Here is a 72,089-nt window from a genome sequence, read left to right on the forward strand (position 1 = left end):
TGCACAGGGTCCCTGTCCAGATTGACAACAGCAGAATACCTAGATGATACGTCTTTAGAAAAGATAAGTGATGCTCAGCATCAATTCCTGAAGTATCCATTTACTCTTGGTGAGGTTAGATGAAATTAAAGAGGTTATAAGCAGGCTACCCAGTGATATGGCTCAGATTCCTGAATTTTATAAATGCTTCATACATATACTTGCCCCTCATCAATGCTTGCGGAGTCCCACAACTAGCACAAATTACCCTCCCCCTATGTGTGAGCCTCTTCTTGTAACACTACTAAAATAGGCAAAGCCGAACAGCATGGTGAGTCCTAGCACCCTTTGTTTCGCCTCAATTGAGATGCCAACTTCCTAGTCAAATTAATTGTGGCTCACCTGAACCTTATACTACCAGACCTAGTTAAACAAGATCAGTGTGGATTTCGTCTGATCCACTCCACTGTCCATATGCAGAGCACTCTCTGTGCTCTCATACAGGACCTGAACACAGATCTGAATGCAGTTGATGTATACCTGGAAGTCTCTAAAGCTGTTGATTCCCTGAAGTGGGAATGACGCTTCACGATACTGTCCAGTTGTCAAAAGCCAAACTACGTCGTCCCTTACCTTGAGCTGAACTGAAGATCTTGGACGACGTAGAAGTTTTCGCAGAGACGCAAGGGACCAACTTCCCAGAAATCTAACTATAAACTTGCAGTTTCTAAATACACAGCTAAGAATAGAACTAGACTTTTGGGAGGAGGGCCGGTACTGGACGTGATGAGATGAAGGAGGGTTTTGCTGTCGACCTGCAGAACAACAAGCAAGTGGAATTTTACCATAGATTCTTAGCGAGCTATCTAGGACCCACGTTACCTCCCTTGGCCCAGAAGCACTCAGACCCCTTGAACCTTCACTTTCTAGACTCCTACCTGCGATCAGAATATTCTGTCCTTCGTCCAGTATTTCTTGTCTTGGATAGGATGGGAGGTCGTGGAGTTGTGATGTGAAGTTGAAGAAGTCCCTTGAAGATTCGTTGTGGCGTCACGCTCCAAGGAACTAAAGAAAACAAGAGGGGGTTTTACTAGCGTTCTACTATCTTGTCTCTTCTAAATTCCCCTTTTTATTCTGACTTACTTGACTAGTAGGAAGACTGTAGTTGAGAAAGTGGATCTCTTACTCTCTTGTGTTCAAACCTGTTGCAACACATTAAAAGATACACCTACACTCTTCCAAATAACTCCCCGAAAGACTAGAGAATATCAAATAACATCTCACATTTCAATACCAAACACATCTCACATTACAATATTAAAGCCTTGCAATGCTTACAAACTAGAACCTGGATAAAGTGAACAAAAGTATGCCTTTTAAGAAAAAGATGATTGTTCTCTTGCATTCATAAAAATTTCGGAATGAAGGTCTTAAAAGCAAAGTTCCAAGAAATCAGGTGAGTAATGTCCTTGTCCTGTCTTTCTTGCGATGGGCGCCTTATGATAGGATTATCAAATTGCACTTAACTTATGTCTCTTCTTCTTGCAGGTCTTGTTCTTCGATCGCCAGACAGATATCCGGTTGAACAGGGAGTGGCAAGCGACGAAATCCCTCGAAGCGCGAAGAGGCTGCCAGCGCGATCCTTCAGCTACCCAAGCAGAAGGCAAAGCGCTTCTAGAAACTTGGGTGCGGTTTAAATAGTAAACCTCACCCAAAATTACGTGCGCACGCACGCATCTGCAACACCGAGAGCCGAACGCGGCTCTTAGTAAACAAAGCTTCTTTCTTCCGTGCGCACACAAGCTTCTGCAACACCGAGAGCCGAACGCGGCTCTCGGTAACCAAAGCTTCTTTCTTCCGTAGCTAAGAGCCGAACGCGGCTCTAGGTAAACAAAGCTCTTTGGTCCCAGACATAGTAAGTTCAGTGAACGTTTCCCTGGCATTGTAAGTTTTAGAGAAGTTTAAAACAATGGCTCATTCACAAGATAAAGCAACAAGCAAATCCTTCGTGTTCCAGCAAGAATGTTATTTGTCACATTAAACACATACTATGAAACAGTGATCACACAATCATAAAACATTACAAAAGAGGTGCTGGTGCACGGGACAGGGGTGGGTTTTTTGGAAACTGTTAACCTCTGGCTTTCCTAATCTGGGGGTCGAGGAGAACCATGACAGTACACCCTCCTCAAGACCCCCCCCAAAACAGGCAAGATGGGTCTTGGTTTATCTGGATGACGAGCATGGAACGATTTCACTAACTTAGGTGCATTCTTTAGGATGTCCAAAGGTTCCCATGATCTTTCTTCAGGACCGTATCCCCTCCAATTCACTAGATAAAATAATTTCCCTCGAATTCTTTTGGAATCCAAGATTGATTTTACCTCGAATTCGGAGTCTCCATCTATTGTTAAAGAAGACGGAAGTTGGATAATTCGAGTGTTTGGATGAAAGGGTTTGACCAAGGACACATGAAACACAGGATGGATTCTGTATTTAGAGGGAAGATTTAATTTGACACATACCGGATTTATAACCTTTTCTATCACAAAAGGGCCAATAAATCTTGGGTTAAATTTGCGATTTCCCTTAATTCTCAGATTTTTGGTACTTAACCAGACTTTATCTCCAGAAGAATAAGGTGGTTGTAAAGTCCTGTGTTTATCTGCAGATCTTTTATGAGTTTCTTTCGCTTGTGCTAGTTTGAAAGCAGCTTGTTCCTGGATAGATGATAGTTTGGAAACATAGCTTGTAATAGCTGGTACAGTATCTATCTTCTTTATTTCCTCAGGGAAATTTTTGGGATGATAACCGAAATTACAAAAGAATGGGGACATCCCAAGAGATGTATGATCTACATTATTATAGGCAAACTCCAACTGACTTACAAGTTCTGACCATTCTTCATCTGCACTTGTTAACATACAGCGAATGAACTGTTCAATGGTCTGATTGGTGCGCTCGGTTAAACCATCAGTTTGAGGATGAAAACTTGAAGATAGGCGGACTTCCATGTTTAAAAGAGAACTCAAATTTTGCCAAACTCAAGAAATAAACTGAGACCCCCTGTCGGAAATGACCACTGATGGAATACCATGTAATCGAATCACATTCGTCATAACCAGATGAGCTAATTCCATAGCAGTAGGTAATTTCTTTAAGGGAATAAAATGAGCCATACGTGAAAACTGGTCGACTATAGTCAGGATAGTAGAAAAGCCTTTTTTGGTAGTAGGAAGTTCTACAATAAAATCCAAAGAAATTGTGTGCCAAGGTTGAGGTGGTATCGGGAGTGGAGTTAACAAACCACTTGGAGCTTGATGTAATGGCTTGTTTTGAATACACACGCTACAAGTTTCTACAAAATCTTGTACATCCTTAAACATGGAAGGCCACCAGAAAGTTCTTTTGATTAATTCATATGTCTTAATCACACTAGGATGAGCAGTTAAAGAAGTGTCATGGTGGAAATGAAGTATCTTTTCCCTAATTTTTTCAGTGGGTACAAAAATGAGATCTTGCATAAAAATCAAATCATCTCTTTCCTGAAGAAGAGGATATTTTTGTTTTCACTCGTCTAGTCCCTTAGATGTTAGCTCTTTTTTAATATCAGAAATTACTGAGCAACAGGATAAACTTGCTTGAAAGCAAGATGTTGGAATAACAGGTTGACTTTCTCGAGAAGATTCAGTTAGTTCTGTTAGATTGTATCCCATTCTAGATAAGGCATCAGCTTTCAAATTTTCTTTTCCAGGACGATACGTGATCACAAAATCATAATCATTAAAAAACATTGACCACCTCAACTGTCTAGCAGATAAAGCCTTTACGGATCTTAAAGCTTGAAGATTTCTATGATCAGTGTAAATTGTGACAGGGTGTCGAGCTCCGAGCAGGTAATGACGCCATTCTTCAAAAACTGCTTTTATTGCTAAAAGTTCCTTATCGGCTATGGCATAGTTCAATTAAGCTTCAGACAGCTTCCTGGAGTAAAAAGCTATGGGATGCATTTGGCCTGTGTCAGTATTTCTTTGAGATAGGACTCCCCCAAGTGCTAACTGCGAGGCATCAGCTTCCACGATAAAGGGCTGGCTGGGGTCTGGGTGGCTTAAGATTGGGGCTGTAGTAAATCTTTTTTTTAGTTCTAAGAAGGCCAATTCAGCCTGGTCTGTCCAGATGAATTTAACTCCTTTTCGCAACAATTTGGTAATGGGTGTTATAATCTGAGAGAAATTTTGAATAAAACGGCGGTAGAAATTTGCAAAGCCTAAAAAGCTCTGAACCTGTTTCACTGAAGAGGGGCTAGGCCAAGAATTTACAGCTTCCACCTTCTTTGGGTCCATTTCTATACCACTAGGGCTGATGATATACCCTAAAAAATCAACTTTTGAAACATGAAATAGACTTTTTTCCAATTTTACAAATAGGGAATTGGAAAGCAATTTTTGAAGAATAGCACGAACCTGCTGTACATGTTCTTTCTCTGAGTTGGAAAAAATCAAAATGTCATCTATGTAGACAACACAACATACATCTATGAATTCGTGTAAGACTTCATTTATAAAAAATTGGAAAGCAGCAGGGGCATTGCAAAGTCCGAAAGGCATTACTTGATATTCAAAAAGGCCGAATTTGGTTCTGAATGCTGTTTTCCATTCGTCACCCTTTCTGACTCTCACAAGATGATAAGCCCCGCGTAAATCCAATTTAGTATAAATAGTTGCTTTTTTAACTTGATCCAGTAAAGTTGGAATCAGAGGCAAAGGATACCTGTTCTTAATGGTCACGTTATTTAAAGCCCTATAATCAATACACGTGCGCAATTCCCCCCCTTTTTTAGGAATAAAAAAGAGAGCTGATGACACAGGCGACTTGGAATGTCGGATGAACCTGTTAGCTAAGAATTCATCTAGCTACTCCCTGAGGTGTAGATTTTCTTTCTCAGTTAGTGCGTAAAGTCTGCTACAGGGCAAGGTTGCTCCGGGAACTAGGTCTATTCTGCAATCAAAATCCCTGTGAGGAGAAAGTGTATTAGCTTTTTTCTTATCAAAGACGTTGGAGAGGTCGGAATAAACAGAAGGAACCCCTTCAAACATCAAAACACTAGTAGATTCAGTACAAAAGTCAAATCCCTGAATAACATCCTCATTCCTTTTTAAAAGAAAGCATTGATCTAAGCAACGAGAGGACTTGAAAGTCAAAGTCTTGGATTCCCAATCTATCTGTGGGTTGTGTGAAACCAACCAAGGAATTCCCAAAATTAGTCTGAACTGAGGTGCATCGATTAAGTCAAAAGTTATTCTTTCCCTATGAATAGGTGAACTGTCCATTTCTAAAACCTCAGATTGTCTACTGATGGGCCCGGAAGTTAACTCTTTACCATCTACTGCTCTCACTATTTCCGGATGATCTTTTAGGATGGATTTAAAACCTAATTGAGAGAAAAAATGAGAGTCGATAAAATTTCCAGTTGCTCCTGAATCTATGACTGCTTCAACTCTTTTTGCTGGTGAGGCGGAAAGCAAACTCCTTAATTCTACTATGATACAAATTTTTTTGCAACTAGACGGTGGAGCAGTAGAGGCCAAATTAGAAATAGCACTCGACAAACTGACCTCATCATTAGCCGAGCTTACTAGTTTTCCGATGGCTGTTGAACAGCCGCTATATCAGAAGCTTTAGTCTTATTTTTAACAGGACGAGTAGGGAAATCCTTAACAAAATGACCTGTCTTTCCACAGTACAGGCATTGATTCATCTTTTGCCTTTTGTCTTTTTCCTCTTTTGATAGAGGACCCCGAACTGTTCCTATTTGCATAGGTTCTACCGTCTCTACTCTAGTAGAGACCTCACGAGGCGTAGAACCTCTTTCCTTTACAAATAACAGTTTGTTATCACTCCTTCCTCTCATTTAAACGGTTATTTAGTTTTACCACTAAATCAATGAAGTCATTAATATCATCGCGGGGTTCCAGAATTTATGTCACCATATCTTTTAAATCATCTCTCAAACCTCTATAAAAGATAGAAACCCTCTTATCATAGGGCCATCTGGCCTCTAGAACCAAGCGATTAAACTGTGAAATATAATGGAGTAAATCTGAAGATTCTTGTTTCAGACCTAACAACTCGTTATCGGCAGATTGGACAAAAACATGTTTAGCGAAAATCTTTTTTAAAGCTCGTTCAAAATTAGTCAAATTATAAAGAATCGGGTCATCACTCTCAACTAAAGGAATAGACCAAAGGGCTGCATCTCCTCCAAAATACGATAACATAAAAGCTATCTTGGAAGAATCATCTGGAAAGGCCGTTTTCTTTGCTAAAAAATGTAGATGACACTGTTGTAAAAATATCGAAAACTTATTACAATCTCCAGAAAACCTTTCTGGTGGCGCTAAAGGAGTGGGAACAGGAGTAACCACCTGAATTTGAGTAGGAATTCCGGACTCGAAAGTTGAGCTCTGAAAGGTTTCAGGCGACAAAACAGGCTTCCGCTGGATTGAATCCTGTAAAGCTGACATATCTCTACGTAAAGATGTATTCTCATCTCTCAGATCCTTCAAAATTGCTGCTATGTCCTGCAAAGTTATTTGGTCCATTGCGTCTGGGCGAAAATATATTCGTGGCTTTGCCTTCTGTCAAAAGCCAAACTACGTCGTCCCTTACCTTGAGCTGAACTGAAGATCTTGGACGACGTAGAAGTTTTCGCAGAGACGCAAGGGACCAACTTCCCAGAAATCTAACTATAAATTTGCCGTTTCTAAATACACAGCTAAGAATAGAACTAGACTTTTGGGAGGAGGGCCGGTACTGGACGTGATGAGATGAAGGAGGGTTTTGCTGTCGACCTGCAGAACAACAAGCAAGTGGAATTTTACCATAGATTCTTAGCGAGCTATCTAGGACCCACGTTACCTCCCTTGGCCCAGAAGCACTCAGACCCCTTGAACCTTCATTTTCTAGACTCCTACCTGCGATCAGAATATTCTGTCCTTCGTCCAGTATTTCTTGTCTTGGATAGGATGGGAGGTCGTGGAGTTGTGATGTGAAGTTGAAGAAGTCCCTTGAAGATTCGTTGTGGCGTCACGCTCCAAGGAACTAAAGAAAACAAGAGGGGGTTTTACTAGCGTTCTACTATCTTGTCTCTTCTAAATTCCCCTTTTTATTCTGAGTTACTTGACTAGTAGGAAGACTGTAGTTGAGAAAGTGGATCTCTTACTCTCTTGTGTTCAAACCTGTTGCAACACATTAAAAGATACACCTACACTCTTCCAAATAACTCCCCGAAAGACTAGAGAATATCAAATAACATCTCACATTTCAATACCAAACAACATCTCACATTACAATATTAAAGCCTTGCAATGCTTACAAACTAGAACCTGGATAAAGTGAACAAAAGTATGCCTTTTAAGAAAAAGATGATTGTTCTCTTGCATTCATAAAAATTTCGGAATGAAGGTCTTCAAAGCAAAGTTCCAAGAAATCAGGTGAGTAATGTCCTTGTCCTATCTTTCTTGCGATGGGCGCCTTATGATAGGAATATCAAATTGCACTTAACTTATGTCTCTTCTTCTTGCAGGTCTTGTTCTTCGATCGCCAGACAGATATCCGGTTGAACAGGGAGTGGCAAGCGACGAAATCCCTCGAAGCGCGAAGAGGCTGCCAGCGCGATCCTTCAGCTACCCAAGCAGAAGGCAAAGCGCTTCTAGAAACTTGGGTGCGGTTTAAATAGTAAACCGCACCCAAAATTACGTGCGCACGCACGCGTCTGCAACACCGAGAGCCGAACGCGGCTCTTAGTAAACAAAGCTTCTTTCTTCCGTGCGCACACACGCGTCTGCAACACCGAGAGCCGAACGCGGCTCTCGGTAACCAAAGCTTCTTTCTTCCGTAGCTAAGAGCCGAACGCGGCTCTAGGTAAACAAAGCTCTTTGGTCCCAGACATAGTAAGTTCAGTGAACGTTTCACTGGCATTGTAAGTTTTAGAGAAGTTTAAAACAATGGCTCATTCACAAGATAAAGCAACAAGCAAATCCTTCGTGTTCCAGCAAGAATGTTATTTGTCACATTAAACACATACTATGAAACAGTGATCACACAATCATAAAACATTACAAAAGAGGTGCTGGTGCACGGGACAGGGGTGGGTTTTTTGGAAACTGTTAACCTCTGGCTTTCCTAATCTGGGGGTCGAGGAGAACCATGACACCAGTATGGGCCTAGCCAGCATATTTATAACCTGGATCAAAACCCTCTATTCCTCCCTAGCAGTCAGCATTTGTATAAATAATACTATATTGCCCCATCGAGATCTTCAGAGTAAAGCACCATTGCTGCTTCTGCTTCAAATCTCATTTGCGCTAACCTTGAAGTCCCTGGCAGCCAAGGTCCAAAAGCACTACTGAGCACAGGCCCTCTAATACACAAATCTGCATATTCTAATATTCCTATATGCTGATGATTTGACGTATATCTCAGGAACACCAGGACATGAGTTAATGAGATCCTTAGAGAATATCTTAGCTTTGGTGCTATATCATGGAGAGCCATCTATTGGACTAAATCACAGATAATTTCACTTACAGCTGGAGCTATTGGATTTGCCCATGACTTCCCTCGGGAGTGGTGTAGTGGGTGTTTTAGGAACATAGGTTTCTGTATAAATCGCAACATGGATTCCATCTATAGGAAAATTATGGTGTGGCTTTGAACAAGATTACTGAACGGTTGCCCCTCCTACTGTCATTACCTGGCTTCTAGGGCTTAGGAAAATGGTGCTTTTCTTCAAGCTGCTATGCACGTTTATTAACATACCCTTACAAATAAAGTGGGAGACTCCTTCTCATCGTGGAGACTTTGAGGCACCCAATCCAGAGCTTTATTATCTCTATGCACAGGCTTACCTCACACATAACTGGCTTTGTCACATCGTTTACCTTCCACACCTAGCAATTGAAACTGATGCAGCCTATTCCACTCAACCTTTTCCTGGAACCATTAGCTAACTCACTAAACTCCACGGGTATTCTTTTCCACATGTATGCCGACGACACACAACTCTATTTAAAAATCTCATCCCAGGAAAACATCATCTCACTCAACACTACCCTAATGTATACTCAAAACTGGTTAACTGAGAACCATCTCCTGCTCAACACCTCAAAAATGGAATTCCTGCTCATCTCCCTTCCAAACCACATCCCCAAGCTAGACCTCTGGCTGAGTCACCTCACTGCTTTCAACTGTACTCCTCTCACCGTAGACTCAGCCAAATCTCTAGGAATCACCATGGACGAACACCTGAATATGAAAAATCATTTCAGCAATATATGTAAGGGAGAAAACCAGTTGATGAGGACACTCAGAAATATCAAACCTTTCCTTCCACTTAATGATTCCAAGCAGGTGGTCAAAGCGCTTGTCCTACCGAGGTTAGATTATGGCAGTAGTACCCTCTGGGCCTTCCCAAATACACTCCGGCTCCACTAAGGGCATCACTGAATGCAGCTAGTAGACTGGTTACAGGCACCAAACGCAATGAGCACATATCACCAGCCCTGAAATCTATAAATTGGCTTCCCTACGAAGCACAAATTCAGTTAAAGATTGCCATTATGAAGCATAAAGCAATCCACTTCAATACTTCCAGGTACTTGGCATAAAACTTGAACTATCTTGTGGTGTAAGAGCCTCAAGAAGCGCCACTACTTTCCTCTTGAAACCACTTATCCATAGCAAAGCGAGAACTTGTCACAGAGGCTTCTCTGGCGCTGCCCCAAAGATATAGAACTCTCTACCACCGGAAGTACGTAGAATCTCCTTAACAACGGTGTTCAAACTGGAAGTCAAAAGATTCCTTATGAATAAATTCCTTCCGTAAGTGGGCTAGGCTCTCCTGCCTGATGACATTGTTCCTACTTCCGTGGTACCATCATTTATTACTACACTTCTTTATGACATACTATGCCCCTCCTTCGCTACCCTTGCACAATTGTTTAATATAACCTCCATGTGGCATTTATCATGTAATCTATGATCATTTTTGTTTTTAACCCTACCTGTTGTTGTTTTTGCATTATTGTCCTTCCTTTCCTTCGTAATGTACAGCGCGCTGATATCCTATGGGATCTTGTTTGCGGTATATAAAACTTTATAAATAAATAAGTACCCTGATTGAGGCTCCATCCCCATGTTGCACTGAACATGACAACTGCAGAATGCACCTCTAGTCTGTGGGGTGAACTGGGTATGCAAACAGGTGTTTTTTACTCACCCTCCTTACTCATCCTCCGTGCCCCTGTGTCTACAGCCATTTCTTTCAACGTCTAAACCAAAGGCGGTCTCACAGTTGTTATGTCGGGACTTATGTCTTTGGGGGAACTTATATATAAATGACTAATTTGTGTCACTGGATGCCTTTACTGGGAATGCACTCCCCTCAATATATTTCTGTAATATGGACTGCAGTGGGCGCTGGCAGATATCACTCCTGATTTCCCCCCAGAACCAATCATTTACCATGCATAAGAATAATTTCTCTTGGTGACCTACACCATGCAATGGACCTCTAAATATATTGTTCAGCACTAAAAGAGATGCCTGTGAAGGATCATTATTCAAGTTCTGACTGGGAGAAGGAAATAGACTTGGATATATCAGATACAATGTTTAAAAGTTCTGCACAGATGGGAATGTGCTTCTCAAGGAGCAGATTGTACATCATCCACTATAAATTTCCACAGTGGGCATAATACAGCCCCAAACTTTTACAGAGGTTCACCTTATGGGAGGATTTTAACTAACCAGGGGCTGACTTCCTACACTTAGCATGGTACTATGTCAGCATACAGTACTACTGGCCTAAAGTCATCACTACACTCGGCTATGTTGGCGCTTGAAGTAATTAGGATGCAGTGCAGGGATGGGTGTATGAGATACCTTCTTCCTGTAGTCGATGTACAGCCCTGGCCCTGCTGATGGCTAACAGACTTGCTGCCTGCTGTTGGGGCATGGAAAGATTCCCCAAGTATAAATATTGAATCAACTTCATTATGAACTGCAATGAGCAGCTTGAATGCATTCCGCCTACATCTTGATCCATGGCATTTCGAACCCACTAAAGAGATTTTTACAGTCAGCCCCGTCATAGAGAATCAGGCCCTCATTTATGGGGATTTGGCAAAGGGTAAAGCAGCAAGTCAGCCTGCTGCGCAGCCCTACGTGAAAGTGAAGGGGCTGGAATGCACCATATTTGTGCAACACAGTATATTCCTATCCTTTCCCCCTGTGCTGGCGCTGTTTGTGAAGCCTAGCGCCAAAGCAGGCACCCCAGCAGCATGGTGCAAGGGTTCCTGTGTTGTTGGCAGGTTTATTTTTGTTGAGGAAGTGGCCTCTTCCTGCACAGAATTAATCTCAAGAGGCATTTTCCTCTGTCTATGTGTGCTGCAGAATGCAGCAAACATAGCAAGGGGAAAAACAAGGAGAAATAAAGATCTTTCTCCTTGTTACGCCTCAACCCCAGGAGGTGTATGGTTTTGGTGCCTCGCCAAGTTTACATGCGCTTGTAAATCTGGAGGAATGTCGAAATCCATGGGTGTTGTGTGGGAACGCCCACCGGAACTCCTATAAAATGACCCTTGAGCGTAGAGTGAGGCATCACAGTTATTTGTGCTGCCTTGCCTTACTCTATATCTATGAGGCCATTCAAAGCAAAGCATAGTGGCTTTGTGTGGCCTCAGATATGATTTTGTGATTTGCATCCCCGGAACGTCACAAAAAGTGACCCTCAGTGTCTGTGGTTTTTTTGGAGTTGTTTAGCCTCATGGATTCTAGCCGGAGGAATACTGATGTCAGGACCTAAATACTATCTCCCTGAGGCCAATACCAGATCACCATCCCGCATAACAGTACTTACACTATACAAACTTTTGCTATAGCCCTTCTGTAGTAGATGTATGGTTGCAATTGTAATTTGCATTTACTGCTATTGATGCGTACAGTATGCTGGGTTCTTTGTACAAGTAGTGCTGCATATTGCTGGCTTTTTGTGGCCAGCCCACTCTATTTTCATGTTTATATACTGTGTGTGTTGCCTTTTTTTAAATATTTGTCTTTCTTTTGCAATACATTAAAAAAAGTAATATCATCTCTGATTAACACTACCTAGATGAAAATGTTCCTACTTGGTACGGAAGCAGCACCTGCTTTTTCAGTCAAATGGTTGGACCTTCTAGACCCTCTTCCAACACAAAATATATCATGTTATCTGGATGTCACCGTCAATCCTGACCAGACCTTTGGACCAATGGTCAATACAATGGGTAAGTCAGTCTTGTTCCCCCAAATTGTTTTCTGTCCCATGCACTGCTCCCTCAGGAGAAAGCAATCACACTCAATGAGGTTGAATTTGATCCTGTGAATAGGCTTTTTGACAAACCTTAACTGGCTCAGCTCATACGGTAGTTCATAGGGTTATAAAATTTATGAATGCCTGTGTAAAGTTGCTAAACCATCAAATGATGCACTAATTAATATTAAGCTTTGTCAATTAGCTTTGAAAGCCATGTTATATAAGGGAGGACTCATGCCAACATTGAAATAACCAATTGGGGAGAGGATCCAATGTTTGAGTACTGTGAACACACTGTTTAATATGATTATGTTTATGAAGCAGCGTCATTTAGGCTCCACCCTTTTTATGTCACAAATATGCAATCGTATAATAATATACAACATTTATATTCACTCTGTGACTTGATTTCCTTAACATGTGTGATCCATTGAAATGTATTAATAGAATGCAATCATCGCAGAGACCAGGTACGCACACACAAGGACACAAATGTTCAATTGAACATATAATCATGTTTCTAGAATTCCTTATTTGCATTTATTCTTAGAATTATACATGTATTTTTATAATCCTGTATTCAATTGATTTGGACTACTGAGTTAACTTAGCCTGACTACAAGCCTTTAAGGAAATGTGTTTAGCCTTGCCAGTATGTTATTTCATTCCTTTTGTAAGCACGTTATTATGCTTTTGAAAGTGAGGCTAGCAGGGAGGAACCCGTCAGCAAACTTTGAGAAATAGTAGTGCGGGGAATGAGATTTTGATATCTTTTCTGATTACCTAGATACCTATCTCATTCATCCAATTTTGGATCGATTATTGACTGTCATTGAGTAAAAGGCAAACCCACATAAGTTAGATCAACCCCATAGACTGACGCAACTCTGAAAAACCACTTACAACTGGTAAAGTTTAAAAGTTTAATATAAAACTAAAGTCAATTGTAAATACAATCCTCTCAAGATAAGATTCAACAAGTATACAGGAACTAAAAGGAACATAAATTCCCTAAAGAATCTCAGTCTACAAAAGAAAACAATTAAAACCAACTCTAGAATCAACAAATTGAATAGCATAGACACAAAATGAATATGATGCGTCATTTACATAAAAGAATACACAAGTTAAATCTGTCCCTACTCTATGCTAGATGACATCCCTACTAGCAAGTCCTTTACCTAAAAAGGTGTCAGCAGTTTTGACTTCCAAAGAAGTTCAAACTCTCTCAATCTCTGATGGAAACCTATGTCGAGAAGCAGTACCCTTTCTGCCTACCCATCCGCTCTCTAAGGGTCCTCGGCCTACTGCTCTCCTTCTGCTCTGTTGCTCAGGCCATCTGCTCTTGCTCTGCTCTCCGGGGTGCTGTCCCTAAATACAAAATCACAGTATGGGTGGAACGCCCCTTTGAGACGCCCACCACGTACACATTTCACGTAGTCCAGCTTCTGGGTTTTTCCATAGCTTCATCTCTTCGCGTCGTCTGTTAAGTTGACCTTGCTTCTTAGGCGCCATCTTCGTCATCGTGCTGGTAACCTCATGACATTCCAGTTGACACTTTCAGAGCAAAGTCTATCACCTCAACAGAGCTCTATTCATTACAGATGTGATTGTAACCTCTTTTGGTCCTGTGAACAGTCACTTCTAAACAAGACCCCAAATTCCAAGCGTCCCTTATCTCACTTAAGCCATAAACTTCGTCCAGCATTGTCACTTTAACTTAACAAGACCTTTGACTCTTGTCTCGCACGTACAGATCAAAGCTATCCCCCTCTTCCTGAGAGGCCACTAAATTATATGCAGTGGACTACACTCTTGCGAACCCTTGGTCCGTTAGGTTAAAATCACATATGATCACACTATTCTAAAATTCCTACAAACTCTTCTACACTGTATGACTTTTAACACATATATATATAATCGAATTAGTAACTTATTCATTATAATCGAATCCTTGTTGCATAAAATACAATGTTATACTCTCGTTCCTACACAGTGCTATATAGTCTGCACATTTCTTCACTTTACGTTGCACCGCTTTCTCCGTTTAATAATTACATACGTACATGAACTCTGTTTAGCACGTTCTACTGTTCTAAAGCATTTTCACATTTCTATATTAGCCCAACCTATATATACAGGCCTTTCTAATTCTAATGCACATTCTAGAATACATACGAATACATTTCCTATTATTTAAGTTACATCGGCTAACTTTACACTACAAGTGTTATTTCACGTTACAACTTCTAACTTTATGCTACAGGCTTGTAAATATGGTACGGACATATGTTTCATTCAAATTGCGCTCTCTCAGTTCCCCCCTTTGATGACCTCTAGGGGTCATCACAAACACCTCAATTTGAATGTCGCTTTACACAGAACTAGTTACAAGGTTCCCTCTTTTTATCGTCTCGAGAGCTCTTAAACTTTTATACTGTTGATCTTGTAAAGCAGCTAATCTCCTCTCTTGCTCTCTCATGGACCTTTGTAATCGGTTTGACCTATACCATTTGTACAGTCTCACTAAACCCAACAATGTGATTATGCAAGTTAATATTATTAAGACAGGTTTCAAGATGTACCAAACAACACTTTTACCAAGGTTGGCAAACCAACTTCCAACCTTTCTCATTCCATGACCTACTTTCTCCCAAACATTTACTTTTGTTAAATCTTCGATTTCTTGATGTATTTCTGTAATGTTCCGTATAACCTTCTCAAGTGGTTTTGAATTGTCTGGAATATAAGTACAGCATTCCTGGACCTTCAAAGCCTTGCAGACTCCGCCCTCTTTCGCTAGCAGAACATCTAAAGCAAGACGGTTTTGAAGAACCATTGCCCTAATCGACTGCATCTCCCCTTCTACTAGCATCAATGACCTTGCAGTACTAGCAGACAATCTATCCACAACTGTAGCTAGTCTCCTGATCTTAACATCATTGAGTATTAACCCTAAAAGAGGAAACATTGCTCCAAATATGTCTCCAACTACTTCAGCATCTCCTACTTCCCTTTTCGCTCTTGTCGAAGCCTTTCCTTCTATGATCTCTAAATCCTTTGCATGATATATTTTGGGGAAGACAATTGCCAACTAACACGAACCATACCAATTGTCAGGCAATTTTACATAGGCATTTCTTCCACATACAAAATATACATTAGGAATCGCTTGCATCCCTTTCATGAAATCTTTTGTATAATACTCTAACCGAAAAGCATGTTCGCAATTAACTTCACCTACAAATACACTCTCATAGTATGTCTTGCTTCGAGTTAAACATAACTTTCCTTTCTGCGTTCTATCCAAAGCTATTGGACCATTACTACCCTTCTTTTTGTGTGCTTTTTCCTCTTCGGTCCAATCTGTTTTCCACTGTCCTGACATTTTTAGAATCTTCTGCCTCCTGTACCTGTCATCTACCTGTCCAATAAATTTCTTCTCAATTTCTGACACTTTGCAAGTCAGATTGTTTCGGCGTGCATATGAAGTATCTAATGTATCCCAAGGAAGAAAGAATTTTGCTAATCTATCTTCCTTTTTGTGATAGTCCCACTTATTCATTTGTTTATAATTCGGGACTTCAGGCAGTACCGAATCATAATTTGAAAAGTAGTACTCAAACCCTTCTCTACCATAAAATATACTGAGCAATAAACTACATGTTATCCCATATGTCAGTGGGAGATGATGATATCTGATGCCTTCATCTACGGAAGCCGGCAATTGCATGCAAACATAACAATCTTTGGCCTCCATGGCATCAATATACTCATATAATAACTTGGCATATGCATTTGATCTAAAATTTCCCTGCGACTCGTCTACGTGTAACCTACGAGCTTCATCCGCCAGTAACGCCTTTTCACGAATTACATTGCTCTCCTCCTTCTTCCCAACAAGAGCAGGTTTCAAAGTCGTTACAGGCTTTACATCTGTTGTCTCCTTTACGCTTGTATGTCCCACTATGTATGATATGGTAACTACTGTAATAATGAGAAAAATTACTACTGCTATTAGTGTACCTATTATGCATTTAGCTTTTCGGTTTGGGTTGCCATTCTCCATGTTATCAAACAATGTAGCTCTTTCCTTTTCGAGGAAAAGTTTTCTTTTTCAGATCTTTACTTGCTTTATTTGATTTCTCAGTCTGTAAAAACACTCTTAACCAACAAAAAGTCTCTTTTTCACAACAAGGGCCTTTATCTTTAGCAACAGACAACCCTAACCCTTCTCCGTCCTCTAAATGTAATCCCTAATTTTATTCTTCTTTCCACTCGGCGCTAAGTTATCTTCTTCTTTATATCTTAAGTATAAAAGTCTTTATGCATCTACAACAATTCTCGTAAAGATCAGTAACTCCTCAGACTCGATTCCAGGAGTCAACATCCATATCTCCACTGTCACAATTTGATCGAGATTGGTCCTCTGCACGCCTCTTACTCTCCCAGATCTCTGTCTCCAGGATATCTGCTAGATAAGTCCATTCTGGGGTGGCGTATCTTCTGCAGGGCACACGTACCCTTCTTGATCTTCTCGGACTCTCAGAGCCTGAATCCGTAGCTTCTTCGTCTAGATCTGAATCTTCAGAGATCGGGACAAGGGTTCTCTCTGGATTTGCTCTCAAGGTTGACCTTCTCCTTCTTTCCGGCCAACTAGCTTCCCCATTCCTTGTCCTCCTGCTCCTTGTTCTTGGACTCGTCTCTTGATCACTTACAGCTTGTTCGGTATCTGACTCAAACTCCCAGCTGTTTTCTTCTTCTGAGGCAACTTCGGTTTCACTGGTGTCCTGACCGTCATCAGCCTGTTCCGACACAGGCTCAGCCTCTTCGATCACCTCTACAGCTTGACTTTCCCTCTCTGTGGCTTCTCCGCTTTCCGCTGGATTTTCATCCGAGAGAGGAGCTGTTTCTTCCAGAGGTGCTGGAACTCTTCGGGTGTGTGAGGCGTGTATCCAGTTGGGCAAGCCTCCACACTTTACTGCAGTGTTCGTAACTAGTATGACTTGGAATGGTCCACGCCAACGCACATCTAGACAGTTCTTCCTGACATGCTTCTTCACCAGGACCCAGTCCCCCGGACATAGGTCATGGCACAAGTCTTGTGCTGATGGAACCTCTGCACCCTGGACCTGGAGGGACACAGAATGAATGGCATCAGATAGTCCCTTGCAGTAGTCCAAGATCAAATCGTCTGTGATGTTCAACAATGCTGCAGTCGGAACCGATGGCAGTCTCATAGCTCTCCCCATTAGCACCTCGTGTGGAGAGAGACCTGTCCTTCTATCTGGTGTGCTATGTATGCTCATAAGAACCAATGGAAGTGCATCAGGCCAACTCAGGGATGTCGATGAACAAACTTTGGCGAGTCTGGATTTTATTGTGCTGTTGATTTGTTCTACAATCCCCGAAGCTTCTGGTCGATAACTACAGTGGAGCTTCTGGTCGATACTTAAGGCTGAACATAGCATCTTCACTATTTCGCTGTTGAAATTAGTTCCTCTGTCCGATTCCAAAGAGGCTGGCACCCCAAACCTCGGTATCAACTCTCTAAGCAACAATTTTGCTACTGTAAGTGTATCGCACCTACGTGTAGGGTAAGCTTCAACCCATCTGGAAAATATACAGACAATCACTAAGACATATCTGAGTCGATTGCACTTGGGCATTTCAATAAAATCCAGCTGCATTCTATTGAAAGGCCCCCCAGACCTCCCTATGTGACTCAATGTGACTGGTGTTCTTTTTCCTACGTTTAGTTGCTGACAGATAGCACAACGCTGACATACTGCTTCTGCCGCTACTCTGAACTTCGGATTGTACCACGTTTGTCTGAATACTCTCACCATGGCATCTCTACCTATGTGTGCTGGTCCATGCAATCTCCTTGCCATTGGACTAACAAGTTCGTATGGTAAAACTGCTCTCCCATCTGCAGAAATCCAAAAATTCATCTCACTTTTGGTACAACCAGCTGTTTCCCATGCCTTTTTCTCAAAATCAGGTGCATTTTCCTGGACACACTTCAATTCATCCCACGTATCTACAGTGTCTAACAGCATAGTCAAATCAGTTCTTTCTTGTATTCCCCCCACTTCTACCTTGGTGTGAGAATACCCCTGTTCCGCACAGTAACGTGCGACCTCATCTGCGTATCGATTACCTTGCGACACAAAATCTGTATTCTTTGTGTGCGCGGCACATTTGACAACCGCTATAGCTTCTGGACCTTGTAATGCTTCTAACAATAATCTCACGAATTCTCCATTCCTAATAGGAGAACCCGAGGAGGTCATGTAACCTCTTTGAGACCATAACTGCCCATAGTCGTGAACTACCCCGAAACCATACTGGCTATCGGTGTATATGGTGACTCGAATTTTGTTGCCTGCCAAACAGGCACGGGTCAAAGCAATGATTTCAGCTACCTGAGCGGAGTGTACTCCTTCCAGGCAGGCGGCTTCCACCACTCCGGTGATAGTACAAACTGCATATGCTGCTCTCAGCTGACCGATGTCGTCTCTTACGCATGAACCATCAACAAAGAATATTTCATCGGGGTCAGTCAATGGTTCATCTACGATATCTGGTCTTGGTTTGGTGCATAGTTCAGTCACATCAAGGCAGTCATGATCTGTACAGATTTCATCGTCAATATCATTTGGAAGTGGCATCAAAGTAGCAGGATTCAAGACAGAGCATCTTTTTAGGGTCACATTCTCAGCAGCCAATATGACTTGCTCATAGCGTGTGAGCCTGCTATTCGTCAAATGCTGAGTCTTGGTCCTGGTCATTAACAATTCCACAGAATGCGGTACGTACACCACTAACTGATGTCCCATCACCACATTTTCACACCTTTCAATGCTGACACCCGTTGCAGCAACGGATTTGAGACATCCGGGCAACGCTGCGGCTACTGGATCTAAGGTAGCCGAAAAATATGCGACTGGTCTACGGGCATTTTCGTGTATCTGGGCCAAAACTGCTAAAGCACAACCTTCCCTTTCACAGCAGTAAAGCAAGAATGGTTTTTCGTAATCAGGCATTCCCAAAGCCGGGGCACAACACAAGTCCTCCCTCAGCTGCAAAAATGCCATCAAACAATCTTTGTCCCATGGTACCGGATCACTCACCCCCTTGTGCGTCAGTTTTTGTAAAGGTTTTGCCTTCAGTGAAAAGTTGGCTATCCACTGCCGACAATAACCAACCATGCCTAGAAACATCCTGACTTCTCTTTGTGTTTTAGGCGCGTTCATTTTCATGATCGCCTCTATTCTGTCTGGAGACACCTTCCGTTTTCCCTTTTCAATCCTATGGCCCAAGTATTGCACTTCGGTCAGACAATACTGCAATTTACTTGGAGACACCTTGTGTCCGTTCTCGGCCAAGTGGTTTAGTAGGGTGATGGTGTCTACTTTGCAAGCTTCCTCAGTTTCTGACGCCACAAGTAGGTCGTCTATGTACTGGACCAGAACCGAATTCATGGGCAGTACTAGACTTTCAAGATTTTTCTTCAGCAGCTGGTTAAAAATCGATGGGCTTTCTGTATACCCCTGGGGAATACGACACCATGTTAAAACGCGATTTTCCAGCTTAAAAGCGAACAGATACTGGCTTTCCTCATCTAAAGGGATTGAAAAGAAAGCCTGGCACAAGTCTATCACTGAGAACCATTCAGCTTGGAACGGTATCTGAAACAATATCACTGATGGATTCGGTACCACTGGACAACATGAGACAACAATATTATTAATCTTTCGAAGGTCCTGCACTATTCTGTATTTCCCACTAGGCTTCTGCAAACCCATAATCGGGGAGTTACATGGACTTCCCACGATCTCCTTCAGTATTCCCTGTTTAACCATGAATTCGATCACAGGCTTTATTCCTGCAATTGTCTCCGGTGTCAACTTATATTGTGGTGTTCTTGGATACTCGGCATTGGGTTTTACCATGATCTTTACCGGTTCTACCCCTTTGATCAGTCCTATTTCCTCTCCAGTAAAATCCCACACCTCAGCTGACACTGTCTCCTTCAAGTCCTGTGGAATCTCTTCCACCGTTAGGGTAGGATATAGTTCCACGCATCCCTGCGAGTTTACAACCTTAAAATCGGCATCATCATCGTTAGTCTGCACTTCTACTCCTTCAGGTGTGCAATATATTGTGCAATTTAATTTACACAACAAATCTCTTCCTAGCAGACACACAGGGCTAGAATCACAAATCACAAACTGATGTTCATCACTGTACTTCCCTATCTTCACTGACACTGGTTCTGTCAGAGGATTCGTCATTCTCCTATTTGCGACTCCTACCACCTGAATCGTCTCTCCCGACATTGGCAGACCTGGGACTACTGCCGATCTCAAAGTGGATCGAGTGGCCCCCGTATCCACCAAAAAGGTCGTAGGGCATCCAGCCACCTCAGCCTCCACGTATGGTCCTCTCTGGTCTACCTCCAGGGCTGCTCCTAGAGTACAGTCTTCTTCTCTATTCACTCGTTGTCCCGTAAGGGGATCAACGTAGTAGCATTCTTCTCCTCCTACGAACAGTGGCAGTTGTCTATAGGTTTTTCCTCCATTTGCAATGCGAGGCGGTTGAGGGAACTGAGCTTGAGGAGTCTGAGTCCCCCCTTTGATAAACTTTCCTTTCGGGACCGCTGTTCCCTTTACCAGGTTGTTCTGAACCTCATCCTCCTCCTGTTCTATTTCCCCCGTCTCGACATTATAGGGACACTCGCGTCTCCAATGTCCCACCTCGTTACACTGATGACACCTCGTTGTCTTTTTCAGTGTCGCGATATCTACCCTAGGTCTCGGTTTTTCCTCCTCATCTCTGCTTTGATTATTCTGTTTCTTCCCTAGGGTTCCTGTTCCCTGTTGCCGCTGTCCACCTTTTCCAGCTGACTGCATCTGCACCAACATCAGCTTCTCCTTAAGTTTCTTTGCTTTCGAATCTATTTCATCGCTACAGTACCTCGCATACCTCAGGATCTCATCTAAAGGTTTGTTTTGCCAACAAATCAAATGCTGTTGAATCATTAAGCTTATGTCTGATCTCAATCCTAGGACGAACTTCGACACGAACTGTCCTATGTCTTTAGGATCCATCACGTCCAATCCACTGTACTGTTTGAATGCTTTCAGCAATCTCTCATAGAACTCGTGAACGGTCTCTTTAGGTTCCTGAGTTGTCCGATCTATCTTAACCCAGTCTATGTCCTGCAACGGCACCTTCTCTTTTAACCATGCAATTACCCTCTCGTACTTCTCCATGACTCTCTCTGATGGACCATTCGTCCGGGCATCCCTCTCTGGTTCACAAATGGGCCATTCGACACTAAGCTTACATGCCGTCCACAAATCTCCAGGTACTACAATGTCAAACAGGGTGTTCAAGTCGACCCACAGCACCTTAGAGATCTTCACGAACCTCTCTACCTGTTTGTACCACTCGACGGGGTTCTCCCTTAACTTTGGGAAAGAATTGGTAAATGCCGCTAGATCCCCCCTACTCCAGGGCACATGCACGTAGTTTCTGTTCGCGATCTCTCGCAAAGGGAAAGCCTCCATTCGCATTAGCCCTCCCTCCGGGGACCCCGCAAGTGTACTCCTTCTGACGGATCCCCTCTTGGACCATCTTTCCTCCCATTTATCCAAATTCCTCCACAATCTGATACTCAAGATCAGTTCCTTTATGTGTACTTTCAGCCCAATCGTCCTACGCTCATCTAGATCCTGATCCGTGCAGTTTAACCTATGGTTACCCTGTAAAGCTTTAGTTCGTGATAAGTCTATCATATACCTGTCTGCCAACTCAGATAATTTTTCATGAACTGACCTCGCTTTCCGAGTAACATCCTTAGATATAAACAGTATTTCATCCTGTTCATACAGATCGATCCTTTCCATTGGCAATGTACCGTCTATTATTTCATCCAAATCTGACTTCAAACTGGTTACATCGAGCCGTTTTGCTTTTATCTCAGCTCTCAGTACCTCACTCCTAGGTGGTTCGTTTACATCCCTCTCACCCCCACTACGAGTCCTACGTCTGGGCACAGGTGAGTTATGAGGAGTCCTCCTTGCTTCTCTTTGTTCCCACCTCTCTAGGTCCCAAGCTTTTCCATCTTCCCTAGGGGTATGGTGGAACAATGTTCTATTCCCCATCACTGCATTCCGTCTTTTTGGCTCGGTCTCTCTAGATGCAAGATAGGATCCTCCGTTCTGTTCTAAATCACTGCTATTCCCTTGCTGTCTGGTGTCACTCAATAAACGGAAAGGTCCTTCACGGCCCTCCATGTTCCCGCGATCCCGTCCGTGATCACCGGATGCATGGCGAGACCCTTCGCGACTCTCCATACCCTCGTGACTCCAATGTCGCACATTTTCGTCCGGGGCATGGTGAGTGCACCTGAAACTATTTCGGTACTCCTGTGTCTTTCGTTCTCCCTCACTAAGGATGGGGCGAGGCATCCCCCCACATCCTGTACTCTTGTCTTCACACAATTGTCTATTGCCACCGATGGTATGGCAAGTATCTCCTTTGCTTCCTTGACTCCCTCCCTCCCACTCCGGGCTGCTTTCGTCAGCTCCGCAGTGAGAGAGGATCCTGTTATCTTGATCTCTCCATTCTGTTTCGGTTTCTATTCTTTTATTCTGAGTTTCTACGGCAGCATCCCATTCTTTCAAGTACTCTCTTAACTCCTTAAAGGATTTCGGTTTCGGTCCCCTCAGATCCATCTGTCCTCTCTGACCCCCCTGTTCTATCCAGGGATCCGTTACTGGACCCAATGGGGTACTCCGATTCCTTGGTCCTAGCAACTGCCTTTGGGAATTGATCGTATTATTCCTACTTTCCATCTCTGCCCTTTCCCTGTCCCACCGTGCCTGTTCCTCCTGCTGGGCTCCCTCCGGGTTGTAGATTGACACTATAGGACCTATGGTAACAGGTACTTGTAGAGCATCTGGCAGTTGATACGACCTTGCGCACTCCGTTTCTGGCACCTTCTGGACCACGAATCGTCCTACTACTCTCTGTACGGGACTAGATTGAGAGACTTCCTCACCTTTCTTGGGATAACACTCTGTTACTGGGAGCGGTTTATATTCCCCCCACCTAGCCCCGTCCCCTTGCTGTAGTTCGGGACTTTCGGCTTCTCTATTGTACGGAGGTGGTCTGTCCATTAACAGCCTCTCTATTAGACCATCGTCCGACTCGCTGTCCTCATCTTCTTCTAGAGGCTTTTTTCCTCCCGTAGCCTCTAGCATTGGGTACAGTTTGTCTGCTTCTATTTTTTGCACCCTCCACTTTTTAGCTTCATCATCCCATTTAGCATCCTGCACTGCTTTTACCGATCGTCTCACTCTTTCTTGGCGTCTATTCAAGCTCTTGTCGTGTGCCGCCCTGAACCATGCACTGAGGGCTTCGAACTGTGTTGGCCTCGGTAGAGGTCTCGTTGCTAGCATTACCGCTTTCAGTTGATTCAATATTTCTAACCTAAGCGTCCCGTATCTCGGGAACGTTAGTTCCTCATTTCCTTCTGTTAGATTACTCCACTCAGAGATCCATAGTATTGAGTGTAACCCTACATTCACAGCCATATAATAAGCTGGTGTGCCTTCTGGTGGGGCTTCTTCCCCTGCATACGAGCTTCCTCTATCTCTCTTAAAGATCGCCCTTAAACGCTTAAAACACTTCATTTTCAAAAATCTACGATTTTACTTATTTCTCTTCCTTATTTACTTCCCGATGACAAACAACCAATCCCTGCGCAGCTCTCGCTGACCGGCCTATCCCAGCGCGACTCTACGCTAACCAGCCAATCCCAGCGCGGCCCTACGCTGACGTCACTCTTCCCCTCTGCAGCAGTTCCCCTCCTTTCTCAGCTCGTCTCACGGTCTTGCATTCGTTTTCATTCATACGCCGAAAAATGACTACTTCCGACCAAGCGATCACTTTTCTTGACTGTACGTCCACAGTCTAACTGTAATTGTCACCTCAACTGACGAGACGTCTTTCCTCTCACGTTCAGACGCTCGCCTTATCTGATAGGTTTCTTACACACAGTAAACGTCCGACCAGCGTCCGTTACTCATACACTCACTCAGACATTCCCCCTATCACAGTCCTGCGGGCGATCAATGGTACCTCATGACCCCTTTTACAATGGTAGACAATTACTCTGGGTGTTCGATACACCCGAACCACTTAAGCCCTTCTCTGGACTTAAGATTTTATCCGGTTGCGCGCGCTCACAACCTTCCCTCAATCACACTACAGGCATTCAACTCCGCTTGACATTGCAACACAGGTACAACACAAAACACCGCAATCTGGCAACGCATGACCCTTATACTCACTCTCGACCGATTCTGCTGCTTTTCTCTCTCGCACCGTCAGCACCTTCTTCGGCAGGGATTCTTCTTCTGGTCGTCGATGACTAGGGACCTTGGGGTAATCTAGACCAGACCTAGGTTGCCTTCCTCAAGAAGCCAACCATCTTTCTCTGCTACCAACTGAGGGGAATGAGATTTTGATATCTTTTCTGATTACCTAGATACCTATCTCATTCATCCAATTTTGGATCGATTATTGACTGTCATTGAGTAAAAGGCAAACCCACATAAGTTAGATCAACCCCATAGACTGACGCAACTCTGAAAAACCACTTACAACTGGTAAAGTTTAAAAGTTTAATATAAAACTAAAGTCAATTGTAAATACAATCCTCTCAAGATAAGATTCAACAAGTATACAGGAACTAAAAGGAACATAAATTCCCTAAAGAATCTCAGTCTACAGATGAAAACAATTAAAACCAACTCTAGAATCAACAAATTGAATAGCATAGACACAAAATGAATATGATGCGTCATTTACATAAAAGAATACACAAGTTAAATCTGTCCCTACTCTATGCTAGATGACATCCCTACTGAAGGACTGGGTTCTTTAAGACCTAGCGGTGCCAGGGGACAACACCTGAAACCTTCGTGGGTTACCTGCTCCGGCGTACGAATGACAGAGACACGGGACACTTCCTTCGGCGTCAAAGATTCAAGGTTTATTTACTGCAGGGAACACAGAAGTCACGACAAGTACAACACGTGCAACTTGGGGAGACTGCTTCAAATTGGTTCTGTGGATCGCTCCTTTTATACACAATTTTCCCATAGGTTTGCATAGCAGACAAAGGTTTACAACCCGGTTCCCACAATTATCCCCCAGAGGGGTCGCTTTGGTCACTTTGATACTCATAAGGTCCGGAACATAAGTGCGGAAACATTTGGCGGTTCCCAACTGTAAAAACCCATCTTCCCAACATTAGTGCATTCCAATCGGCAGTAAAACAGATCGAAATAGGAACAAGGACAGGTGCAGAGGAAGATGGAGACAGTGGGGAGATCGGAAAGGGTGTAAAAGGGGAGGTATCAGGAAACACGAGATACAGGCATCAAAGGGACGTGCCTAATGAGATGCACGGCTGAGACAATAAACCGGCACGGCAAGATGAGCCTCGAGCGGGGCCATCTGCCTTACAGTATCATCCCCCTCGTCATAAAGACACTTACAAAGGACATGTGTCTTCCGCAAATATCTTGGGAGTCCCAGGGTCGCGAAGCGGACAACGTCCGTTCGCTGGCTACTTGAGGGCAAGAGACAAAATGGATGCCATATCTAAGATGGAACCCGTGGGTACAGATGAAAAACCCACGTAGCAAACGAACGGTTTAAGTTAGCACAGCGAAACTGCGCACACTTACTAAACTCGTCATTTGCGGTTCATAGATACCAGACTCGACCATATCCGTGCGAGTCGAAAACATCACTTACAATTGTCACGGAACCTCAGACGCTCCTTTTGCCCTCATGTAGGCAAGCACTAGTCAGAATCATATTCGATATTCATCAGACCATCTAGATGTTGCTGTAGCATAGCTCTGTCCAAACGAGTCCCCTTGGTAACAGGTGGCTGTCTCATACACGTTGTAGCACAGAGGCCACATAAGGCAGGACTGCACTGCACACAAAGGCAACACGTGAACAGCAACGACTCCGATGATCATCAGAATCTTCCAACCCCAAGTCGACATCAGGCCCCAAAACCACCCAAGTAGCGTCCAATCCCCTACATCCACGTGTATGGATTCAGAGATCTTAAGCAACTTCGAGATGGCTTGATAGACAGTCGGAGCGTTATCAGGAATGAAAATACAGCAGCTCGAATGGATCACCTTACATACCCCACCTCGATCTGCTAAGATCACGTCTAAAACCATACGGTTTTGTAACGTCATAAGTCTATCCGCCTGAAGTTCTGTGGTGATATTACCAAGGGCACTGGCAGTAATATTAGCTGTCGATTCTACCACTCGAGTCAACTGTCTCAGGTTCCTACTATTAACCATAGGTCCCCAAAACGGGAGGAAACCCTTGAAAAAGTCTCCTGCCTCTTGACCGGCAGTATCCTCTTCGCTAATTACGCCTCTCACAACTCTAGTCTTGTGATAATCTGCATCTACAGTAAACGTCGGAGGCAACAAGCTTGCGATAAAACATGAGCCCATGAAGTCAGAGGGCAACCATGCATACGCACGATCATGACAGATAAAATATGTACCCTTGGCAGCCAGAAGCACAGGGGACGAGACCATCGGCAGAATGTAATTTTCAGTGCAAGCACTCTCTCCAAGTCGGGCTTTCGATCTTCGGCCACGACCTATTAGACAAAAATTACCAATGTGGGGTACGACCCATATCGGTGGCGAGCTTTTAAGCTGTTTTTCACTAGTGAACACACTATACTCGCCTCTACTCAGGACCCTATAGGCTTGTACCTCTTCTTCAGGAATAAGCGAGGGATCATAGATATCGCTATCTAAGTCTTCAATTGCTATAGACAAAGGTTTCTGGTACGAGGTAGGACCAGAGTAGGGGGAACGTGGTTCTCGAATGGGGTGGAAGCCTAGTGCGCTTCGAAACATTGTTTGAAATGCTCGAGCAGACCCTTGGGAACTATACTGTAACACCAGATATGGAATTCCCTTATCCGTAGTATGTGGCATCAACCCACACACCCAACAATTAGTAGTGTTAACCACTAACTGATGCTGATGAAGGAGCTGAATAAAGGAATTGTTGCGGAATTCTGCACGTCTAGCCTGCTCGTGTTCAGGTAAGATGTGAAAAGAATGAGGGGAAGCAGTGGAGGTAGGTTTAGGGTCAGGGGTAGGAGTAGGTATGGCAGAAGGTAAGAAGTAGAACATCGTGTAATACACCCCACCCGCCAATAATGCAGAAACAGTCAAAAACAATACAAATATTTGGAATATAAAACATTTGGCACGACTAAGTTGTTGCAACTTGAACCTTTGCGCCTGAGCTCCTTCCAAGTCCATCAGCTTCGAAAATGCCATCCCCTACGACCGTCCGCAACGTTTCTTGACGCACTTCGTTCTGTGTAGCAGTAGTCGATCCCTAGGAGTTCCCAGGAGCCGACGGTCTTTAACCTAGTGTCAAGACCTACTGACCAGAAGGAAGTACACGCGCGGCCCTACGGCCTTTATTCACAAATATATATGCGAAAAAGTCTCTTCAGCTGTGGAAGCAAAAGGTATAAGGAACGAAACTCAATGAATATATACAAAAATAATTACAATAATACGAGTGTTCAAACTGATCGTGGAAAACGGGATAATGCAATTGTCAAGGGACAGAACAGGATCTTTTATTAGTCTCTGGTGCTAGATCGCAAAAAATATCGGGTTTTCCCAGGACGTGTCTGTTCGTCAAACAAAGGATCCGTTGAAGAGACAGCGTTCTGTCGATCAGTTGAGTGTTCTGGTCTTGAGTCTTTTGATGACAAATGTTCAACAGTGTCTTTCTGCTGCACTGGGGATTCTCCGACAGGTTGTGCGTCGCTGAAAGGTACAAATGCCGGCAATCCTTCTGTTTCAGTTGATGCAATGCCTCTCCTCACCCACGAGTCTGCTGGCAACGGAATAGGGACTTTTTTGGTATGGGTGGCATGCACCCAGTTTTTCCGACCCTCTAGACGAACTGCAGTTCTCGTGGCAAGGAGGACCTGGAAGGGTCCAGTGAACCTGGGATCCAAATTGTTCTTGCGCGAAAAGTTTCGCGTCACCACCCAATCTCCGGGCTGGAGCTGGTGGCCTGGACCCTCCGTCTGCGTCGGCAGTGCTTCGTAAACCTGTTGGTGAATTAACCTCAGTTTAGCAGTCAAGTCATGAAGATAATCGATCAACATTGGATACTCAAGATCACAGAATGCACCCGGCCTAGGGACCCCCCAAACATTGGCAGGACGACCAAACACTATTTCATAGGGACTGAGCCCTACTCGGGAGTGTACGGTTGCCCTTGTTGACAATAATGCTAAGGGTAAAGCGTCAGGCCACGAGAGACCAGTCGTAGCCTGAATCTTCGCTAACTTCAGTTTAAGGGTGCCATTGTACCCTTCAACCAAACCAGCTGACTGGGGATGATTGGCGCTATGGAATTTCTGATTAATTCCAAGGCCCTTACACACACTCTTCATCACACTCCCCACAAACTCACTTCCGTTATCTGACCACAGAACTCTAGGCATTCCGTACCGAGGAAAGTATTCCTTCAGTAGGATTTTCGCAGTTGACAAAGCAGTATTGTCCTTGAGAGGGTAGGCTTCGATCCATCGGGAGAATGCGCAAACCACAACTAGAACGTACTTCAAGTTATTGCATCTCTCCATATGGATGAAGTCTAGTTGAATTACCTCAAAGGGGCATGAAGGGGGAGCAAAACTACCGGGAGGAGTTGGGGTTCCCTTACCAGGATTGTACAGCATGCACACCATACAGTTCTTAACCAAGCGTTCAGCACATTTCGTGATACCATCATTCTTCCACACAGGAGACAACAACTTGCAAATACCTTTCACGCTAATATGTGCTAACCCATGCGCCATAGTCACAACAGCCAGTACATACGCATCAGGCAACATCCATCTTTTCGGATCCGATAAGTCAATCCAACAACCATTCGCATCCAACTTTCCCGTACTTTCTTTCCACTTCATCTTTTCAGTCTCAGTGGCCTCATTCTGAATTGCTTTCACACTCTCGATAGTGTCTTCACACATACTCGATTCTGTAGGCCACCTAACCGAACTCGTCACATACATTCGAGTGCTAAGGTTTCGAGCAGTCTCCTTAGCAGTCTCGTCCGCAAAAGCATTACCACGGCCAACATCATCCGTCACCTTACGATGCGCACTACATTTAACAATCGCTACCTGCTTAGGCAACGTAAGTGCATCCAAAAGATCATTCACAAGCTGACCATGCTGAATCTTCGTACCATGCGATGTTAGAAAACCTCTCTCTCTCCACAATCGTCCAAAACTATGTGCGACGCCAAAGGCATATTGGCTGTCGGTAAACACATTCACACGTTTCCCTTTCGCTAACACACACGCTCTGGTGAGAGCGATCAGTTCTGCAGCTTGGGCAGAATTCTGATTTAATCTTGCAGTCTCAACAACAGTATTCAACGTTACAACAGCATACGCAGTAGTCACGTCGCCATTCGGCAGTTTAAAACAAGAACCATCCACATACAATGTCCCATCTGGATCTTCTAAAGGAGTGTTTTTAAGGTCCACTCGACCTTTTGTTTCCTCCTCTGTCCTCAAATAACAGTCGTGTTCTGTTATTTCATCTGACTCTGAGCTAATTGGTAACAAAGTCGCCGGATTCAGGACATTACAACGTTTTATTTGAATGTGGCTTGCCAACAGCGTCAACTCGTACCCAGACAACCTCGCACTCGTCAAGTGCTGAGTTTTCGTACGATTTAAAAGAGTGTCGACTGCATGCGGAACCATCACCGTAAGCATATTATCCATGACCAATCCTGCTGATTGTCGAATGGACACCGCAGCTGCCGCCGTTGCTCTCAAACAACTCGGCAATGCTCTAGCTACCGGGTCCAAGGTCGAGGAAAAATATGCACATGGACGTTGCTTACCACCAAAAGGTTGCGTTAAGACACTCAACGCACAACCTTCCCTTTCGTGAACATATAACGTGAACGGTTTACTGTAGTCAGGAGTACCTAACACAGGAGCCGAACACAATGAATCACGCAATTCAGAAAAACTTCTCTGACATTCTTCCATCCATGGTAAAGGAGTCGAAACATCCTTACACGTAAGAGCTACCAATGGTTTCGCTAGCAATGAAAAATTTGGAATCCATTGCCTGCAGTACGACGTGATACCTAGAAAGGCACGCACATCTCTCTGGGTTGTTGGCACAGCCATTCGCGCAATTGCTGCAATTCTCTCTGGGGTCAACCGCCTTCCCTCCTTTGACAATAAGTGACCTAGATAGGTTACTTCTTGACAACAATATTGGAGTTTAGAAGGTGACACCTTGTGATTTAACTCGCAGAGATGTTGCAGCAGCGATACCGTAGCAATTTTGCAAATGTCCTGAGTATCCGCAGCTACCAATAAGTCATCGACGTATTGGATTAAGGCCGCACCAGCCGGCAATGAAAACGCATCCAGTTGACCCTTCAAGGCTTGACTGTAAATCGATGGACTTTCACAGTAGCCCTGAGGAGCGCGTTTTAACCGGAAACTGCGTCCACCAAGAGAGAAACCGAAGAGGTCTCTGCTCTCTTCTGCGATCGGGATGCTGAAGAACGCATTCTTCAGATCGATCACCGAAAACCACGATGCAGAAGCTGGAATCAGAGTCAGTAGCGCCGTGATGTCAGGCACAACGGGGAACTGAGGAATCACAATTTTATTCACCTCCCGTAAATCGATAACAAAACGATAAACAGGTGGTTTCGAAGGATCAGTACGTTTAAGAATGGGCAATACAGGGCTGTTGCACACGTTTCCCCGCGTCTCCTCAATAACGTCTTTCTCGATCAGATCATAGATGATCGCTAGCAATGCTCGTTCACCATCAAGAGAGATACGATACTGGGGAATACGTGGCAATCGCACATTAGATTTCAACTGGACAACATAAGGGGAGATGTCAAGCAGGCCCACGTCATTGGGACCTGTGGCCCACAAAGATGCAGGAAGAGAACTCAATTCCGGTGGAAGCTTATCGAGAGACAAGTACATAGGAGAGACAACCCTCTCTCCCAACGTAAGCTTTACACCCACAGGGGAACAATACAGAGTTGCATACAAACGTTTAACCCTTTCCATGCTCATGACGAGCTCAGCTCGTCATGAGGCACAGTGGAGCTGTGCTGATGACGAGCTGAGCTCGTCATGAAATGAGGTAAATCTGAATTCTTCAGCACCGGAGGGGAAAATGTGCAGCAGCGATGTGGTTAAGCAAATCCAGACCCAAAAGATTTTCACCACAACCCGTGGTCAAAATCAACGGAGCTTCAAGCTCACGTGGCCCAATTGTAAGGGGCAAAGGGCGTGAAACTGGATTGCGAACGGGGGCGCCAGAGAATCCAACGGAAACATTTGTTAAGCCAGACAAAGGTGCGCCAGGGAGTTTCGAATGCTTTATGGAACTTTTCGCTGCACCAGTGTCCAACAGAAAAGGCTCGACGACGCCCGATGTAGCAACTGCGACGTAAGGCCCTCTCTGATCAACCGGAACTGATACCACTCCCTCTCCTTGTCTTCGGCTGTCCTAGTAATTACTGTCGTCAGTTCCCTGATCGACGTAATAATCGTCTACATTGTACTGCGCAGATCGTCCTTGCGATGATCCACGTTGATCAAAACAATTATCGGAATTTGATGAGTTATCTGATCGGTCATTTTGAGCTCCACGACCCCTACCGCGTGATGACTGTTGAGAACCACCACGACCTCCTCTAGATGAAGTACCACTATTACGATCGTTTAGAACAGGACAATTGAATTTGATATGACCCTCCTGTCTACAATAGGCACATTGATTGTACCCTAACGATGATCTTTGGGAAGAGGAGTCATTACGAGATTGTGATCGGTTCGATTGTGGCTGCGATCTATTTTGTTGTGGAGCATTCTGATTCGAACGTGGAGGATAGGCCTGCTGTAACAACACTTTAGTTTTGAGTTCTTTCGTCTTTTTATCAGCACGGTCGTTCTCTTCTTTCTCTCTATTCTCATAGTATTGTGCCGTAGCCAATATTTGAGCCGAGGTAGAAACGGCCCACGCACTTTCTGAATTCTTTAATTTATTGCTCAAATCGGGCAATAAGTTTGAAACGAATTTGTCCACAAACAACCGTTGACCACCCTCCGTGCTCATATCCTGACCACTATGATCAATGAATGCCTCCTCGAATCTCGTAAAGAAGTCGGAGACACTCTCATCCTTCTTCTGTTTGCAAGCCGACAATTTATCCCAATTCACTCTCATAGCTGGCGTAAGAGTTTTCATTAACGTGATTATTCTTTGAGGGAGAGCAGTAATGAGTTGCTCAGGCTTAGCCCCACCATCTTGTCGCATATCGGCCGCAATAATGGCAGCCCAATCACCACCTAATTCATTTGGATGATTTTCCTGACGAATCTTAGCCCATACCGGTTGCGGTACGATATTGCCGAACAACATGTCGATATCGGCAAGATTCATTATCGTGGCATCTACAAGCTGCGATAATTCTTTATAGTACCCTGCAGGATTTTTGCGAGGGTCAGGCAAAGATTGCTTTACTTGTAACACTTCTGATCGTTTCCATGGGAGATGTATCCACACTCTCTGGAAGAATGGCAAGATCGGGGGTTGAGCTGCAGCATTACCTGGCATCCACACTGGTGGAACTTCTCGCATAGGAAACTGACCAGACGCATCTAACTGACTTTCAACATCCTCAACAAACAAGGCTTGAGGTATAGGAGTGGGACGAAAAGATAGCAACCGCTCAACAGCACGTCGAACGTTGGTATCCACTATCAGTCCAGTCGAGAACTGAAGTTGCAAATCAGACAAAGCGGTCAGCACCTCGTCAGGTGCATCAGCCGATATCTGATCACGAAGGACTTTACACATTTCCTCGAACACAAATCTCTGGGTTGGTATATTGAATTGACAAAACGTGTCGAGCACAATACGTGGTGGATTTCTAAGAGGATGTGTCATCCAAAACATCGCCATATTATATAGCGAAGCATGTTCCCTATTACCGGGAAGCTGACTACGTCTCTGAGGACCATCTGAACCAGCGGACCCAAGAACAGGTCCGAGAGAATGAAAGAAACTAGCCGCAAGAGGAGAATTACGACTACGAGTAGAGGGAGAAGTATAGGACACAGGACTAACAAGCGAAGGAGGAGAAACAGAAGCAACAACAGGGGTTAACAAAGCAGGAGCAGTAGCGGGAGCAGGAGTATGTGGAAGCGGAGGAGCAGTAGGGATAGCAACAGGCAAAGGAGCAGGAACAGTCGGAAGAACGGGTGCAGGTTGAGGAACAGGTAGAGGAAGAGTAGGTGGTAGAATAGGTACAGGAGGAACCACAGGAGCTGTGGTCCCTTGTACATACAGAGGTGGCGACTTCATAAGATAAGACATTAAAGGATCCTCAACTGCGTCTTCCTTCTTTTCCGACTCCGTGGGCAACGCAGGATAGCATTTATCTATAGTCATGCGCTGTAGCCTATCAAACACTTCCTTTTCCTTAACCTCCTTATCATGCTGAAACTGCTCTGCTTTCTTTACAATGGTACCAACACTATCTCTCTGATTTCGTTTAGTCTGTCTGAATTCTTTCTGTCGGGCTTCTTTGCGCCACAACCGAAAGGCATCAAACATAGCCGGCCTTGACTTTTTCTCGAACAATTTAGCCTCTAGGTTATCTAAGATCGGGGTCTCAAAACTACCGTGAGGTGGCCAACTAAGGACACCATCCTTCTTAATATAGCGAATCCAATAATCATTAAAAGTAATCGGGCCTAGCCCATGTTTACTGTACAGTTCATAAGTCGGAGTTCCAACCGGAGGTATCGGACACGAGTTCTCCAGTCGGGAATCCACACCACAAGGTCTGAAACAACTAAACAAAGTACTACGACCAGGCATCTTGCACACTAGCCGAGTTCCACAAACTTCAAGGGTTACGGGATTTACCAAGTCCCAGCAAAAACAAAAACCCTCGGTTTTTGGCGTCTGCAGGCGTCAAATAACACAACAAAGTACGCTAGCAAAGTGTCACCGACAAAAACACTCACACAGCGTCAACAACAAAAACACTCGCTAAAGTGTCAACAACTAAGGACTCTGGGAGCGACCCACAAATACTTAACTCAAAGATCAATGGCGTAACCAGGAAGGCCCGTCAGTCGTCTCGCTATACCAAGGTCTACGCCAGGTGCCAAAACAGGTCTACAGTCAGGGCAGCAGTCCGTCGCAGCCGTCAGGAGGCGGGAATCTTCGCGGGAAAAGTCTTCGGGCCACTTATTTCGACAACAGGATCGATGAAGCGGAGTGCACCTTCCCTCGGAGATTTCACATGAAGTTCCTCACGATCGTCGGGCTTGGACCGGTACCACTGATGCAGCCCTACGTTGGGCGCCAACTGAAGGACTGGGTTCTTTAAGACCCAGCGGTGCCAGGGGACAACACCTGAAACCTTCGTGGGTTACCTGCTCCGGCGTACGAATGACAGAGACACGGGACACTTCCTTCGGCGTCAAAGATTCAAGGTTTATTTACTGCAGGGAACACAGAAGTCACGACAAGTACAACACGTGCAACTTGGGGAGACTGCTTCAAATTGGTTCTGTGGATCGCTCCTTTTATACACAATTTTCCCATAGGTTTGCATAGCAGACAAAGGTTTACAACCCGGTTCCCACAATTATCCCCCAGAGGGGTCGCTTTGGTCACTTTGATACTCATAAGGTCCGGAACATAAGTGCGGAAACATTTGGCGGTTCCCAACTGTAAAAACCCATCTTCCCAACATTAGTACATTCCAATCGGCAGTAAAACAGATCAAAATAGGAACAAGGACAGGTGCAGAGGAAGATGGAGACAGTGGGGAGATCGGAAAGGGTGTAAAAGGGGAGGTATCAGGAAACACGAGATACAGGCATCAAAGAGACGTGCCTAATGAGATGCACGGCTGAGACAATAAACCGGCACGGCAAGATGAGCCTCGAGCGGGGCCATCTGCCTTACAGTATCATCCCCCTCGTCATAAAGACACTTACAAAGGACATGTGTCTTCTGCAAATATCTTGGGAGTCCCAGGGTCGCGAAGCGGACAACGTCCGTTCGCTGGCTACTTGAGGGCAAGAGACAAAATGGATGCCGTATCTAAGATGGAACCCGTGGGTACAGATGAAAAACCCACGTAGCAAACGAACGGTTTAAGTTAGCACAGCGAAACTGCGCACACTTACTAAACTCGTCATTTGCGGTTCATAGATACCAGACTCGACCATATCCGTGCGAGTCGAAAACATCACTTACAATTGTCACGGAACCTCACTACTAGCAAGTCCTTTACCTAAAAAGGTGTCAGCAGTTTTGACTTCCAAAGAAGTTCAAACTCTCTCAATCTCTGATGGAAACCTATGTCGAGAAGCAGTACCCTTTCTGCCTACCCATCCGCTCTCTAAGGGTCCTCGGCCTACTGCTCTCCTTCTGCTCTGTTGCTCAGGCCATCTGCTCTTGCTCTGCTCTCCGGGGTGCTGTCCCTAAATACAAAATCACAGTATGGGTGGAACGCCCCTTTGAGACGCCCACCACGTACACATTTCACGTAGTCCCGCTTCTGGGTTATTCCATAGCTTCATCTCTTCGCGTCGTCTGCTAAGTTGACCTTGCTTCTTAGGCGCCATCTTCGTCATCGTGCTGGTAACCTCATGACATTCCAGTTGACACTTTCAGAGCAAAGTCTATCACCTCAACAGAGCTCTATTCATTACAGATGTGATTATAACCTCTTTTGGTCCTGTGAACAGTCACTTCTAAACAAGACCCCAAATTCCAAGTGTCCCTTATCTCACTTAAGCCATAAACTTCGTCCAGCATTGTCACTTTAACTTAACAAGACCTTTGACTCTTGTCTCGCACGTACAGATCAAAGCTATCCCCCTCTTCCTGAGAGGACACTAAATTATATGCAGTGGACTACACTCTTGCGAACCCTTGGTCCGTTAGGTTAAAATCACATATGATCACACTATTCTAAAATTCCTACAAACTCTTCTACACAGTATGACTTTTAACACATATATATAATCGAATTAGTAACTTATTCATTATAATCGAATCCTTGTTGCATAAAATACAATGTTATACTCTCGTTCCTACACAGTGCTATATAGTCTGCACATCTCTTCACTTTACGTTGCACCGCTTTCTCCGTTTAATAATTACATACGTACATGAACTCTGTTTAGCACGTTCTACTGTTCTTAAGCATTTTCACATTTCTATATTTGCCCAACCTATATATACGGGCCTTTCTAATTCTAATGCACATTCTAGAATACATACGAATACATTTCCTATTATTTAAGTTACATCGGCTAACTTTACACTACAAGTGTTATTTCACGTTACAACTTCTAACTTTATGCTACAGGCTTGTAAATATGGTACGGACATATGTTTCATTCAAATTGCGCTCTCTCAGTAGTCAAAGGAGACTTTCTGATTAGGACTGGCTGGGTGTGTGACGGTTGAAACGAGCTGATAGCAGGATGGCCAAGATTGCTAGGCCATCACTCGCGTGTCAGCCCCCTTCCCCAACTAGGGGAGGAATGCAGGAAACAATGGATCCAAACAAGATGCGTGAAGCCCGACAAGGAATTGTTCACGCAATGAAAGAGGAAGAGTAGACAGAGTGGAAGGGCCACCTTGGGACTGGAGTGTGGACAGCGTGGAAGGACTTGTGCTTCAAAACTCTTCTATCCCCCAACGAACCTGGCTGCTGTGCCTGCTGGGAAGAGTCTCTGCTGGGGAATCTCACTCTCGCCAGCCCCTGCTCACTGTGCATATCAGTGCGCCATTGGGCAGCGACATGGGACGCTTGTGAGGATGTGCCTGGGCAAAGAACCTGTCCCTGCCCGTCGGAACCTGTCAGAGACTGGGCCACCCCTCATGGTTTCGGATTGCAGGACTGAGCGAGGGGAGTGTGCACTCAGCATCATTCAGGTGCCTACATTTTGTTGTACTAATAGCACTAAATCCATAGGGCTCATAACTCAGCCAGCACCGGGGAGTTGTGGCAAGCTGGGCACATTGATCAAAAACATGAGGCATCTTCCCACAATACTACTAATACTAATGTTCAAAGTTCAAAAATATGCTTTATTCGATTCAGTAATTCAAAATCATGAAAGCGTACATGTTAAAAACACTTATTACAAAATAACTCTTATATTAAAACCAGTCCAATTCGATACAATTAATTTTACCAATAGAAAATTCAATATTTCACATCAAGTAAATTACACTCAGCTCATAGTGTTGCGAAACTTTACCAAAAGTTTTAAAAAAACAGTTCAGTGCATGAATGACATGATCATCTTCCAGCCGTTGCAATTTAAGGAAGGCTGGCTTACAGGTTCGAATCCCCCATGTCTTGAGAATAGGTAGCAGGTATGCCCGACGAGGTGCCTGATAAAATTTACAAAATAGCACACAATGTATGTTAAATTGATAGGAAATATAATCGCAAGGACATACGAGCTTTGACATGGACCAATTGTTACGATCAGGGAATGTAACCAATCGAAAAAAGGTATCTAACCAAAGCGGGTAAGCAACATGCGGGCATAGGGGCTGCTAGCTAATATTAGGTATTTTTGTAGCCCTTCATGAACCGTGATTTTCTGGTATCTATGAGTAGTGTGTTTTTCTCTTTCGATGTTCCACCTCGAGGTGACAAGGTGCTCCAGAGCCATCTTTTTGAGCTGGCCTCTTGAAACCATCTCCATAGTGGATGGTCTTAGGAAAAATTCCAAATGGCCAATCTCCTTAAACATGTTTCTCACAGATTGTAGCCATTTGATTTTTAAAGCTCCATCTAAAGAAAGGCAGTCACTTATTAGATCTCTGTTTAGAGAAGTTGCTGGAGTGACCCAGACCTTATCCCAGAGGAGCATTGGGGAAATTCTAATGGTGTCTGTAATGTAAGAGAGACCTGCTTCAATGTGCAACAAATACGTGGATGTGGTTTTGGGCACCCCCAGTAAATAGGTAAGGAACTGATTTTCGCAGCTTTGTATCGCCTGTGCTTTTTCAATGCCTCATAAGCCTACGCCGTAAGTGGCAGTTGAGACACACTAGGCTTTATAGATATAGATTAATTCTTTGGCTGGCTACCCCCCCAGTTTACTAGCAAAGTTTTTCAAAGCGCCATCGGAGCGTAAAAAAGCTAATTGCCTTGCGTTGATCGCTGGTAGCCTAGAGCTTCTCCTGTCGAAATTCACCCCTAAGTAAGATAATCTATCTGTAATTTCAATTCTCTTATCTTCGACGAAAATTGGACAGGGGGTCCTTTTTCTGCCATTCCCGCAGACCATTGTATAGGTTTTAGATATGTTTATTCTTAGACCACGGAGCTTCATATAGATGTTAAACTTGTCTGCAGTTCTCTGTAGCCCAAGTCTGGTCCTTGACATTAATGCTGCATTGTCGGTGTATAATAGTAATGGAATGTGGGTCCCTTTAATTGTGGGGTAATCGTGCTAGAAGTCCCTAAGATATTGTCCAATAGAATTAATATATAAGGTGAATAGCAGGGTTGCCAGAATGCACCCCTGCCTGACACCCCTTTCTATGGGGAATTTGTCTGAGCACTCGCCCCTGCGGCCAAACCTCACCCTTGCACCTGCATCTCTATAAAGTTCCTTGATGTATGTTAAAATTTGACTATCGATCCTCATGTCGCTGAGTGTTGACCATAGGAAATTGTGATCGACGCAGTCAAAAGCAGAACTTAAATCTATAAAAGAAATAAAAAGATGCCCGCTCTTTGCCTGAGTGTATTTTGCGACAGGGAGGGCCAGATTTATGCATTGTTCCATGGTTCCCTTTCCTGGGCTGAATCCGTATTGCAAGTTGGAAAAGATTTGTTTTCCTCCCCCTCAGGTTTGTATCCTATTTAGAATAATTCGACCTACCACCTTTGCCAGTGCATCCAACAATGAGATTGGCCGGTAGCAAGTAGGGTCTTTTTATAAATAGGTATAACTATTGCGTCAAACCAGGTGGATATAAAGCCTTGTTGATTTGCTTTGTTTAAAACATTGGTGATCATTGGGGTCCATAAATCTATCTCAGCCTTGTAGGCATCTATTGGCACTCCGTCCGGGCCCGGTGCCTTGCCCGAAGAACTGTCCTTTATGCCTTTAATAACTTCCTGGCAGCTGAAAGTTAAAGTTAGTGGAAAAGAACTAGGGTGGTTACCTTCCAGGGGGTTGTTGACCCCATCGGTGGAAGCAGTTCCGGTATTACAGGAGGTAGATCTGCCGTACAATTGTTTAAAATGAGCAACCCAGAGATCACCTGTGATTGCAATGTCAATGAGATCAATCTCTTTAGTTTGTAAGAAGGGGTCGTTACGACCTTCCAGAAGGCCGTATTATCTCTTTTAGACGATGCTTCTATCAAAGCTGCCCATACCTTATTTTTCAGGGTGGCTTTTCTCATTTTTATTATACTTTTATAAGATTTTCTTGCTATACGGATTAAGTCAGAGTTTTTTGGGGTAGGTCTGCAACGCCTTTTTAAGATGTGCGAGTGCTTTAGTACACTTGCTGTCAAACAACCTATTCCAATCCTTTCTTGTCAGTAGGGATTTTACTGTGGCTTGTATCTTAGAAAAGGAGTTCATTACTCTTTCTGGAGCCTCTTCTTGTGTTAGACAGATTGTTATGTCTTCGGTGTGTAGAGCAACTCGTTTTTTCATGAAGCCCAAGGGCTCCACCTTCTCCCATTTAATTGTATAACCATTTTTTGAGGCTAATCTTAACTCTGGAGTGTATAGCGTATTGGCCACAGCCCTGCCTGTAAATTTTTTGATTTTGATGCTAAAAACTATGGGATAGTGATCAGAGTGGGGAGCCTGACCCGTGTCCCAGGTTACAACCAACCCAGCATGTGATGCAGAAATTAATGTAAAATCGATAATAGTATTGCACCCCCTCCCATTGAAGGTAGGCTCAAATGGTATACTCCGTCTACAGGTCTCATTAATGAAAATGAAATAAAAGTATATTATTAAGGGTAGAACCAAGTTTTGTGTGATTGAAGTGGGTAGGGGAATCTTCCTCGTGACCGGATAGGCCACACAAACCCATTGCATCATGAGGACAGATCGTGCAATTAAAATCTCCCACCCAGAACATGACGCTTTCTCCTACCAAGTGGTCATATAGGGAGATTAAGGTAAACAGAAGCCTATTAAGTATAGGTTCCCTCATATCTGATGGTATATTATTGTAAAAATGTAATATTATCGCATTAAAAGAAGAGCACAATCTTAACCTCAATATCTGATAGTACTCGGTCACCAAAAATGTATTAACTTCCATTCCCCCGGTAGTGGAAACAAAGGTGCACAGGCCCCCCCTTATTACGGCCTTGTGGACTTGGCACAGCTGGGGTATGAAAGGTTTGATAGTCACTAATGTGATGTGCCTCCAGTGACCATGTTTCCTGCAGGCAAATAATGTTGTGCCAGATAAAAACATCTAACCAATGTTGATACATCACTTTATAGGCTAGGCCAGCCACATTCCATGAAAGAAAGCTGTAATCAAGATCTCTTTGTTTGGTGGTTTCGATTAATGGTGCAGATTTTCCTTGCTTTTCTATTAATGTTTGTGATGGGTACAGATCAGAGGCATTGTGGGAGAGTAAGCATGGGTCGTCCTTAGTTGCCAGAGTGACTGATTGGTCATCGTGTGATGACAGTTTACCAGTGGGGGAGGATGAGACCAAAAACTCCTCTGTCGCTTAATCAGATCTAAACCTCCCGTGCTGACTGGGATTTATCAACGTTGGTGGACATGATCTTTCCATATTATATACTGCGATGCTTCTCTGGGGTCAATCTAGATCATTTAAGTCAGAGAGAGCATCCTATCGGTGTGTTAGAAAAGGACACCAGTATGGTAAGTTAAGATCTAACTCGGTTGTCTCCCCCGGGCTGGTTAGTGGCCCTTCGGCGTACTCAGTGGTCGGATAGGTGGAGCGCCGTTGAATCCCATTCAATGGGTGGAAGGGGTAGGAGTTATCTCTGTGCAGCCAAGGGACACAGCGCAGACTACACGGAACTATCAGTGCCTCAGGATAAAAATAGGTCAAGGTTCCAGACGCTATGCTACTACACCCCGTCTCTGATACCAATCGGCGATGTGTTGGACCATCCTTTGATCTCTAAATTTGATAATAATTATATCCCCAGGGATGTCTTTGGGTCCAGATCCTACCCACGCTAGTCTTCTAACGAACACTATCTCTTCATCTATATGGGGGGGCAGTGGCCTGTTTTGTCTAAGCCAATAAATGGCTTTATTCTTTTAATTCAAAATAGCCTTCCTTCTTTCCTTCTATGAGCTCTGGGACGCCTCTTAGGACCACTACGTACGGCGCTGCCTCTGGTGGTAAATCAATGTGGAGTCCTTTAGATCTAATAGGTTTAACTGTGGGTAGAGGCTTATCTGTGTCGGCGACCTTAGTGTTTGATGGACGAATTCCTGCTATTTGACTGTTAGATGGAATAGTAGACGGTATGACCACTTTCGCACCATTCTCTCCAGGCTTATTTGAATCAGGTAAGGGATCTTTGCACGGCCTTACTTTCCCAGATGGCCTGATGGGACCGGGTGTGGTTTCTTTTGTGATAGTCTTATTTGTTGTTTGGTGGTCGCTATTCTTAGTGTTCACATTGATGGCTACCAGTCCTTTTAGAAGTTGTGAGTTAAGGGTAGTTTCCACTACTAAGTTGTTCAATTGGTCACCCAACCTTTTTACCCTCTCTAAAACTGGGAGAAGTAGGGATCCTACTAGGTGTTCTATATCTTTCACTGTGCAATGATTCGAGGGTGGTTCGGTGGATTTATTCTTAAACAAATTTTGAGTAACCTGGGGCTTTGGTTTTGGCTTTGGTGGGGGAGGATGTTTCTGTAGTGTTTCTTTAGGGGGATCAGTTAACGGGCTTGAGCCTAGTCTGGGTGGTTTAGTTAGTCTGCCCCGATGTAAACTTCCCCCTCTCTTCCTTTTCAGCATTATAATTGGCCTGGCTGGTTTTTGTTTTTGTGTGGGTATGCTCTTTTTGTTTGCAGGGGTCGCTTTAGGCAGCTGTAACAGGGAGGGTTCCTCTAAGGAGATGTCCAGTGACAGATCTAGATTTAACACCTTGGCTGCTTTGAGATTTCTCCTCCTGTGCTGAGCTTTGACGTTTCCCCATTGTTCATGACAAGCTCAGCTCGTCATAAGCACAGCTCAATCATGCCTCATGACGAGCTGAGCTCATCATGAGCAGCGAAGGGGTTAAAATATCACGATTAGGGCTCCTTAATGGCACTTGAGATAATGGTGGGGAATTATTTCGAAAGAGCAGGGGAATACTATTATCCATCCGTGAAAGAAGCCCTGGCCTCTGAGAGCTATGTGTGGGAGGGGAGGTATCTGTGTTAGTGGGCCTAGTGAGGAGCGCTTATGTTGTTGCAGCTCGACGGACAAGCGGGAATCTACAACAGATATTTTGTGATCCAGGTTCGAGACCGCCTTAGATAAAAAAGCATCCAAGGTTCCTCTTACCTTCCTCCCCAGAAAAGTTTTTCCACCATTACCGGGCTTCAAAGTCATTCTCAGGTTTGCCAGGTGCAGTTAGACTTGGTGGATAACCTAAAGTGACACTAACAGGGCCCAGATACTAGAAAAATAGTTTGAATTGGGAAAAATAGGTCTCAAAGGCGAGGGACGAAGAGGGGGGGGGGGGCCCAGCCCAGCCTCGGACAACCTTGGACGGCCTTAGACGGCCCCCCCTTTGCCCGGGCTTCGCCCCGTTCTCCGTCCCGCGGTAGCGTAAGGGGCATTGGTTAAGTAGGAAGAGGAGGGTGCGGGAAGAAGCACCAGGTGTGCGTAGTTGACAAAGCACAAAGACCTCTGGGCCTCGCAGTCCCGCACTCCCCGTTACCGCCCAGATGACAGTCAGCAGCAGCTCCAAGGTTCAAGCAAAGGGTTGGCTAGTGATTCCGCAGCAATCCAAGTCAGTGCATGAGCGATGAATTATTAAAAGGGACCACTTTTAAAGAAACGAGGCAAGTTCCATGACTCCGAGCGGCTCCCGCGGAGCGGGGGCCGTGAGTCGTATTCAAGGTCCGCAGGGAGCAGCAGAGAGGAGGGGCAGGAAGAGGCACCAGGTGCGCGTAGTTGACAAAACGCAAAGACCTCTGGGCCTCGCAGTCCCGCACTCCCCGTTACCACCCAGATGACAGTCAGCAGCAGCTCCAAGGTTCAAGCAAAGGGTTGGCTAGTGATTCCGCAGCAATCCAAGTCAGTGCAGGAGCGATGAATTATTAAAAAGGACCACTTTTAAAGAAACGAGGCAAGTTCCACAACTCCGAGCGGCAATACTAATGACTCAGCCAACACACAGGCAGTTTCTGTGAATAGGTATACCTGAAAAGTACAGGGACTGTTTCCTCATAGCGCTACATCAACCACAACACAGAAAGGCAATTACCATCTCACTCCAAAAGAGCCATCAGGGGTCAGCACGACCAGAGTCATGGAGGGACAGTCCCCAACCCAAATGATTACACAATCTGACTCATCCATTCATTTGACCTCCAGTGAGGTGAGGGAACATCAATCAAATAATGAGCACAACAAGAAACAAAGACTGCTGTCTTGGAATCTTGCAGGTCTTAGGTTTAAGATTGCTTGTGAAGACTTGGTGAAGCTGATAAATAGCTATGACATTTTCCTCTTCCAGAAGACATGGGGCTTTAATAAAATACACAGAATGGGATTAAATAATCATAGCATAAAAGCCACACCGTCAAAAAAGGGCCGCCTGGCAGGTGGATTAATAATCTGGACTAAACTCAATATGGGGATTTCTGTAAAAAAAAACTTGATCTAGATAGCTCCAACCTACAGGCCCTGATTATCAAAGATACCATTGACAACAGGTCAGTTTTGTTAGTAAACATTTATAATAGGTTTGCTTCTAAACACTATGACTCTCCAGCAATCTTACACCAAGATAAAGTCCTTGAATAAGAAAGGGCATCCCACTATATAGTTATTGTGGATGACCTCAAAATAACCTTTGAGCCCCTCAAAATAATTACAAACATTACTGATGAAGAGGATGCAGAACTAGGCATTCCACCCCTGAGTCATGAGAAGCCAGCTAAGAATGTGAAAGCAGCACTCCAAGTTGCTTCCCTCACCTTTATACATGGATTGAGGGCTGTAAATTGTCGCTTGACTTCTGACCATAGATTATACCACACATATAAGAGGGTGAACTGTAAAACCAGAATTGACTAATTTTTGCTCGATGTACAACAATGGTCAAGCCTAGCTGACATGTGGGTAATAGAGAGGTACAATAGCAACCATAACACTCTCTCTCTGGAACTTATAGAAGTATTTAGTCTTCAGCAAACTCCCTTGAAACCTAATTCATATAACCACATTGTCACTAGAAATAACAAAAAGAGAGTTAAATGGCCATTAATTGAGAGTAGTGATGAGACCCTGGCACAAATCTACACTAGAGTTGTTGACTCCCTGGTTACCTTATGCACAAAAGGTTAGAGAAGCAAGTCACTGTGGATATACATAAAACCCTTTTAAATAACATCAATGTATAAGAAAATGTTCAGAAATAAAACAAACGAGTAGTTTGATGACAACTCTAAACTAGCACACAAATCGTTGATGGGAGCAATCAAGTCTGGACAGAGAACACTCATAGCCATAAAAAGGAAGGCCTACAAAAATGCACAACATGAGGCACAGAGAAACTGGCATGTTGGGATATGGCAATCAATCAATCAAAACATTTGTAAAGTGCACTACTTACCCATGAGGGTCTCAAGGCGCTAAGGGATGAGGGAACACTGCTACTGTTCGATGAGCCAGGTCTTGAGGAGTCTTCTGAAGGTCAGTAGGACTTGGGTCTGCCGTAGGCGGGAGGGGAGGGTGTTCCATGTCCTGGCGGCGAGCTAAGAGAATGATCAGTCGTCGGTGGTCACTCTTAGGATGCAGGGGACAGTGGCGAGGGTGTGGTGGTGGAGCAGAGCTGGCTGGTGGGGGTGTAGAAGCTGAGTCGGCTGTTGAGGTCCCCTGGTCCGGTATTGTGGAGTGCTTTGTGTGCGTGGGTGAGGAGCTTGAAGGTTATCCTCTTGTTGACGGGGAGCCAGTGCAGGTCTCTCAGGTGGGGTGTGATGTGGCTGCGACGAGGGATGTAGAGGAACAGGTGTGCAGAGGCCTTCTGGATGCGCTGGAGCTGTTTTAGGAGTTTGGCCGGGGCCCTGCAAGACCTTTTAGCTGAAGCCCAAATCAAATATAGCAAAGAATTTTGCCACCTAATCTTGAAAGGGACAGTGCTTAGTCATAGACGAAAACTGTCTTATCCTCCCGTAGACACGGGAAGTCCACTTCTCAAATCTGTATGCAGGACCGATGGACAGTGGTGTAGCAACTAGAGAGCTTTTTAAACTGGGAACAGACACAGATCACCTCACTTTTACTGTAGAAGAAACCTTGAATGCAATTACATCCTTGCAGTGGGGTAAAGCACCAGGCCTAGACCAAATTACGGGAGATCTCTATATTCCTGAGCCCCAAATATGGAGTGTGATTTTAAATTGTACATTCAACACCATACTAAAAGGGGCAGAAATCCTAGATTCATGGCTGGGCACCGATGTAGTCCACAAACACAAAAAAGGAGACAAAAGTGACCCGGTAAAATACAGGCCCATCAGCCTTATTGATATTGCCCAGAAAAAATTCTATTGGCAACTGCTAGAGAGAACCTATGACTGGACGAGGGTAGGAAATTTACTATCACCCCTGCAGGCAGGATTCAGAGGGAAGGCAAGCACCATAGATCAGTTGCTTTGCTTCCTTTTTATCTTGTGAAAATATGTGACAATCAAGAAAGGCACTTTATACATAGTATTTGTAGATCTTCGCACTGCATTTTACTTAGTCCCATTGGAAGAACTCTGGACAGCTCTCACCAAATTGGGGATCCCAAAAAACCTCCTGCAAATTATTATCAGACTCCACACAAATAATTATGCCTAAATTAGATGGGGGAGTGAGGGTGGGCTAACGGACCGGATCAGGGTGAGTTGAAGAGAGAGACAAGGGTGTGTCCTTGCACCAACCCTCTTTAACCTCTAAATTATTGGTCTGATTGAACAAATAACAGAGTGTTGGGGAGATCCCCCTAATATTGCAGGGAAAGAGGAGCCTGTAGTACTGTTTGCAGACAACACCATGCTCATTTCCAGGTCCTCATGGGGTTTAACAACTTAGTGGAACAGTTTGGGAGGGGCTGTGAGGAACATGGAATAGAAATTAAAAACTAAATTCATGGATTTCAACCGTCATAAGTCCTTCAAACAAAGTATAAAGCTGGGCCCAACTACTTTAGAGGAGGTGAGACTATTTGAATATTTAGGGGTGAGGCTTACTAACACATTATCATGGTCATCACAATAACTAAAATGCCAACTTTCGGGTTAATCAAAAAGTTAAGAAAGTCAACTTACAGACCTATGACCCCATTGATTCAAATTTATCAAGCGAAGGGAATAGGAGCCTCACTTTATGGTGCTGTGTTATGGAGAAAAGTTAACGTAGCCCCCATTAAAAAAATGAAATTATATTCATGAGATCCATGTTGGAGCATCCCCAAAATGATCCACTGACACCAATGCGCTTAGATCTGGGCATGAGGAGTTTTGCCCATGCGTGTTCCCCACTGGCCCTTAACTGTTTTGGTTGTGTATTTGGTTGAATGATTCACCACTGCCATGAAAGAATCACTCCAAGGTGTATTATCAGTATACTCCAGCGGGTGTGTTCAGTGGTTCAATTATATGAAGGCATGGCTGGTCAAACTGGGTATGATTGATCTATGGCTAAACCCCGGCAACATCCAAAAAAGATCTCTAATTCTCCTCAAAAAGAAATATTTAAGCTATGATTTTTTAAACCGAATGGAACCACCATTTGCAAAATCACTATACCTAAAATGTAGGTATTGCATTCTTCCAATCAATAGCTTTCACAGTCATTTGAAGGCTGTTGATATTCTCGCCCAGTTGCCCGGCATGTGATGTCACACTTGAAACAGAAGTACACTTCCTATTTTTCTGTCCTATGTACAAACAGACTAGAAGATCCTGGCTGTTTCCAATCTGCTGGATTCTGGCAGCTAAACGTTTAACGGAGATTGTTAGAATTTTAAAAAGTGATAGCGCAGAATACCTAACCTTTGCATTGTCCACATATCTGCTTCATGCATGGACATTAAGAAGTAGGACATAGAAAAGTTTGAACATCAAATGATCTTTTTTTAAATCATGTTCATGTTTGTTAAATGCATGCAATGCTGGGAAGCTGAATCAAGCTATAAGGATAAGTATAATTAATGGGAACTTGTGGTATGTAACAATGATGACATTATGTTAACAACAAAATGCTAAAGAACACCAGTGTAGCTAACAGATATTTGTTTATGAAATGGTTACCGCTCACTGAGAGTACCGCCTAATGCGATAATAGGATTTCAATTTCTAGAGGGTTCAAACAGCAGTATCACTATTCTAACAAATGATTAAAAAAATTAATCAGTTGATGATAGGTTCAAATTGTTGATCTTATCGTACATATCACAAATTTTGTATAGTTTTATCACATACGTTTTAATGGTATCAGCACTAGACACTTTACTAAATACCAATACACGCATGGTTGTCAATCGAAGTCACCACATCGTCCTTGGATGTTCCACAAATTGAACAGTTATTGGGAGATGCCAATGTGAACTGCAATCAAAAAACATGTGTTGTGTACTTAGTGCCCAACAGTATTATTTTTTTCTGAGGTCTTGATGAGTGGACCACTTTTTCTCCTATTAAACCTATTGTATATCGATGTGCTTTCATGATTGTTATCTATCTATATACCAGAATGGTGGGATGCTCAAGGTTGTGGTCAGGGCCGGACTGGCTACCAGGCGTTTTGGTGTGCTGCCAAGCTGGGAGCTGGTTTTGATGATGGGGACCTGCTTGTGCTTAAAACAATTCATTTTGTTTTGTTTATTTAGAAGCACATGCAGGTCCCCATCAACGAAATCAGCCCCCACTGTAGTGAAATCAGCCCCCAGCTTGGCAGCACACCAAAACGCCTGGTAGCCAGTCCGGCCCTGGTTGTGGTCTGCAGTCCTAGTTTGTATGAGATGGAAAACTTAAGATAAGCTGTGGATGCTCCTTAACACTTACATCTTGATTGGTTCTTAGTGGTGTAAGAAGAGATATGAATGTTTTAGATGCTCCTGATATTTTAATGGGTGTTTCTACAGTTAGGCAGATTCTTTCTCCACTTTTAGATGGACAGTTCTTTCTACATACCTGCCCTGCAAGTGTTAACCTTTAAGCTAAACACTTAGGGCCCGTTGTAGGTAATAGTGAAATATCAAATTTTAAATACCGTATTTAACTGTTCTGTATTAAGAAATCGGTATTTCAGATGTAGATAATAATTCGGTAAAAAATACTGAATTCTTAATATTCGTTATTACCGTATTGGTAAATGATATTCAGTAATAATGAATACCTGCCCATTCATTCCCATGGGCTTGGAGGCCCATAGGAATGAATGGGAAGACATTTTGTATTACCGATTCAGTATTACCGAATTGGTACTACCAGGAGGTATTTCAAGGGTGCAGGGTGTTCAAAGGACACCCTGTTGCACCCTTGAAATGTGCATGTGTGCACATGTGGCACACATGCATGCCCTAAGGGCATGCATGTGTGTCACATGGCACTTAAAAAAAAGCAAGAAAGTGCTTTTTTTAAGGAATTTGGTAATTACCACCAACTTGTGTGGAAAAAGGTAGGGCTGAAGGCCTTTTTCTAAGTTGCCCGGCGTTAACCGCCTCTATACCCCTCAAGTTACCAAACAAAGAGGCAGGCGCTGGAGACTGGAAGGCAGGAAACAGAAGTTTTATTCCGACGGAGCAGAACACGTCAAATCAGACAACAGGGTATCTTCTCGAGGTGCTCTCACCGCATCTCTGAGGCCTGGCCTCTTATACACGAGTTTATTGCTTTATTGTATGAAACACATCTCTGTCAATACTTTGATGTACGGAAAGACATCCTCGGAATCCCCCCTTCAGGCCCGTTCCCACACACATTTACAGTTGGAGTCCCCACCCCGGTCACAACAGGTGATGATTATCGCGCAGCTGGATATTCCGCTGATTCACGGAATGTGTGGGGTTGATCGGATCTCATAGGGTGGGGGCTTTGATCAACTCAAGGGTCCTTTGATGGGGGAGCTTCCTACTGTACGGGGAGGGGGGGCAATAAACAGTATCCGCAGGGCCAGGTGGCGGCCTGGGAACGAGGAAGACAAACGGGCACACTGGAAAAGGGGGGTTTTATCAAAAGGACCCGGGACCATGAAAGGAATGAAGGGAGGTGTTGCGCTGGGAACAGGATGGGGTTCCGAGGCAGAGCTGCGCTGAAGAGGGGTTTATGGCCCAAGCCATGTGAGAGTGGGGGTTGTCAGCATGCGGGGGATGCTTGCGAGGTTAGGAGGGAGAGAGAGAGACGCGCTGGCTATCGGCGAGGGGCAGAGAGGCCATGGTACTTAAAATGGCTGCCGCTTACGTGCTCGAATCGGCTCGAAAGGGGGCAAGATGGGGCCGATAATGTTGACGTTGCAGCCTAAGTTTTAACAGTCCTCCCTTTTCAACATATCTAGCCAGCTTGCCTACTCGATATCAATCTTCATCAAATTCCTAACCTCGGCATCATATAATGCTCCCATGCGTTCATTTCCAAAGTCCACAGTCTTAGGGCAAATACAGTTCATACATAAGGAGCACAAAGGCGGCAGGCATTGAATCCCTAAGCACAACCCACATATAACAACTACAGGAATCAGGATAATGGTAAACAGTCTCCAGCCCCAGTTCTTAACGGTGTTCCAGAACCAACCACCAAGCGACCATTCTTCCTGTTCCTGGTGGACTTCTGATGAGAGTCTGTGGAGGTGTTCGATGGCCTTATATACTGAGGGTGAATTGTCCGGTATATATGTACAACAGCTGGACCCAATAATGCGGCATGCTCCACCACAGTCCGCAAGAACCACATCTAGAACCAGGAGGTTCTGGAGAGCCTCCAGGCGGACCGCTTGAAGTTCGGCTGTGTTGTTAGCAAGGATACCAGCTGTGATGTTCATTGTTGTCTCGACTGCCTGAGTCAGATGTCGAATGGCACGGCTGTTTGCCATCGGGCCCCAGAGTGGAACAAGTCCCTTCATAGCATCGAGGAACTGTGCTCCTGTTGAGTCGGCTTGTTCAATGTCCTTGGCTCGCTTTTGTCTATGGTGATTTGCTGGAGCCACATAGGTCGGAGGAAGGATGAAGGAGATGAAACAAGTGCCCCCCCAGCCTTTGGGGAGCCAGGTGTAAGCCTTTGTGCCACAAACGAAATACATATTTGGAGAGGATACGAAGGAAGGTGGATCGGTAGAGTCCAAAGTTCTGGTGAAACGGCAAGCACTGCGGCCTACCAGCTGTGTCCCACGCCCTTCTATGCACATGTGGCCTGTAACGTTGATGACAGACAGGGCCAGAGTCAGTGTGGCAGCCGTTCGTTTCCGCAAGTAGGAGAAGGTGGGTCTGGTTGGATTGTTGAACACCTGCATTTCAATTCGTTCTTTAGCAGGGATGTCCATGTGGATAGAGTCGTTGGAGGTCTGCGGGCAGAAATGTGTCTTTGTTTTGTTTCGCCAGACCTCATGAAAGAAGTGCGCCATGGTTTTGCTGGAGGTGGCATTGTCCTTATAGCTTTCTTGCAGGAGGATCAGCCAAGCAAGGCAGGAGCCGTGAATTGAGAAGGGTGAAGGGATGAAAGGTATCGAATGTCCAGTGGCGTGGGGTAGTAACCCACAGATCCAGCAGTTGGTGGCATTGGTGGCGAGATTGTGCTGGTGGAGTAGCTGCACAAAAGAGTTATTCCAGAACTCCTTTCGCCTTTCTCTGAGTTGAGGAGAGAGTGAGATCAAATAATGTTCTTTCATGGTGGTAGGCTGTGCAGTGGTTAGCAGTATCTGATGAGCGGGTGTGCTTTCCTCCAAGATCCAGAAGGAAGTCATGAGGAGGAGGCAAAAGAGGAAGACAATGAAGAAGGCGATTGTCTTTGATTTGTGCATATTGTCAGTCTTTGGGTTTCTGTAGTGGGTATTTCCTGTTGCTTCCATCATCTTCTTATCTGGCGTTTCCATCATCTTCAAGGTGCTCCGTAGCGGGCAGAACCACAGACTTTGTTTAGCTTCTCTCCGGGTAACCCTTGGTAGTGTTTAGGTCACCGTTCTGAGATTTAACTCAGTCCGTGGTCTGCTTAGCCGAAGCTCCCTCCTTTCGACGCAGGAAATACCCTTCTCTGGTTGGCACAGTGGGATCAGAGAATTTGGCAAGTTCAAGTGCCTCGGTGTCAGGATAGCAGTTCAGTGATGGTCGATCCTTACTCAGGAGCTCTTCTTGGTTGTCGATGTTTTCTGTCGTGGCCAGGGTCGAGGAGACCTTCTTGCAGTGGTGTGCGTGCAGCCAGTGCTGTTTCCCCTCCACTCGAAGCGCCGTCCGGGTGGTGATCAGTACTTGCCAGGGGCCCGTCCACCGGGGTTCCAAACTCTTCGCCCGCTATAAATTCCGGACTAGTACATAGTCCCCTGGTTGGATGCCGTGGCCCGGACCCCTGGAAGCATCGGGGATGGCCTGCTGCACCTGCTGATGAATGACAGACAGAGTTTCAGTTAACTTGTACAAATAATCAGACATTAGGACGTCCGGGACGTCATGAATGGAGGTTGGTTTAGGTGCAGACCAGACGCTCATGGACCGGCCGAAAACAACCTCGTATGGTGTCAGGTGGTGTTTGGTGGGGATGGAACGCATTGATAGCAATGCCAGTGGGAGAGCGTCTGGCCATTTCAGTCCTGTGGTAGCCACTATCTTGGTTAATTTTAACTTCAGTGTGGCATTGTGTCGCTCGACTAGTCCAGCAGACTGGGGGTGGAAGACTGCGTGGAACTTTTGTGTGATACCCAGCCCCTTTATGATGAGCTGGATGACTTCGGCTATGAAGTGGGGGCCATTGTCGCTCCATAAAATTCGACAAAGGCCGTAGCGAGGGAAGAATTCTTTTAGCAGTACTTTTGCATTGGCCATAGCAGTGTTATCACGGGTTGGGTATGCTTCCACCCACTTGCTAAATGCACACACCACTACAAGCACATATTTCAGGCCTTGGCATCTGTCTAGTTGGATGTAGTCCATCTGTAGGACTTCAAATGGGTGATTGGGAGCCTCAAACCCTCCCCGGGGAACCACAGTTCCTTTCCCAGGGTTATGTTGCAGGCATATCAGGCATTGTTGGACCAGACGTTTGGCGGAGTCCGTGATTTTATCGTTGTGCCAAACTCTGGAGACAAGTTCAATCATGGGGGCTGATCCTATGTGAGCAGGGGAGTGTGCCATAGTCAGTATGGGAATCAAGTATGCGTCAGGTAACAACCATTTGTTTGCGTCTTTTGTCCGCCAGCAGCCTTCATCGTCCTTTAATCCCACCCGTGCCCATTCAGTCAATTCGCGTTGTGTGCTAGCCATTTGAATGTCCCTAACAGTGTCCCTAGCGTCGGTCCATTTTTCTGCTTGTGACCTGGTCACGTACATGCGTGTTGTCGTCCTATTTTCAGCTGTCGTTCGAGCAGTGAGGTCCGCTAGTGCATTTCCCTGTCCAATAATGTCTGTCACTTTCTTGTGTGCCTGGCATTTGATGACCGCAAGTCTTTTGGGGAGAAGGACAGGTTCGATCAAGGCGGAGACTAAATCTCCATGCAAGATAGGGGTGCCGTGTGAGGTCAAGAATCCCCTTTCCTTCCAAAGGAGCCCAAAATGGTGAACCACCCCGAAGGCATACTGGCTGTCGGTGTAAATGTTTGCTGTGGTTCCTGCTGCTAGGATGCATGCTCGCGTCAGGGCAATCAGTTCCGCTGCCTGGGCAGATCGTTGTGTGATGCGGGCTGTCTCGACTACGGTTCGAGCCGTGGTGACTGCGTAGGCAGCTGAAGTGGTGCCATCGGGGAGTTTGATACAAGAACCGTCCACCCACAGCTCTCCGTCAGGGTCAGGAAAAGCCGTGTCTCTGAGGTCAACCCTACTTCTGGTCTGTTCGTCCGTGAGAGTCACACAGTCGTGTACAGGGGGCACATTGGGATCGTTCTCTGGTAGGGGTAGCAAAGTTGCTGGGTTCAGTGTGGTGCATCTTTTCAGGGTGATATGGGGTGCAAGCAAAGTCAGCTCGTATCCAGTCAGTCGTGCACTCATCAGGTGTTGCGTCTTGGTTTGGTTCAGGAGGGTGTCAACTGCATGGGGTACTAGTGCCGTGAGGGAATTCGAGAGCACGATCCCCTCACTCCGTCGGATAGAGATAGCAGCGGCAGCTACAGCTCGAAGGCAGGCAGGTAAGGCTCTGGCTACAGGGTCAAGAGTGGCAGAGAAGTAAGCGCACGGTCGTTGCTTTGGGCCAATGGACTGGGTTAGGACAGATAAAGCGCACCCCTCCCTTTCGTGAGTGTAGAGGGAGAAGGACTTTGTGTAATCGGGGGTACCTAGGACAGAGGCCGAACAGAGGGCATCTCGTAGTTCCGTGAAGGAGGTTTGTCACTCAGGGTTCCAAGGGAGTGGGAAGGGGACATCTTGAGCTAGTAGAGAAAGCAGCGGTTTCACAATGAGGCTGAAGTTTGGTAACCACTGTCGGCAGAAGGAGGTGAGGCCTAGTAGGGAGCGGACCTGTTTCTGAGTCTTAGGGACAGGGGTTTCAAGAATGATTTGGATCCGGTCGGGAGTAAGTTTCCTTCCGTCTTTGGACAGGAGGTGGCCTAAGTAAGTGACCTGGGGTTGGCAGAATTGCAACTTCTTTTTGGAGACCTTGTGGCCGTTTTCCGCAAGGAAGTGCCGGAGTTGAATGGTGGCTGTGACTGCCAGTGGAGTGGTGTCGGCTGCCAAAAGGATGTCATCGACGTATTGTACTAACACCACTCCATCGGGTAACTGGACCTGATCCAGTTGTCTCTTGAGGGCCTGACTGTAGATACTGGGGCTTTCAGTGTATCCTTGGGGTGCTCGGCAGAACCTATATGAGCGGGCTTTTAGGGTGAAGCCGAAGAGATATCGGCTGTCTGGGTGGATGGGGATAGAGAAAAATGCGTTTTTGAGGTCAATGACAGTGAAGGTGGGAGCAGTGGAAGGAATCAAGGTCAGGATAGTGGTGATGTCTGAGACCACTGGGTACTGGGGTACAACCACTTTGTTGATCTCTCGAAGGTCGATGATGAAGCGGTATGCTTTCTCATCCCCCTCTCCTTGTTTCTTGATGATGGGCAAGATAGGACTGTTGCAAACGTTGCTAACCACTTCCTCTACCACTCCTGCGTCTATCAGTGACTGAATAATCTTTACCAATGCCTTCTCGCCCTCGGGCGATATCCGATATTGTGGAAGTTTTGGGAGTATCGCGTCTGGTCGGACAGTAATGTGCACTGGGTCAATCATCATGCGCCCTACGTCCGAATCCGCCTTGGCCCACAGATACGGAGGCAGAGTGTCAAGCAGGGATGTGTCAGCGTCATTGATAGAAAACATGCGTCGGGAAGGGCAATGTCTAAGCAGAATGGGGTTGTCGTACAGGAAAACTCGAACTCCGTCTTGGGAACATCTAATGGTCGCTCGGAAGTGTTTCAGTAAGTCAAGTCCCATAATGGCGTCTGGAGTATTTGAGGAAAGCAAAAACGTTGTGTCAGTGGTATTGTTTTCTAAGTCGAAGGGGATCGGAGCGGACAAAGGGTTAGTGGAGGGCGTTCCATCGAAACCTATTGATGTCACAAGTGAGCCAGACAAGGGTGCCCTTGGAATCAGTCGTTTAAATAACGCACTACGTGTTGCGCCAGTGTCTACCAGAAATGGAGACTTTGTACCCAGGACCTTAGCAGTGACATAAGGACCTTGCTGGTCAACATAGAGCTCGACTGGATCCCTCCCTTGTCCTTGGCAGTCCTATGCAAAGTCGTGGGCATCGTCGCAGTCAGACTGTTGGTACTGATTCTGTCTGGGTCGGTCAAATGTGTTCGGTCTGTTGGATCTATCGTTAGTCATGTCATTTGTGGGCCCCCGTTGCTGTCCTCTATTTCTTGGTCCACCCGCTACGTCCTTGGGGTCCCTATTTCTGTTCATTTCTGAAAGAACCGGGCACTGGGATTTCCAATTAAGCATGGGCAAATTTTGCGAATCTCGCGTTCGCGAATTTTGCGGATTTGCGAACTCGCAATCCGCAAAATCCGCAAATTCTCGCGAATTTGCGGATTTTTTTTTGTGTTCGCGCGGGTTTCTGCCAGTTCGCGAGGGTTTTGTACAATTTCGCAAAACGCGAACTTACCTGTCGGGTCGCAAGTTTCGCGAACTTGTTGTTTCTACGTGTCCAGCCTGTTTGGGACACTCTTCTTCATCACTGCCACTCTCTGTCACCACTGCCACTCTCTGACTACATATGCCACCCTCTGGCCCACCCATGCCACCCTCTGTTTCATCACAGCACCCTCTGGTTGTCCAGTCAGTGTACATTATTGTGGCAACGCAAGCACACCTTCCCTGCCTCGAATGACCTGAATTAATATGGGGCTGATTAATGTGTCACAGAATATTTTTTTAGCTGGCACCTGCTTCCTTAGTGCTTCCTGATTAGTGATCTTTTGCACTTGCTAAGTGCTTTCATTGTTGCAAAATTAGTTACAACACCTGCCCTGCCCCAACTGACAATAATGAATTAGGGGCTGATTACTGTGTCACTGGATTTGAACTTCCAGCCTGGCTCCTGCTTGTCTCCCTTAGCTGTAATTCAGGACCTTTGTGGCATATGTGTAACTATTCTGAGGTTCAGAGCAGGGTCACATAATAGTTGCAACTGGCAACTGAACTCTGGAGGGGCCCCTCAGGAAGCACTACAGGAAATGGCTACTAATGATAAGCCTGAACTTTTGAACCTGGTAAGTAGTTTCAGTTTTGCTAAGATCGTATTTCTGCAATTTTGCGCTTATTCGCGGGGCGCAAAGTTGTACTGGGAAGCCGCGAACTCACGCGAACAGTGCGAGCAAGCCATGAAATCCGCTGCTCGCGGATTTGCGGATTTTGCGGGAGATTCGCGAATCTCGCGGATTGCGAATTTACCGAAAATCCGCAAAATCCGCGAGCGAAACGGATTTTCCGCCCATGCTTATTTCCAATGGCCGAATCCTTTACAGAAGGCGCACTGGTCCTCTCTAATGTCTGTACGTCCAATGTGGGGTGTCGAGGTGCGGTCTTTAGGAGGTGCGTTCTTAGGGACATTCGTCTGATAGTTTCCTTTGTATTGCTCTCGTCCTATAGTCACCCCTTGCAATTGTGCAATCATCACCCTTTCTTTTAAGTCTTTCTTCTTTTTCTCTGTCGCTCTATCGTTTTCATTTTTCTGGTGCTCGTAATATTGGGCCATCTGAAGGATAGCCGCAGGTTTGGAGGCTGCCCAACTACTCTCGCTGGCCGGCAGTTTCTGGGAGACCTCCGGTGACAAACCTTTAACATAATTTTGGACAAACAGATGGTGTCCGGTTGCAGTGGTCATGTCCTGGCCGCTGTAATCGGAGAACACCGTTTCAAACCGGGAGAAGTATTCCGAAACGTCCTCCTGGGGTTTCTGGCGACAAGCCGTTACTATCGACCAGTCCACTTTCTTTTCTGGAATCAGGGTTTTCAATTTCTGTACGATTTTATCTGGGAGGTCTAAAATGGATTTCAAAGGTTTCTGTCCAGGTTCTCGTTGCCTATCTATGTCATCGAGTTGTGACCAGGTATGTCCGAACAGCTCAAGGTGGTCGACTTTCCGGATTTGCTTCCACACATCAGCTGGTAGACATAACCCGAAAAACAAATCGATGTCAGCCAGGGTCATAATCGTTGAACCTAGGGCTGTACCTAATTCAGTATAGAAGGCAGTGGGGTTTTTACGTAAATCAGGCAGGGATTTCCGGAACGTCAGAATATCCTGCCGATCCCATGGCTGGTAGACCCAGTTGTACACTACCCTCCCCCTTGCATCTTTGTGGTTGACGTCATCGTGAGTTCCTAGACCTCGTGGTGGAACCCAGTAGGGGGCAGCCTCTCTTATTGGCATCATGGTGCTAGCTCGCTCAGTTTGGGGTTCGGTTGCTACAGGTGTCGGGGGTTTAGCTTCCGATTCCTGTTCAGTGAGGTGGCGGAAAACCTCAAGCGTACGCGTAAGGAGGTCCGTCACATCACACTCACCCTCATCCCCGATATCGACCTTTCTGTACAGAGTCGTTAGGCTCTCGGGACCCTTTTCTCGATATCGGTCCTCGTACGCATTCAAGATGTGGTAACACAGTCGTACGGCAAAATGTCGTCTGTGGCTCCCTGTGTACGTGTTGAACATGTCCGTGACATGCTCTTCATTTTCCTTTCTTTCTACCAATGTCCTCACTACCTTGTCAATCCCTGCTCGCTCATCCTTGCTTAATCTGTTCGTTCTTATGGAATCTGCCTTTCGGGTCTCTGGGTCATCTAACACTATCGCTTGCGCTGTATCTAATACAAGGGGTTCGGCCGGCACAGAGGCCACGGGGGCTGAAGCTCTGGTACTACTCTCGCCTGTGCTTGGGGGTGGTGGGTGCTGTGCTAAGGGTTGGGAAGGGGCATATGGAGGGGGCATGTAGGTGATCGGAGGACCTAACAACAGATCATCGTTGGCTCGCTGTTTCAAGGGCAATTCAGGATAGAGCCTGGAGGGCGTTCTAACTGGACACTGGCTTGATGTTTCTACCTCTAGTTTCTGTTTGGCATCCTCTCTTTCCTTAATCTCTTCTTCTAGTTTCTGAGCAGCTAGGTGGGCTGCCTTTCGCAGCTCTTTTCCCAACCTACTCTCATTTCTCTTTTTACGTTGTTCGGTTTCTTTGCACCACATGCCGAGACTATCAAGCATAGTGGGCGTTGTCTTGTGTTTACCAAGGGCTGTTTCTAGCGCGCTTATTTTATCCTCATCAAAGGATCCTATCAGTGGCCACTGACTTTCTCGATCCTTTTTCGTATATTTATGCCACAGCTTGCTATAAGCTATAGCGATCAATCCATGCTTCACAAGCATATCCTTATTAGAGGTGCCTTCCGGAGGAGCCGGATGGTTCATCTCTAATAAGCGGTCCGGGCTAAACAGGCTACCAATAAGTAGGGAGAAGACAGGCATGACGGATTACAACGGGGACACAAGTCTGCACTACCTATCTTATCACTGCGTGCAAAGACTAGACAGAATATTTCTATTCTTCGTTATTTGCAGGCGGTGAATACCTCAAAAAGAACCAATATCGAACAGTCAATGTTCGGTCAATCAAACAATCAATGGGGAGAATAAGTAGGCACGACGGGTTACAACGGGGACAAAAGTCTGCGTTACCTACCCTTTCACTACCTGCAAAGAGAGAACCTGTTCTTCCCTGTTTGCAGACAGAGAATCTCCAGAGAACAATCCACGAACAGCAGTTTGGGTCAAACAATCAATCAGTGGGGGAGGAAGATAGGCACGACGGATTACAACGGGGACAAAAGTCTGCGTTACCTATCCTTCACTGCTTCCAAAGAGAGAGCCTGTTGTTTCTCCGTTTGCAGACAGTGAATCTCCAAACAAATCAACAAAAGAGTAATACTAGTATTTTCCAAACAATCAAACAATCATTTTGCAATTCGTCGTGTTTACACGACCTTACCCGGACCGCCTGGACAGTTTCTTGTCTTCCGAATTCAGCGCCCGATCGTCCTCTATTCTTCGTGATCCTCGCGGCACTCCTGATGGTTCCCAGTCAGGACCGTAGATCACTCGAGAGAGGTCTGTTCGGAACCAGTGAAGTTCGGATGATCGGCTGTCAGACGAGGGTCTATCGGACAGGAGCTCTCCCGATCGTTGCAGTCGTTCACTCAGTCGTCAGGACCTCTCCCACTGGATCCACGAGTCGCTGATGGGCCCCACGTTTGGGACGCCAATTGTGGAGAAAGGTAGGGCTGAAGACCTTTTTCTAAGTTGCCCGGCGTTAACCGCCTCTATACCCACTCAAGTTACCAAACAAAGAGGCAGGCGCTGGAGACTGGAAGGCAGGAAACAGAAGTTTTATTCCGACGGAGCAGAACACGTCAAATCAGACAACAGGGTATCTTCTCGAGGTGCTCTCACCGCATCTCTGAGGCCTGGCCTCTTATACACGAGTTTATTGCTTTCTTGTATGAAACACATCTCTGTCAATACTTTGATGTACGGAAAGACATCCTCTGAATCCCCCCTTCAGGCCCGTTCCCACACACATTTACAGTTGGAGTCCCCACCCCGGTCACAACAGGTGATGATTATCGCACAGCTGGATATTCCGCTGATTCACGGAATGTGTGGGGTTGATCGGATCTCATAGGGTGGGGGCTTTGATCAACTCAAGGGTCCTTTGATGGGGGAGCTTCCTACTGTTAGGGGGAGGGGGGCAATAAACAGTATCCGCAGGGCCAGGTGGCGGCCTGGGAATGAGGAAGACAAACGGGCACACAGGAAAACGGGGGTTTTATCAAAAGGACCCGGGACCATGAAAGGAATGAAGGGCGGTGTCGCGCTGGGAACAGGATGGGGTTCCGAGGCAGAGCTGCGCTGAAGAGGGGTTTATGGCCCAAGGCATGTGAGAGTGGGGGTTGTCAGCGTGCGGGGGATGCTTGCGAGGTTAGGAGGGAGAGAGAGAGACGCGCTGGCTATCGGCAGGGGGCAGAGAGGCCATGGTACTTAAAATGGCTGCCGCTTACGCGCTCGAATGGGCTTGAAAGGGGGCAAGATGGCGCCGATAATGTTGACGTTGCAGCCTAAGTTTTAACACTTGAAGTTGGTGGTAATTACTGATTCCTTTGTAGTAAATATTTTACCGTATACTATTTGTGCCATATAATTTCAGACAGGTTACAAAGAATAGCTCAATCAAATGAGAGGCAGAGTCCGTGGTGTCTGAGTCATAAGGGCTTTAATCATAAATGACTAAATGACTCGAGTCAATGGAGATCTAATCCATCAATACAAGGGTTCGGGTATGCAATGATGGCAGGAAAAGATGTCAACGATTTATTCACAGTACATGACATATATAGTAAAATGACACAATAGCATTGAATACAGTAGGCGTGACAAGTGAAATGTATATGATAAGAACACATGTGCGTAGCAAAAAGGCGTGAATATGGGTGTGCACAGAGGCGTGAACTAGAAACGTCACAGAAAAGTGTCATAAGTGGGTGGATGCTTAGAGAATTCTTGCGGAGTCAGCTGAAACCTATGGCCCGGATGCGCGCGCAGCTAATATGACGTGTGATTGACGTGTGTCTGGAGGAAGCTAAGAGTCTAACTTTTAACACTAGTAGAAGAGACAGAAGTCTGGCATGTCAGATCGACCTGTCCCTAAACATATCTGATATCTTGTGTTTGGAGGATGTTTAATCTGGAGTAAAAGGTCTTTCGGGCAGAGGCTATTCTATACTGAATGTATGCGTGTCTAGGTGCAAATGCTCTGAGCCAGGGGCCTACCATGGTAACGGGAGCGATGAATTTCATAAAGGAGGACAGGAAGGCTTGGCCCTTGCTCTGCAGTCGGGGATATGTTTTCGTATTTCACTAGACAGGAATGTGTTTTCGAGGAGCTGAGCTGGCTATGCTGATAACTTGAAGGCAAAATACTGTTTTTGGCAGGCAGACCAGGCCGAGCCGGGCACCGCTCGCTTGGCAGGAAGTAAGGCAGAGGTCAGGGATGCGTCTCCATGCTGCAGCTTTCAGAGGCAGAGGCAGAAGTGGCTTGAAGACAGAAATCAGGGCCTAGCTCGGCAGAGCAAGGAAAACGTGAAAGTGCACCACATAAAGACGGTGGCACGGCATACTTAGGAACGGAATTATCGATCCATTCATGGTGGATCTGATAGAGGACATGTTAACGTTGGACGCAAATGTATTTGCGTCTTCAGATTCGGTTGTGGAGGGAAATTACATGTACATGAAACTCGTACATGGAGCCGGTGGGGTCTACGTTAGGGGACACAATTGACCATAAAAATTCTAATTACCTCATTCCCTCCTTGTCCCCTGCGTACCCTTCATGATATGTCGATGTTCATGAGACCATCAATCTGTTCATATAACATCATTTGCTCTTCTTTCTTTCTTCTGGAATGGGAACGTGCACTTGAATGGGGAATACAAGCTGTGGCGCACAGGCCGCAAATCGCTGGCCCACATTGTAAACATAGACAACAACTGAATACTATGGCCAATATGATTCCTAGGAATGACAGTAGCTTCCATCCCCAGGCCGATACTACACTCCAGAGCCAACCGGACCAAGTCCAGGAGCCTGGATTCTGGTGTATCAGGTGAGCAATCTCGTGAAGTCAGGTAATGGCTTTATAGACTGATGGCGCATTATTTGGAATAAATACGCAGCAACTGGATCCGATGACTCTACAAGCCCCGCCCCTATCGGCCAGGATGACGTCAAGGACAAGGCGGTTTTGAAGAACAACAAGTCTCATAGCAGACTGCTCCTCTGTTAAGTTGCCCAAAGCTGAAGTAGTCTCGTTCACTACTGCTTCTAATGTTCTAGTTAATTTGCGTATCAATTTACTATTCTGGACAGGACCTACAAAGAAAAAGAATCCTTTATTGAAATCAGTATATTGTTCCCATGTAGTTTCAGTCTGATCAACTATTGGGATGTTTCTCTTGTGTCTAACAATATTAAGGCGGGAATTCCTGTGATAGTCAGATGGGGCTAGGAATACTGGTGGCAATAAGAATGCAATGAAACAGGTACCATCCCAGTCTGGAGGTAAACGGACATAAGCTGTCTGACCACAAATAAAATAGGAATGTCGGGAAGCTTTGAATGTAGACTTGCCTTGATCACTGAATTCGACCACAGTAGTACAGTCACTGTGACCTAGATGTACTGAACCATTTTTTCTGACACATAACACACCTTTCACTGGTAGAACTGATATGGATGGCAAGTCTGGACTGGTTTCTGACTGAACATTTAGAATCATGAGGTTAAGTGTGAAATTGCCTAATCCATACACTTCATTTTCTAGATCTGTCCCTGTCATTTGTGGAAGACCTTCTTCATTCGGGAAACATGCTTTGTTCATGACTGTGTTCATATTTCCCCATATCCAATTGCCTTGGGAAACCTTAGAGTCAGTGTCTATAGAAGATATTAAACTAAACCAGGCACCACAGGAACCATTATGTGTAAACGGGTAAGGAAAGAGAGGCAGAGCTCCCTTGTAGTTCTGATAGGGAGGGAGTCGGCCACATATCCAACAATTAGTAGCATTGTTGGTCTGGTGAGAATGGTGTAACATACGAATGAATGTGTTGTTGCGCAGCGCAAGTCGATAAGACAATTCGTGTGGGGGTAGAGCACTAAACGTGTGCTCTGCAGTGTTATTAGAAAAAGAAGGTGCAAGAGGAAAATACATATAAAGCATCCAACTCAAAACAATAATCGTAAGACTCAGAAAAAGCATAATAAGTAATGTGCAAATACATCTGCTCCGGAGACTTTTATGGTACTTTTGCTTCTTGGTCTCCTGTCTATCTCTCTCTCTATTTGGGTCTAACTTAAACATTGTCAGAACTGCCTAACCGCTTCACCCAAGGGGGACTTAAACAATTAAACTGTCTGACTTACTAGACCTCAACTTTTGGCGATACTCCTCTTGGGGAGTTTTCTCTCGAAGGGGGAGTTTGGTATCAGTCACTGGTACGTGGGAGTTCTGGGATTCAGATTTTAGCGGAAGTCCATGAAAGCGTTTGACGTGACTGGAGTGCACCCACCCCTTCCGCCCCTTGATTTTTACTGCAGTCCTTGTTGTTAACAAAACGATCTTCGGCTCCTTCCAGCGGGGCTCCAAAGGGCTCGATCTGTCAAAATTCCGAATGACTACAACATCACCCGGGACCAGTTCATGTGGCTTCACCTCGGTGTTGTCTGGGAAGGCTGCCGCGACCTGTGAACGACATGATTGTAGTGCAGACATCAAGGAAGCAAGGTAATCTGTCAACATAGTACTATCAACATCAGTAATTTTTCGCGGCAGAGGCGTCCCCCACATATTAGGAGGTCTACCGAAGACCACCTCATACGGGGATAGCCCTGACCTAGAATGGGCTACCATTCTCATATAAAAAAGTGCAACTGGCAATGCTACTATCCAATCTACTCCCTTCTCTTTACACACTTTTGCAAGGCGAGTTTTCAGAGTCTGATTGTGTCGCTCCACGAGACCTGCTGCCTCCGGATGCCGGACACAGTGAAACTTCCACTGGTACCCCAATAGAAGAGAGACCTGCTTCATGAGTTCGGATGAGAATGGCTGACCGTTGTCTGAGTACACGACACGGGGCAAACCGTATCGAGGGAAAAACTCACGAACCAACTGCTTGGCAGTGGTCGGGGCAGTGTAATCTGGGACGGGATATGCTTCTGTCCATCGGGATAGGGCAGATACGACTACGAGGACATACTTAAATCCTCGGCATCTGTCCATCTGGATATAATCCATCTGGAGGACTTCAAAAGGATAGTCGGGAGGATGGAATCCACCTTGCTCTACGGGAATCCCTTTTCCTGGATTGAACTGACAACAGATCATGCAGGTACGCACTTTCTGTTTTGCTGCTGCTAGTAAATGCTTGTTGAACCAAAGGTTCTGTACACTGTCTAACATGGCTTTTTCTCCTAAATGTGCTGGACTATGTGCTGTGTTGATGATAACTTGAACCATAGAGTCGGGAAGAAACCATGTGGTCTTTCCTCTCGTCATCCATCCTTGGTCTGTCTGGACCCCTCCTTGTTCAGCCCATTTCTTTATTTCATCTGGAGTGGCATGTGTCTGTATGTCGATGACATCTTGTGTGGGGTCCCTAACTGTCATGCAATGTGTCAGTGAGGTTACATCAGTCTTTGTCATGTCCGTCGTTTGAGTATGAGTCAGTGCTGTATATTTCGCTGTTCGATCTGCAAATTCGTTGCCCTGAGAAATCTTGTCTGTGACTTTTGTATGTGCCTTGCACTTCATGATGGCTATGGCTGTAGGCAAATGTATTGCTTCCAATAAGGCTTGAATGAGGGGACCATGTTGAATCTTGGCTCCGTGAGAGGTCAAGAAACCTCTTTCCTGCCAGAGGACGCCGAAGTCGTGTACGACTCCGAATGCATAACGTGAATCTGTGTATATGTTTACTTTCTGGTTCTTTGCACGTATACAGGCTTGGGTCAGAGCAATGAGTTCTGCTGCTTGGGCTGACAGGGTGTCAATACGATGTGTTTCTATGACTTCAGTTTCAGTGGTCACTGCATACGCGGCCACTAACTCTCCTGTACTTGTTCTTAAACATGAACCATCCACATAAAGTGTCAGGTCTGGATCGGGTAATGTGACATCTGTCAAGTCTTGTCTGGGCTTCGTAACTGTGTCAACTACATCTACGCAGTCATGTGGAGTAGGATCTGTTGTGCTTGATGGTAAAAGTGTAGCAGGATTCAGTGTATTACAGCGTCTGATTTCTATGTGTGGTTGGAATAACGTCAATTCATAACCTGTCAGTCGTGCTACAGTCAAGTGTTGAGTCTGTGTTCTGTTTAAAAGAACCTCTACAGAATGTGGAACTTGTACTGTCAATTGATGTCCTAATACAATGGAATCACTTTGTCTAATTGCTAGAGCTGTAGCTGCAACTGACTTTAAGCACGCAGGCAAGGCCTGGTCTACTGGATCCAATGTACTCGAAAAATAAGCACACGGTCTGTGTTTGTCTGCTTGTAACTGAGTGAGAACCGACAACGCTGTGCCATCGCGTTCTGTGACAAAAAGTGTAAAAGGTTTGCTGTAACATGGTGTTGCTAAAACTGGTGCTTGACATAAGGCTTTCTTTAATTCGTCAAAAGCTTGTGTATGTTCCTGAGTCCAAGGGAGGACAGTCGAAGACGCTGCCTCCTGTGTTGTCAACTGTATGAGTGGTTTGGCTAGAAATGCATATTGTGGAATCCATTGTCTGCAATAAGAAGTGAGTCCAATAAAGGCTCGTACTTCTTTCTGTGTCTTGGGTTGCGGAAGATGTGCAATTAACTGAATGCGTTCAGGTGTCAGCTGCCTACCCCACTTGGTCAGCAAGTGCCCAAGGTACACCACTTGCTGGGCACAGAATTTTAGCTTCGAAGGAGACACCTTGTGTCCCTTGTCCGCCAAGAAATGCAAGACTGTCAGTGATGCTTGTTCACATTCTGGTTCACTACGGGCGGTGATCAATAGATCATCGACGTATTGAAGTAGGGCAGTGTTGGCAGGCATGTGAATATTGTCTAGTTATCGTTTTAATGCTTGGCTGTAGATGCTGGGGCTTTCTGTGAATCCTTGAGGTACGCGTGCAAATTTGAAACTTCGGCCATTTAAACAGAATCCGAAAAGGTATTGGCTTTCCGGGTCAATAGGAACACTAAAGAAGGCGTTCTTGAGATCAATTACAGTAAAGAACGTCGCTTCGGAATCAATAGCTGTCAATAAGGACGAAATGTCTGGGACCACGGGATATTGTGGTACAATGCATTTATTCAATTCTTGTAAATCGATAACTAATCGATAAACTGGAGGTGCATTTGGATCAGTACGTTTAAGAATTGGAATGATAGGGGAATTACAAACATTTGAGTCGGTTTCTACAACCACTCCTTGTGCAATGAGCTCGTCAATGATTTTCAGTAAAGCCACTACAGCATCTGGTGGTAACTTGTATTGTCGGATGAGTGGTAGTACTACTCCTGGCTTCAGTGTGACACGATATGGAGTAATGTGCATACAACCTACATCAGTGGGGCCTTTTGCCCATAAATGTGCAGGAACATTCTGTAACCTGGGGTCAAAATCTCTCAATACATAATGTCCCTTAAAATCACGAAGGAACAACCTTACTCCTTCCGGAGAACAACAAATTACAGCTCCTAGAGCTTTTAGGGTCTTTATACCAAGCAAGTTTTCTGGACATGATTTCGTGAGCAATAAATCTGTAGTGCGGGACAATGGACCAACTGCAAGAGGAACTGGTTTCGATACTTCATTAACAATAGGCTTTCCTGAAAATCCAAGGGAAACATTCTGTGAGCCTGAGAGGGGTGCCCCTGGAACTTCGTCGTGACTGATGGTTGTCCTGCTTGCCCCTGTGTCAATCAAAAACTTTCTATCTTTCCCTAATACCTGACTATGTACATAAGGACCCTCTTGATCTACAGGAACCTCAATAAGAGGCAAGCCAACCTCCCTCTCTAGGCTGTTTCATGTGTATTGCTGGTAATCGGGGTAGTCGGATTGTGCATACTGGTACATCTGCTATGTGACATGTTGTGTTGCGGCAATGGGCTGTGGCTGTGGTACCGCTACGGTCTGTTGCGGAATCTGCATAGGCTGTATATTCTGTGAAACGTGTTGTTGGACCTGGTCCTGTCTAGGAGGAAGCGGTCTCTCCTTAGTTTTACATGTGGCTATGTTGTGTTTCAAAACTGCACAATCGTTTACATAATGACCTGGCTGTTTACAATAGTTGCATGTCCCTTTAACAGGAGCTGCTGAATTATTGGACTGTGTCGTACCCTTTTTATGACCGTCAGCTGGAACTGACTGAGCAACTAGTACTTTCATTTTCGTGTCTTTCATACGTCTCTGTTCGTGATCATGTTCTTCCCTGATTCTGTTCTGGTGATACTGTAACATTTGTAACATTTGGGAAGGCGAATTAGCTTGCCATGTGCTCTCGACTTTCAGTACACGGTTCTTAACCTGAGGCAATGAATTCTCGACTAATTTGGATACAAAAAGGTATGGGTATGACTCGCTACTTGTTTTCAGGCCACTATTAATAGTAAAACATTTCTCAAATCGGGAATAAAAATCACTAGTGTCTTCGTCGGGTTTCTGTTTGCAGGCTGAGATCGCATCCCAGTCCTCCTTTTTAGTTGCTAACAATCTTGGCAAAACCTGTACTAACAATCCTGGTAATGCTTTAGTTTTATCCCCAAGACCTAAACCTGGGGTTCGAGTCGTTTCTTCGGCTTCTAATGCAGCCCAATCAATCTTTTTGTCTCCCACTTCCCATTCTTTTTCTTTGAGTTTCTCGTAAATACCGGCAGGCAATAACACTTTCAATATTTTCATAATGTCGGGATAGGTGTAATCTCCCATGAGTAACATGTCTTTTATTTCACGGTGGAAACCTGCAGGGTCTTTGTCATGACTGGGCACTATTTTCTTCATTTCCAATAATTCCATTTTAGTTATGGGCGTGTATACATACACACGTGCAAAGGTATCATCAGGGTTCCGGATTGGATGTACTTCTCGTAAAGGATTCTGTTTGTCTAAGTGATATGGTTGCCTGACTGGGGGTGGAACGGAAACAAGATGTGGAGTCAAGAATGTTCTATATTTGTGACGTTGTTCTAAAATCGTTTCAATTAGATCGGTACCTAGACCTCTCCATCTTCTCAGGAGTAAGTCTTGCAATAAACTATATAACGGACCTGGATCAGATGCTTGGTTTTCATACTGTATAATGAGGTGTTGGGTCATGTATATACCAGCTAGTCGCTGTTCTTCTGGAGTAAGACTTAAAAACGTTTGCACTACTGAATCGTCTATATATATGCTGTCATCTCTGGACCACTGTACTGCGGACCGGGCTAGTTCCTGATCACGTAGGGTATTGAGTTCGTGATAACCTACCCTTTCCTTCAGTACTTTGTCAGTAATTTGGAATACATGTTCAAGGGTACATCGCTCTGGTATCGGACAAAGGTAACGTTTCTTGTTTTCTAAACGAATGGGTCTATCGAAGGGCCTATCAAGAGGGTACGGTCTAGGGAGTTTCTCTCTACCTACATATGCCACCATGTCTCTATCTGCCTGTTGCGAGGTTTCTGTTGGATTCTCTGATTCTTCCTCTTGCGAGGAGTCCTGATCGTCTGATTCGAGTGGCTTTTCAGATTCTCGACGGGCATGTATTGCTATTATTTCTTTACGGATCTTTCTAACCATAGCATGTACACATCTCTCTCTATCATGTTTACCCTCTGCAATATTCTGGCTCCATCTGTTCAATCTATCCATCTCACCTTGCGGAAAACCGGCCTGATCTTGTTCCCTTATCAAACAATTAACCAAAAATCGCATAATTAAACCTTGATTTTCAACTTTCTGACGTGACATGGCTTCACCAACACACTCCGGTCTTTCTCCTGTTCTAATAAAATGATACAAATTGTCTAGATGGTCTGGTAGTTCTGGTAGTAATTTCAAATAGTCTGTAACACGTCTTAAACGTAGGGACGCTAACAACATGGGTCCTGTTTTACCAGGCACTGAGTCATATCTGCAATCTGTAAGCTGTTCTTTAAGCTTTTCGGCTGGGGCTCCTTTAGGTGTTCGCGACATTGCGAATTCTCTCATTGTCACTCGTTGTAACTGTGGCGGGGTGCGATAACCTCCTGTAGCACCTCCTGAGGCGGAGGCCTGGGCATAACCTGGCTGTAGGGTCGGTATCTGCTGTAACGGGGTTGGAACCTGAACCGTGCCAGACCCAAAAGGATTAAGCGGATGTATAACAGGGGGAACAACAGGTAAGGGTGCAGGAAACGGTGCGGGAGTGGTCTGCTTTTGCGAACCTGAGGGCAGATGATCAGCAGGTGGTACGGGTACATGGGGAGGTACATTGGTATATGCGGGAGCTACGTCGTCTAAATAGGAAGAAAGGAAAATGTCTGCTGCGGTCTTATGACGTAATTTAGTCGGAACCAATGGTGGGGGCAGATCTTTCGGTATTTTCGGGGTCGCCTTGGGCAGTCCCTCGGCCAGGACTGGATACAGTCCTGTCAAAATGGCATTACTCTGTCTGTCGTGTTGTTCCATTTTAACTTGTTCTCCTTCTTCTAGTAGTTCTTTTTCTTTGGCTTTTTCAGAATCCTCTCTACTTTTCTCTGCTTTTCTAGGTGCTTTCTCTGTCCGTCTATGTGATTCTTTATGCCATAATTCAATGGCATCTTTCTGTGACTGTCTGGCTTTCTTTTTCCACAACGCTTCCTCTACTCTCATGATGCACTCGGCATCCCATGTCCCTGTAACGGGCCATCTCTGATTCTCTGCTAAGTCTTTCGTGTATTCCACCCACAAGTCGAGAAATAATATGGCATCTAAGCCGTGCTTGTGGTACATAAAATGCCCAGGAGTCTTCCTGGGTGGGATGGGAACAGCCTCCTCAAGTATCCCTTTCCTAGTTCCTATCTGTCGTAATTTCAAGAATAAAGGCATCGCTACCTCGATCTAGACACTATACACAATAAATACAGTAAGAAAAATGCGAACAATCACTCATACCACGACATTTAAAACACATTGAAACATTTCGAAACGAACAACAAAAACTGTAGATTCAATACTAGATGCACTGCTAAACAGTACAGATACACTGCTAAAACAGTGCAGACCGGGTCTGTGTACCCAAACCCGTCTTGACCGGACACAAATTATTGCACCTGTCTAGATGCGTCCCCAGCAACGGTACTCACCGGGAAGCACGGAACGGAAGGCCTCGGAAACTCGACTGGACTGGACTGACGTCACTGCTTCTGCCGCGCACTACGCATGCGCCTCGACACTACAGGTGGGCCTCTCGATACCTCGGACACTGCTCTCTCGGCTGGGCTCTGGTCGGGATCCTCCTCACTCCTCACCGCCTCGTCTGGATGTCGGCCGCAGTCTCCGTCACCTCCGTAGGCCTGAGGGAGATACAGGAAATCCTGCAGATGCGCATGGGGTCCGTCACAGCTGTAGTCGGGGGCAAAGCCTGCGACGCATCACCGGCGCGTGGGGTGGGGGAGGGGTCCCTGTTCGGGCGCCAAATTATGTGGTAAATATTTTACCGTATACTATTTTTGCCATATAATTTCAGACAGGTTACAAAGAATAGCTCAATCAAATGAGAGGCAGAGTCCGTGGTGTCTGAGTCATAAGGGCTTTAATCATAAATGACTAAATGACTCGAGTCAATGGAGATCTAATCCATCAATACAAGGGTTCGGGTTTGCAATGATGGCAGGAAAAGATGTCAACGATTTATTCACAGTACATGACATATATAGTAAAAGGACACAATAGCATTGAATACAGTAGGCGTGACAAGTGAAATGTATATGATAAGAACACATGTGCGTAGCAAAAAGGCGTGAATATGGGTGTGCACAGAGGCGTGAAGTAGAAACGTCACAGAAAAGTGTTATAAGTGGGTGGATGCTTAGAGAATTCTTGCGGAGTCAGCTGAAACCTATGGCCCGGATGCGCGCGCAGCTAATATGACGTGTGATTGACGTGCGTCTGGAGGAAGCTAAGAGTCTGACTTTTAACACTAGTAGAAGAGACAGAAGTCTGGCATGTCAGATCGACCTGTCCCTAAACATATCTGATATCTTGTGTTTGGAGGATGTTTAATCTGGAGTAAAAGGTCTTTCGGGCAGAGGCTATTCTATACTGAATGTATGCGTGTCTAGGTGCAAATGCTCGGAGCCAGGGGCCTACCATGGTAACGGGAGCAATGAATTTCATAAAGGAGGACAGGAAGGCTTGGCCTTTGCTCTGCAGTCGGGGGTTTGTTTTCGTATTTCACTAGACAGGAATGTGTTTTCGAGGAGCTGAGCTGGCTATGCTGATAACTTGAAGGCAAAATACTGTTTTTGGCAGGCAGACCAGGCCGAGCCGGGCACCGCTCGCTTGGCAGGAAGTAAGGCAGAGGTCAGGGATGCGTCTCCATGCTGCAGCTTTCAGAGGAAGAGGCAGAAGTGGCTTGAAGACAGAAATCAGGTCCTAGCTCGGCAGAGCAAGGAAAACGTGAAAGTGCACCACATAAAGACGGTGGCACGGCATACTTAGGAACGGAATTATCGATCCATTCATGGTGGATCTGATAGAGGACATGTTAACGTTGGACGCAAATGTATTTGCGTCTTCAGATTCGGTTGTGGAGGGAAATTACATGTACATGAAACTCGTACATGGAGCCGGTGGGGTCTACGTTAGGGGACACAATTGACCATAACAATTCTAATTACCTCACCTTAAGGCCCAAAAGCACTCTTTCATGTGCTTTCTACATTGCTTTTAAGGAATCGGTATTACCAATTCCTTAAATGCAAGGCCAATTAGGAATCGATATTAAGGAATCGGTATTTACCGATTCCTTATTACTGAATCCTTCCCTACATCACGAATACCTAAATACCGGTCTGTAATGGTGAAATTTACCAAATTTCAAATT

This window comes from Lissotriton vulgaris, chromosome 9 (assembly GCF_964263255.1).
Source record: "Lissotriton vulgaris chromosome 9, aLisVul1.2, whole genome shotgun sequence".
In the NCBI taxonomy this organism is placed as follows: Eukaryota; Metazoa; Chordata; class Amphibia; order Caudata; family Salamandridae; genus Lissotriton; species Lissotriton vulgaris.